The sequence below is a fragment of the Eucalyptus grandis genome, chromosome 7, assembly GCF_016545825.1.
Source record: "Eucalyptus grandis isolate ANBG69807.140 chromosome 7, ASM1654582v1, whole genome shotgun sequence".
NCBI lineage: Eukaryota > Viridiplantae > Streptophyta > Magnoliopsida > Myrtales > Myrtaceae > Eucalyptus > Eucalyptus grandis.
In genome coordinates, this window is record NC_052618.1 from 30,782,839 (window position 1) to 30,854,927 (window position 72,089).

At 41.1% G+C, this 72,089-nt stretch overlaps 3 protein-coding genes and 1 long non-coding RNA gene across 6 annotated transcripts; 2 read left to right on the forward strand and 2 right to left on the reverse strand.

Moving 5' to 3' along the window:
- Nucleotides 1-10,766: 10,766 nt before the first annotated feature.
- On the reverse strand, nt 10,767-18,916 carry LOC104454830. 3 transcript variants are annotated; one of them, XM_039316414.1, is made up of 6 exons: nt 18,850-18,916; nt 18,280-18,683; nt 18,108-18,156; nt 16,912-17,008; nt 12,718-12,948; nt 10,767-12,138 (listed from the first exon to the last, which is right to left on the reverse strand). In XM_039316414.1, the coding sequence occupies exons 2-6, from the start codon at nt 18,666-18,668 to the stop codon at nt 11,774-11,776; spliced, it is 1,131 nt and encodes a 376-aa protein (XP_039172348.1). In that variant the 5' UTR covers nt 18,669-18,683; nt 18,850-18,916; the 3' UTR covers nt 10,767-11,773. The 3 variants fall into 3 exon arrangements, with proteins under 3 accessions (XP_039172348.1, XP_039172346.1, XP_039172347.1); XM_039316412.1 differs by lacking the exons at nt 16,912-17,008; nt 18,108-18,156; nt 18,280-18,683; nt 18,850-18,916 and adding exons at nt 13,527-13,787; nt 14,371-14,631; nt 15,212-15,472; nt 16,055-16,259; XM_039316413.1 differs by lacking the exons at nt 16,912-17,008; nt 18,108-18,156; nt 18,280-18,683; nt 18,850-18,916 and adding exons at nt 13,527-13,787; nt 14,371-14,631; nt 16,055-16,260.
- A 1,100-nt stretch (nt 18,917-20,016) lies between these two features.
- On the reverse strand, nt 20,017-21,632 carry LOC120295307. The gene is made up of 4 exons (XR_005552658.1): nt 21,495-21,632; nt 21,209-21,377; nt 20,627-20,744; nt 20,017-20,341 (listed from the first exon to the last, which is right to left on the reverse strand). It is a non-coding gene; the product is annotated as an uncharacterized LOC120295307 (long non-coding RNA).
- Nucleotides 21,633-35,480: 13,848 nt separating this feature from the next.
- LOC104452523 (L-type lectin-domain containing receptor kinase IV.1) lies at nt 35,481-38,375 on the forward strand. The gene is given in 2 exon segments (XM_010066978.3): nt 35,481-36,558; nt 36,561-38,375. Coding segments are annotated over 2 exon segments (1,989 nt in total). The 5' UTR covers nt 35,481-36,242; the 3' UTR covers nt 38,234-38,375.
- An 18,317-nt stretch (nt 38,376-56,692) lies between these two features.
- LOC104452525 (L-type lectin-domain containing receptor kinase IV.1) lies at nt 56,693-61,790 on the forward strand. Its single transcript, XM_039316616.1, has 2 exons — nt 56,693-58,427; nt 59,431-61,790. The coding sequence occupies exon 2, from the start codon at nt 59,590-59,592 to the stop codon at nt 61,579-61,581; it is 1,992 nt and encodes a 663-aa protein (XP_039172550.1). The 5' UTR covers nt 56,693-58,427; nt 59,431-59,589; the 3' UTR covers nt 61,582-61,790.
- Nucleotides 61,791-72,089: the final 10,299 nt, after the last annotated feature.

Consider the following 72,089-nt stretch of genomic DNA (forward strand, 5'->3'; position numbering starts at 1 on the left):
AGCAGACCAGATCCTGCTTAAACGATATTGTTCCAGTTGCTTTATGTTGTCTTCCCATTCTCGACGCAATTTTAATGAAACAAGAAAAGAAAAGAAAAAATCAAACTAAAACTGTACATTACGAGTATGACAAGTGCACGTCAAACGAGCACAGAGAGTACAGAGATAAAAAAGACATTCAACAAAACGACATTACTAGTGAAGCGTGACCCTATGGTCCCCCTGATTATCGACTTTCACAAAACGAGGTCACCTTTGTGAACCCTGATTATTACCTTCTTAGTTTGTGCATCGACATGGTGAATGATTTGATTTCTTTTGTTTTCTTTACCACATTGCCTGAGTGTAGATTCATCTGAGCTGCGTGCTCGAATTGTTTAGCACTTCAAGGTTTTTTCCTGAATTTATTCAAGATAATCCGAGTCAATTGGAAAAAAGTGATATTCTTGTACGTATTTAGCAATGGATTGGGTGGTGGTCTTCCATCTTGAGGACCATCCCCAGTCTCAGAGGCTCTTGAACCGCTACTCCTCCTAATCATTGAAGTCATTAGCTTCAAAACTGTAAGCCCAGACACGCTTCTGGGAGTTCAGTGAGTCATCGTATTCTTCCACTGTGGTCGCCAAAAGACGTGTAAGTTGTGATCGTCAGAAAATGGTTCTGATGATTAAAGTCTACTATAACTTGAATTCTGTAGATTCAAATTACTAAAGTGAAACGCGTGGACAAATAATTGAAAACAGATAAGGAAATTGCAACTTACTTTTATTGAATTAGGTAGATATGGCTTAAATTCTTGGATGCATGCTTGTTCGACAATTATATTTGAACAATAAATTTCTCAGTGGAAATTGTCACACCCCGAACCTCGAGCGCGCCAACATCCCACCATGGTCATGCAAATGCGACATTCCCAAGTAGTGTCACTGACCCCATTCATTTATTATTACGCAAGCGGAACGTATTATAAAACCATTGACAATGAAATACGGGATAGAAAAGCATGAAGCAAAACCACAACATAACACTTTCATAATTCAACAGAATTACAAACAGAGGCCTACGGCCAAAAGTCTACAAAAGACCGGCTCTTAAAAATGAACTGTCCCACGACCTACAAATCGGACACGTTCTCCAATCCTTATGACTTCACATTTGCAACTCCTCAAGGCCAACCAAAGTTTTATGGCCACTCCGTCCACCAGGAACCTAAAATTTTAATCCCACAACCGGGATGAGACATTGTCTCAGCAAGTTCAACCCCCTAAACCCTATTAGAAAGAAAATACGCCCTAGATGGCCTAGCCACATCACACATAAGACTTACCTCACATTAGTCTTCATCTGGAGGTTAGCACATTTTATATAATTCAACCACGTGCAATTATGATAACCAAACAACTATGACGCAATCACATTATCAGAACAATTCAACCACTTGGATCGTCTCAGCGATCAATCGACTCGGCCAATTACATGTCATTCTAGCAAATCAATCACTGCTTCCAATCATGACCCTATAGGAAGGTTTAACAACCAGTGGCAATCATGGCCCCACTCGGCACGACCTTTAATTAGGTGGTAGATCTCGGCCCGATGGGCACGACCTCTAATAGGTGGTCGATCACGGCCCTATTAGGCACAACCTCTAATAGGTGGTCAATCACGGCTCCACTGGGCACAACCTTTAATAGGTGGTCAATTACAGCCCCACTGGGCACAACCTTTAATAGATGGTCAATCACAGCCCCACTAGGCACAACCTTTAATAGGTGGCTAATCACGGCTCCACGGGCACAACCTTTAATAGGTGGCCAATCACGGCCCCACCGGCACAACCTTTAATAGGTGGTCAATCACGGTCGTTCTTCCATCAAATTTTGACACTTAGGATTTTATAAAAATAATCCCTATTTATTGCAATCACACTCCATTTGCCACATCCATTTATCAAATTCAAATTCTAAATGCACAATAAAGGATCACCACGAAATTCTAAGAAAATAAGGTCCCAAAATAATTTTCGAAATTTATTAAATAATTAAATTTATTCCGAAAATTAATTAAATAGTAATATCCATATTTTTCACGATCCACACTCAATTTATAATATCCAACCATCAATTTTGAAATCTGACTACACAGCAGTGACCGGCACGAAATTATGAGAATTTAGGGTCCTGACAAAATTTTCGGAATTTAATAAATAATTAAATTTATTCAGAAAATAATTATATAATATTTTAATAATTTCGAATAATAATATATTATTAAATTATTTAATAATTTCGAGATATTTAAATAAATCAAAAGTAAATTCATTTATGTCAAATTAAGGCTTATTTTAAATAAACCTACTTACCCTTAATTAAGCACACTTTAAATTAAAACGCCACCTTAATCTAATCTACTCTTAAATAACCTAAACTAACAACCTAATAATACTTAACATAAACTAAACCTCCCTAAGCATAATTAACCCTCTAAGTGAGGTTTAGTGAGCTAAACTCACCTGACAATGAGTCGAGCGAACCAAAATGACGGGGACGCCGAGGGGATCGACTTTCCTCAAGGCAAAGCTAAGCATCCGGCTCAGAAGACGGCCAAAACGAGCCAAACCTTCGCTGCAATACCCACTTGGCGAGCGCTGGTTGAGGCCAAGAAGGGGCTGATCCGGTGTTGGTTCGGGCGGAGGAACGACGAAGGAGGATCGGCGGGCGGTAGCAACGGCTTGCACGAGCTCCCGACGAGCGGGACAAGGCTCACGGCCGCAGCTCGGCCAAGAGCAAGTGACGGGATGAACGACGAGGGCTGCAGTTGGCGCGCATGCATGCGAGCGAAGGGGGAGCGGAGTTGGTTGGTTGTGCGGGCGAGCGAGTGCAGACGAATGGCGCTGGTGACGGCGACAGGTGGCGATGTTGAGCGACCGAGTGAGCGGTGAAGGGGTGTGCGGCCTACTGGTTCCATTCAGCTTTCCTCTCCTCTTTCTATCTCTTCCCAAGCTTGAAAATGATGTTGATAGGTGCCCTTTTGAGATTAAATCTCCACCCTCCACTTGTCAAGCTCTCATCACTTGGCTCCAACCACCATGACATAAGGTGACGCCATCTTCCACTAACTCCAATCTCTCATAACCTTAGTCCAATAGGTTCAATTTCATTTTTCCTGGGCATAAAATCTTGTACAACAACTTCTTCAATTCCACTCGATTCTCTTCCAATTGAGTCCAATTAAAGTCCATAAATTAATTCAATGTTCCTAATAAGATTTGTGACACACCATGATTTCCAATTTCAGAATTCGATCTCAATTTCATGGTTAATTTCACTTTGGCATGATACTAGCGTGTCTTAATCTACTGGGTAGCTTTTAGAAATTTTCATGCATTTGACATGTGGTTGATCAATTCAAGCCACAATGTACATCTTTGACACATCGGCGACTTTCGATTGTCGGGGTAATCTCAAGGTTTCAAATACGAACACAGTGGTACCCAAATGACAGTAAAAGTCGGTCCAAGGCCAATCGACAAAAATTGTGCGATCTGGGTAGAATCACCCACACTCGATCACATGCCTCTCGCCGAGTCGACCTATCTCTGGTCTCTAATCGATTTTTAACTATGCCGTAATGACCCTTGCAGATTAACTCGGTCGAAATGTTGTTTCCTAATCAAATTCTCGAGTTCAATGCATCAGAATTTCTTAACGGCTTTACCTGATAGACTAGTTATCACACGAGTGATCGCCTGTGTGGAAAAGAACTATGTGTGCCAATGAAATGCCCATCTCAATTTATTGAAAATAGAATTGGAAAATTGAGATGTCACAGAAATCTATGAAGCTTATAGAGAAAGTAAAAGGTTTATAAGATTTGATTGGAAAGCTTGCATAATTAAAAACAAATATCGAACATAGAAAACTAATCTACTTTGAATTTGAAATTCAAAATTGAAGAAAAATATTATATGAATAATCTTCTTCCAAAATCTAGTGGGACCTTGATGCTGTATGATTCTTGTTTGAAGTATATTTTCTGTGTTGAATATCTTGTCATGAGTCATTTCCTCCTCAAGAATCTCTAAAGTTTGAAGTCTATTTTCTGTGGGGTTCTAATCTACAATTGATCGTCGATGTGTGTTATGAACCCTAATTAAACTTTGTCCATTGGAAACTCACCACCAATGAGCTTTCTAAGCATTCCATCGATAGGTCTCATGGGTCAATTATGTTGTCACGGCCTTTATGAGTGACGGGCTTGCTTAGACATTCTATCAAGTGGGCCCGATGGATGAACTATATTGTTATGGCATGACTTGGGCATTTGGCTTCTTTATACTTAGGCCTAGAATAGGGCATTGTGTCAATGCACTAATAAGTTGCTAGCTGGCTCTCCAAATTAATGTGTTTTAATAGCTTAAGACCATTGATCTATAAATATAATGAAATCAACATACAGTTGAAGATTTCTATCTAATGACCTATCGTAGGCTGTCGCCGTTTCGGCTTTTTTTATAATGAATTTTGCAGATAACATAGAACTGGCCACCGGGCAAAGCTAGGCACAGGCTTTTTGGGTGGTGGGTCGGGCCTCATTGTGTGTATAGGCTGGGTCAGGCTGATGGGTCTTAATGGGCGGGCCCAGGCTCCACAAATTATTCATTATTATGGGTTCAATCTTGGAAGTCGAATCCATTGTTTGGGGCCAATGTGACCTTATTCTCGATTCTGGGTCACCGTCCGGCCAACGCCAACCACACATATTAGGAGAAAATTATCCCAAAAATCGTAAACATATTACATTTTTATTAATTAAGCTTTAAATATTTTTACATTTTGTCAATTGAGTTCATTCAACCAATTTTGCTAGAATTTGATGACATGTATGCTAGTTGTCCTATGTGATATGGGTAGTGCTAACGTGGACAACCTTTTAATAATATTTTAATATGATAGTGTTAACATGGACAACTTCTAATAATATTTTAATATTTTAATAATTTTCGAGTTTTTTTTTTCTATTTTTTTCCTTTATTCCTCCTTTTGTCGCTGGGTCGGCCACCGGCTATGTGTTAGATGGGTTGGCTTGTGGCCCAATTGGTTAGGGGTGAGCTCGACAAGGGGAGTCCTTGCCTGTGCAAGGCTTGACGAGGGTCGGCCTCTTTGGGCGTCGACTCTGTAGAGCCACACTCGCCATGGTAGGCAAGGCCAACCAACACCGGTAAAAGGAAGGAGAACGACAAAAAGAATAATAAAGTCATAAAATTTTAAAGTATTATCGAAAATTATCCAAGTTAGTACTAATTGTCCTATAGAGCACCGTTGACTATCCTACACGGTACATTCGGCATCCATGTCGTAGTTTCAAGTCAAAATTGGCCGGATAAACTTAATTAGGAAAAAGTGAAAAATGTTTAGGACTTAATTAGCAAAATTGAAAGGTTTAAGACTGAATTGATAAAAATACAATATGTTTAGAACTTTGTGGACAATTATGTCAGCATATAAGAGGTGGTTGGGTCATTTCATTAGTAAATTATTATGGCCAACAAGAAAAATTTGGAACTCTATAAATTGGGCCGCTTCCTCTCACGTTTTTGTACAATTTCCCTGCTTCCGAATGCTCTAGCTTTCTAAAATCATTTCTGTATTCGCTGTGCAATACGTGGCACTTGTTCATTGAGTTCCATGACAACAACATAATAAGCCGGCTTTGTCCCCATAACAAGTCAAATTCAAGGATGACGAGACACAATGACCCGACAATTGGGATAAATTGCAAAGGCAAATGCCGGAAGCTAGTCCTTGCCAGGAGGCTTCCCCATACAATACCTATACCCCCAGGAAAACCCCTAAGTAACTACGGCACCGGTTTCGCGGAGAAGAATGTTCGGTGTTTGGAAGATATTCTGGCTCGAGATTGATGCAATGATGTCAAGAAAGCCATTTGCATGACATGCGGTGGCATATTAAAAGGTGAATCGTCAAGTGGGATGGGTTATTTGAGGACGCACCGGCACCAATATGAGGAAGAGATTTCCAAAGTTGGAGGGTGCTCTTTAAGTACAGCGCTGTATATGGGACTTCCATTATTATAACGAGGAGGAAATTGCAGAGAGCTTACATATTATTGTCTTGCTGCGGAGTAACCCTTTAGTTTCGATGAAGATCCCTTACTTTGTGCAATATGTGTAGACAACTCTACAACCTCAATTCAGACGAGTTCCGAGGACAACAAATGCCAAAAACTACGAGTCACTATACAAAGAGAAAATGGTGGTCTTAGTACATCTAATGTCGATGGCTAACTTTCCAATGTCTTCAACTTTTGATTCATGTACTAAGCCTTATGAATTATGCGTATTCTGTTGTCATCAGTCATTGGGTCAATGATGAATGGAATTTTGTCACCGGACTCTTACATTAAGAAGTAAATGTTCTCGCATGATTCCCGAAATGTAACTACTGAAATAATGAAAGCTGTCAATGATTATGCCATCTCCAATAAAATTATCAGCATTATGCTAGATAATATTGACGTGAACACCTCCTTAATTTGGAGTCTCATCCAACTAGCTAAATATGATATAATTTGAAGTACTAAAAGTTGAAGAAGACAGGTGAGGGGATGGGTGTGCTGACGTTCTACTCCATCGCTCATGGCGGAAGTGCTCATGGCGGAAGTGCTATCTCCTGCCGTTGACACAACAAATGAGAGGCTTGTTGAAAGTTTTGCTCTTTTGTATTATTTTAGTATTTTGAAAAATAAGGACGCGTTTGGTAACGATTCTGTTCCTGAGCCGATTCCGATCGTAACCGATTCTTTTTTATTCTCGTTCTCTGAACCGATTCTAAGCATTTTAAGCCGTTTGGTAACTATTCAAAATTTCTAATTCGGAATAGAATTGCGTTTTGGTACCGTGTTCATTAATTCTGTTCCAAATCAATTTCTTTTAAATTTTAAATAATTTTTTTACTTTGTTTTCTTTTCTTTTTTTAATTTTTTAATTTTTTTCTTTTCATTTTTCTTTTCTTTTTCTTTTTCTTCCTTTTTCTTTTCTTTTTCTCATCTTCTTCTTCTTCTTCTGGCCGGCGACCTCACCGGAGCGTCGCCGGCCTCGGCGAGGCCGCCCCTCGTCGGCCGAGCTCACGGCAGCCCGGGCGAGGCTCGCCAGCCCCGCCGGTGGCCAGGCCGACTCGTCGGGGGTCGGGCGAGGCTCGCCGGAGCCACCGGCGGGCCGGGCGAGCTCGCCGTGGCCTGCGAGCCTCGCCCGGCCACCGGTGGGCCGGGCGTCGCGAGGCTCGCCCAACCCCGCCTAGTCCCGGCCGAGGCTCGACCTCGCCGGATCTCGCCGATGGGCGAGGCCGAGCCTTGCCGTGGCCGTGGGCCTCGCCCGCCCCGCGAGGCCCGCCCAGCCCGGCGAGGCCCGCTGGCCACCGGCGAGGCTCGGCCTCGCGGATCCGGGAGGCCGAGCCTCGCCGGTGGCCGGGCTTGCCTCCGGCGAGCTCGCGGACCTCGCCCGGTCCCGGGCGAGCCTCCGGCGAGCTCGCTGGACCGGCGGCCGGCGGCGGCGACGGGCGGCGGCGGAGGCGACGGCGGCCGGCGGCGGCCGGCGGTGGCGGGCGATGGCAGACGGCGGTCGCGAGATGGCCGAAGGAAGAAGAAAATTTGTTGATTTTGATTCTCAAATTGTTCCCGGAACAAGAATCAACTTTTTTATTCTTGATTCTATTCCCAATCTGTTCCCGGGAACAAAAATTTTACCAAACGCGATTCTAGGCCGAAACCGATTCCGGAAACAAAGAATCGTAATTTAGAAGACTGTTGGGATGGTTACCAAACAGAGCCTAAACGTCCAACTTTATTGAATGGCATGGCGGAAGTGCTCATGCCCGCCATGCCATTCAATGCACGGCCCGGTACAATAATGTGCCGGCCCAAGTGTGGAGCGGTGACCACTATTATAGATCACATACCGAAATTGCTAATAGTTTCAAAGTTATTTTTCTATGAAAACGTACTATATCCATGGATAGATATGAGAGGTAGTTGATGCACTTAAATTTATTGTTCTAATATAAAAATATTCCAGTCATAACGAAAGAGCATTTATCTTCGTTGCTTGATATACTAATGATTACTTATCCATATGAGAATCATCCACTTACACAGATAAATTAAGTAATTATGGCTCGAGAGATGCTAATGATTGACTACATGGGGAAATAACCAGTTACTTGTCCATCGATACTTATGTTTTTCATATAAAAGAGGTACTAGTTGCTTTTTTTCTTACAAAAAGTTACTAATCACATGTTTTATAGCTGATAAGGTAATGGATTGCCAATGGAAAAGATTCTTCTGTGGCTGTTGCTTATTTAGCAGCGTGGCGAGCTTCCCTGACTAAGAGACTCAACTCACTGTTCTAATGACAGTAAGTGAGGGACAATACCTAGTAAATGGGAAGCTAGCTTCTAATCAAATCTGCTGGGAAAGCAGAATTAAAAGTTCCTTCGTGTCTGTGCCGGCATTCTAATATCCATGTCGATTGCTTTTAGCAAAATCAAACCCACGGGAACGAAATTCTTCAAGTGCAGATCTTCTATTCCACTATTTATCATTACTTCAACCGACTTGATGATGGCCATTCAAGCCCTGCCCAGTCATCCTTTATCTCACGGTCTTCTCTTTGAACGGCAGAAAAGGAACAGGGGCAAGAAGAAACTTATAGACCACAGAAAAGCCGGCAAGTAAAGCCTGCCATTAGGGAGGCAGGAGTTGTAAAAGTTTAATTAGCGATATTTTCCATACAATAGTCGTCAAATAACTGAAGTTCCCACTGACTTGTCAGGCAATTCCAACAATAGGAATCGCACCCGCACACGCACGAGTTAAGGGATGTCACATGTGTCAATTGGGACGAAAATACTGTCCAAGTGATCTGGCTTATGGCCGTGCCATTTCAAGTCCTCCCACCAACTCCTCTCCCCCTGATTTTCTTCAAATGCTCACTGGAAACTTCATGGTCGAAAGAGACTTGAGACTCGGGCAGTCATAAAAACTCAATCTTTCTAGCCTCGGTGCAATCCGTAGCCCACAGGATACATTGGAAAGTTTAGGTACGTAATGGAGAGACAACTTCTTCAAAATAGGAGGAAATACAACGTCTCACAAACTTTGCCAGTAGAAGTTTGGCAGGTAATTAGGCTTTTGATGGCTGGGCAGTCCTCAACTGTGACCTCTTCCAAGTTGTTGAGATTATCAAGCATCTCGCTTGAGAAAATAACTATCAACTCGGGGCAATTACACAATGTCAACAGCTTGAGAGAAGATAAACATCCCTTCTGCATTGAGCCTTTCCAAATGTTTCTCAAGTTTCTCATGTAATACACATACGTAAACTCTAGCGATTCAAGACAAATGCTTTTGCAAAGTGAGATTCATTAAAGCCTCTTGATGAAGGGTATCGATGCATCCACGAGCACCTCAAGCTCATTACACTCCCCAGAACACACCACTTGAGTTGGTCCATGCTATCTATCCCTAGTTCAGACAGCTTCTTAAGATTAGCATGCCTTTCTAAGAAAAAAAGCATCTCGATTGTTGCAGGATGTCCTTAATATCCGTGAAGACACCATCACCATTTGTGTACCTCAAGAATCGTTGCACTGTTCCAGCTCGAATTCAATATCTGAAGGTAGCCGATTCATGATGCGGCTAGCATGATTACCAACACGAAGTCTGAATTGAGCTAAAGATGGATGCTCCATTGATTTCCTTAGCTGATTAAACTGCCTCAAAAGTTCCAATGTAGGAAAGGAGAATTTGAAAGTGCTTAACCTTTTCAAGTTGCAAACTTCAGATAAAACACCTTCAGCACATGTATCCCACCATTCGGCATTGGCATCCACATCTAGATTCAGTTCTTCCAAGTGCAATAGAGAAGATATTACCCCATGAGGAATCACTGTTTCGAGTCACTAAAAGGTTCGGTTCCAGAAATTGAGATTCCCAAACAAGTCAAATTAATTAAACATTCAATTTCCCGAGAAGATTCTTAATCTTCGTCCCCTCAAGATCAAATACCTCCAGCCGCTTGAGCCCTGCAATTGCTGGCGATATCGATCTCAATAGGACACAATCATTCAAGAAGAGTCTTTTGAGGCCGACAAGTTGAGATATGGACTCCGGCAAGCACCGAATGCGGGTTCTAAACAGATTCAATACTTCTAGAGCAGGCATCTGATTGAAAATGAAGAAGAAAGCTTTCTTAGCTTGTAATTTCTTTGCAGATATAACGACGAAAGTGAAGGGCACCTTGGTTCCTTCGGTAGCTCAGAAATTGCGGTATGCATCAAACAAATCTCTTTTGCACTCTCCCATTCCTCAACCTCTGGTGGCTCTATCAAATCCAAGCCACCTCGCATCGAAACACACGATTTTCCTCGAGCTGAAATATTAAGTTCACTAATATATCCTGATCCTGGTCTTGAAATTTCACAAATTGCCGATTCTCATCAACTTGGAGCAGGCTAGCATTGACAAGATCTTTTAGGACTTTTGGCCTTCATCATGGGCGTCTACGATACCATCTCTCGACCCATAGGCCTATGGCAGACTCAGATGCAATCTCATGGTAATTGTTACAAAGAGCAAGATTTTTCAAGCATCTTCTAGTTTTATCATCTTCTAGTTGGTCAATGCAGAATCTTAATACATTAACCATAAGAGTTTCTATACCTACTTCATGACTCGTAGGTCGAACATTCAGTCTTTCAAGCACATGTTTCCAGATTAAAATGTCATCAACATTTTGCAGTGCCCTTGCCACTAGAATAACAGCATGTGAATATGGCCTGCACATCCTAACTATTTCTCTAGCTATGGCTTTTTTAGAATAATAAACAACTTCACCCACATTCTGACGAAATAATTCGTACAGCAACAGATCATCCAAGCATATTTTCTTATCCACTTCGATTTCATCGCACAATTGTCCTGATCTAGTCACAAAGACTATCTTGCTACCAACTGGTGGTGTTGCTTCAGGAATCCTCAATGTCTCTAGCTTCATGTGTTGGTTAACGCCAACAAGAATGAGCAAAAACTTGAGGCCTTCCAATGGATTCACCACCGAATGTGGCATATCAACTGCATTGGCTTCAGTTAAATCACAAGATATTTGTCCAGCAATCTCCTTTTGTACCTTTTCCATGTCGCAGTTCAGAGGAACAGTAACACAGATGACTCTATCAAATAAATTTCTCAAAATTGCTGATTCCTTCAAAGCTTCAATGACAATAGCTTTTGCAACCTCATTTCTGCCATATATTCCAATTTTTTCAATGTTAGATTTTTTTATGGACTTAATGAGATGGTCGACTATAGAGTCATATTTAACTCCACCCCATCCTTCTGATGATCTCCCTTCTTGTTTTCCACCGCTGCCTAACATATCAATTAAGGCATCGGCATCATCCAAAGTAGCATGTGAAGAACTTTCCTTTTTCATCTTTGGTATGTGTATAATATCGTTATATTCTAGACTAGCTTCTATCCTCGCCTTTTATCCCCAACTTCATATTCGGACCTGAGCAATATGAATCAACTTCATATTCTTGTTCTGAGGAATATGAATGAACTTCGTCAGAAGCAGTGTCTTCATTTACTTCCACGGAAAAGGGTTCAACCTCTGGCTCTGCAGTGTTCCGCATTTGCAAAACTGCACTTTCCGATGTTTCTCTCCTATGATATTCTCGACTTGCTTGAATCTTCATCTTCTCATCAGTGTCTTCAGATTCTGATTCTGAGCAATGTGAACCAACTTCCAATTCTGAGTAATGTGAACCAACTTCCCACTCTGAGTGTGATGAATAAGAATGAACTTTTCCCAAAGTAGCATGAGGATCAGCGCCCTTTTCATTATCCAGGGAAACAGTTCAGTCTCTGTATCTTGAGTGCTTTGCATTGGCACAAAATCACTTTCTGCTCTTTGCTTTTGCATGGCTACTAGTTTTTCCGCTTCACTTGACACGGTCGCATTTTCTTCTTCTTTCAGATCACTCAGCAGAGATCTATCGTTCGTGACATAGCCTGCCTTTGTGTGAAGCAAATCAATCCCAAACAACGGCTTGAGTTCTGTATAGAAACAAATCCATGAGAAAAGGCACAATCATTATCATAATCTACCCCGCGATATATAAACGTTTCTTTCCACAATTTGTCAAACACATTCCATGATAATGCAGCTACACTGATCTAAGTGGACAAGTTGAAAACAGAAAGACAAAATCAGTGCCTTTCTTTACTATAAACAAAATCACTTGGTCTCCCTATTTATTGACTTTGGATCAGTTCAGAGAGAAAGAGGCCGTTTTAGCCCAAAATAAATCCCAATACACAAGAAGTGCTCCTTTGGAAACAGCAGCACTTCTAGACTTTATGCTATCTATAATAGTTATTTGATGCATATATAATTGCAATATTATTGATAGAAGCATCGAGATGGCAATCTCACAAGCACAGAAAAGCTCTCGTCTCTTTACTGCTCTTTAGCTTAGCAATATGCTATTGTCTAAACAAAAAGTACTGAAAACTCATCTTTTAGGACAAAGCAAGGTTGAAATTGAATGGGCTTAAGGTTATATTAGTGCCATGTTGCAAATCTTCTCCCCAAATTATTTAAAATGTAACAAATCTTTAAAGAATAAATGCTACCTTGCTGATTTTCAGCAGCATGAGAACAGGGAAATAGTTCAGTCTCTGTATCTCGAGTGCTTTGCGTTGGCTCAAAATCACTTTCTGCTCTTTGCTTCTGCATGGCTACTAGTTTTTCTGCTTCACTTGACACTGTTGCATTTTCTTCTTCTTTCAGAAGACTCAGCAATGATCCTTTGCTTGTGACATATCCTGGCTCTGTGTGAAGCCGTTCGTAGAACGGCTTGAGTTCTGTATAGAAAAAAAATTCATGAGGCAAAAGCACAATCATTATTCATAATCTGCCCCAGGATATAAAAAACTTTTTTTTCCGCAATTTGTCGAACACATTTCATGATAATACAGCTACACTTATCTAAGTGGACAACTTGAAAACAGAAAGCCAAAGTCAGTTCCTTTCTTCACCAAAAACGAAATCACTTGATCAACCCATTCATTAACTATGGATCAGTTCAGAGAGAGAGCCCATTTTAGCCCAAAGTAAATCCCAATACACAAGAAGTGCTTCTTTGGAAGTAGCAGCACTTCTAGACTTTATGCTATCTACAATAGTAATTTGATGCATACATGAATGCAATTTTATTGACAGAAGCATCAGGATAGCGATCTCACAAGCACAGAAAACTCTCATTCCTTTAGTCACCTTTGGCTAAGCAATATGCTATTCTAAACAAAGAGTACTAGAAAACTCATCTTTTAGGACAAACCAAGATTGAAATTGAATGGGCCAAGGTTATATCAGTGTCATGTTGCAAATCTCCTCCCCAAATCATTTAAAATGTAATGAATCTTTGAAGAATAAAAGCTACCTTTCTGATCTTCATAAAAGCTGCCTTTCTGATCTTCAGCAGCATGTGAAGAGGTAAACAGTTCAGTCTTTGCATCTCGAGTGCTTTGCATTGGCACAAAATCACTTTCTGCTCTATGCTTTTGCATGGCTACTAGTTTTTCTTTTTCACTTGACATTGTCGCATTTTCTTCTTTTTTTGGAATTCTCTGCAGTGATCCTTTGGTCGTGACATAGCCTGCCTTAGTGTGAAGCCAATCCATCCCAAAGAACGGCTTGTGCTCTGTATAGAAAAATATTCATGAGGCAAAGGCACAATCAATATTCATAATCTGCCCCAGGATATAAAAAAACTTTTCTTTCTGCAATTTGTCAAACACATTTCATGATAATACAGCTACACTTATCTGAGTGGACAACTTGAAAACAGAAAGCCAAAGTCACTTCCTTTCTTCACCCTGAACGAAATCACTTGATCACCCCATTTATTGACTTTGGATCAGTTCAGAGACAAAGAGCCCATTTTAGCCCAAAATAAATCCCGATACACAAGAAATGCTTCTTTGGAAATAGCAGCATTTCTAGACTTTTTGCTATCTATGATAGTAATTTGATGCATATATAAATGCAATTTTATTGACAGAAGCATTGAGATGGCAATCTCGCAAGCACAGAAAAACTCTCATTCCTTTAGTCACCTTCGGCTAAGCAATATGCTATTGTCTAAACAAAGAGTACTAGAAAACTCATCTTTTAGGACAAACCAAGATTGAAATTGAATGGGCCAAGGTTATATCAGTGTCATGTTGCAAATCTTCTCCCCAAATCATTTAAAATGTAATGAATCTCTGAAGAATAAAAGTTACCTTTCTGATCTTCATAAAAGCTGCCTTTCTGATCTTCAGCAGCATGTGAAGAGGTAAACGGTTCAGTCTTTGCATCTCGAGTGCTTTGCATTGGCACAAAATCACTTTCTGCTCTATGCTTTTGCATGGCTACTAGTTTTTCCTCTTCACTTGACATTGTCGCATTTTCTTCTTTTTTTGGAATTCTCTGCAGTGATCCTTTGGTCGTGACATAGCCTGCCTTAGTGTGAAGCCAATCCATCCCAAAGAACGGCTTGTGCTCTGTATAGAAAAATATTCATGAGGCAAAGGCACAATCATTATTCATAATCTGCCCCGGGATATAAAAAACTTTTCTTTCTGCAATTTGTCGAACAAATTTCATGATAATACATCTACACTTATCTGAGTGGACAACTTGAAAACAGAAAGCCGAAGTCAGTTCCTTCCTTCACCAAAAACGAAATCACTTGATCACCCCCATTTATCAACTTTGGATCAGTTCAGAGACAAAGAGCCCATTTTAGCCCAAAATAAATCCCGATACACAGGGGCTTCTTTGGAAATAGCAGCACTTCTAGACTTTTTGCTATCTACAATAGTACTTTGATGCATATGTGAATGCAATTTTATTGACAGAAGCATCACGATAGCGATCTCGCAAGCACAGAAAAGCTCTCATTCCTTTAGTCACCTTTGGCTAAGCAATATGCTATTGTCTAAACAAAGAGTACTAGAAAACTCATCTTTTAGGACAAACCAAGATTGAAATTGAATGGGCCAAGGTTATATCAGTGTCATGTTGCAAATCTCCTCCCCAAATCATTTAAAATGTAATGAATCTTTGAAGAATAAAAGCTACCTTTCTTATCTTCATAAAAGCTGCCTTTCTGATCTTCAGCAGCATGTGAAGAGGTAAATGGTTCATTCTTTGCATCTCGAGTGCTTTGCATTGGCACAAAATCACTTTCTGCTCTATGCTTTAGCATGGCTACTAGTTTTTCCTCTTCACTTGACATCGTCGCATTTTCTTCTTTTTTCGGAATTCTCTGCAGTGATCCTTTGGTCGTGACATAGCCTGCCTTAGTGTGAAGCCAATCCATCCTAAAGAACGGCTTGTGCTCTGTATAGAAAAATATTCATGAGGCAAAGGCACAATCATTATTCATAATCTGCCCCGGGATATAAAAAACTTTTCTTTCTGCAATTTGTCGAACACATTTCATGATAATACAGCTACACTTATCTGAGTGGACAACTTGAAAACAGAAAGCCAAAGTCAGTTCCTTTCTTCACCGTGAACGAAATCACTTGATCACCCCATTTATCGACTTTGGATCAGTTCAGAGACAAAGAGCCCATTTTAGCCCAAAATAAATCCCGATACACAAGAAATGCTTCTTTGGAAATAGCAGCACTTCTAGACTTTTTGCTATCTACAATAGTAATTTGATGCATATATAAATGCAATTTTATTGACAGAAGCATTGAGATGGCAATCTCGCAAGCACAGAAAAACTCTCATTCCTTTAGTCACCTTCCGCTAAGCAATATGCTATTGTCTAAACAAAGAATACTAGAAAACTCATCTTTTAGGACAAACCAAGATTGAAATTGAATGGGCCAAGGTTATATCAGTGTCATGTTGCAAATCTTCACCCCAAATCATTTAACATGTAATGATTATTTGAAGAATAAAAGCCACCTTTCTGGTCTTCAGCAGCATAAGAAGAGGAAGATAGTTCAGTCTTTGTATCTCGAGTGCTTTGCATCGGCACAAAATCACTTTCAGCAATTTGAGAGAAGGTAAATAGTTCAGTCTTTGTATCTCGAGTGCTTTGCATTGGCACAAAATCACTTTCTGCTCTTTGCTTCTGCTTGGCTACTAGTTTTTCGCTTCACTTGACACAGTCGCATTTTCTTGTTCTGTCAGATCACTCGGCAGAGATCCTTCATTCATGACATTGCCTGTCTTTGTGTGAAGCAAATCAATTCCAAATAACTGCTTGAGTTCTGTACAGAAACAAATTCATGAGGCAAAGGCACAATCATTATCATAATCTACCCTGAGATATATAAACTTCTCTTTCTGCAATTTTGTCATGATAATGCAGCTACACTGATCTAAGGGGACAACTTGAAAACAGCAAGCCAAAGTCAGTTGCTTTCTTGACTATAAACAAAATCACTTGGTCACCCCATTTATCAAGAATGAGCCCGTTTAAGCCCAAAATAAATCCCGATGCACAAGAAGTGCTTCCTTGGAAATAGCAGCACTTATAGACTTAATGCCATCTACAATAGTAATATGATGCATATATAAATGCAATATTATCGACAGAAGCATCGAGATAGCGATCTCGGAAGCACAGAAAACTCTCATCTCTTTAGTCACCTCCAGCTTAGCAATATGCTATTGTCTAAACAAAGATTACTAGAAAACTCATCTTTTAGGACAGACCAAGGTTGAATTTCAATGGATAAGGTTATATCGGTGTCATATTGCAAATCTTCTCCCCAAATCATTTAACATGTAACTATTCTTTGAGGAATGAAAGCTACCTTTCTGATCTTCAGTAGCATGAGAACAGGGGCCCAAACCCAAACTAAGGGATGTATCAACTGAACTAGCGACAGGCTGATCAGAGATTGATTTATCCTGAAGCAGTAGGCAATTACAACAATGTTAGTACATTCAACATGTAAATGATATTGATAGTGTTGAAATAATATCTCAAGTCCATGCAGACCGTGCTCAACATCAGATTGATCTGCCTGGAGGTCTTGCCCGTCATTCACCCAGCCAGAAGGTGGACTTGTTGCCCATAGCCCACCTGGCCAGGCAATTGGGACATGCTCAGTGATTTTTATTTTTATTTTTTTGGGGGCATAGCCCAGCAGGATTTATTCCCTAAATTTCCTATGTTTTTGAGTTGTATTTTCATCTGATGAGAAGATTAAGCCGCCAGAAACATCTCAATAAAATTTCCTGTTATTTCTCTATGTTACTCAAAATGAATAGATAAGTCTTAAGTGCTAGTTTGTGAGTTTAAGTGTGCAAAAACAGGGGTTAGCAAACACTTGAGAGGTGGAGTGATTGTAATCTCCATTGTATCGCTTGATTATTGTTAAATTTTTCTGTCACTCTCCACATAGATTATTGATCGGTCAAACTAACAATGTAATCTCTTGTTTGGTTTATTTTCATTGTTTATCTCATATCTATTTGCATATTTTTCAGCAAATAAATATCATAGAGCCAGAGTTCCAAATTGGATAAAATAGTTTTAAAAGATATGCAGATTTCTAGTGACTTGAGATTTGATTTGGCAGTGGCCGAGGATGAGTCACCTGCAACTTTGAGAGAGAAGAAATTTTTTCAAAAAAATAAATAAATAAATAAATAAGGCCATAGCATCTGATTGTTGAATTTAGCAAATAAGATGTTGATTGAGGTGGTAGAAAAGATCCGCGCAACAGCTTTATGATAAAGCTGGAGACAAAAAGTAATGAGTTTTAGCAAGTGCTCCATGACAATCTTTAACACCTATTTAAAAATAAATAGTACAAAAGTAGGATAGAATGAAGTTTTGTGATTGAACCACCTCGTCACAAAGCTTCATAATTATATTTATTTAAGTATGCATGTCCAAATAACTATAACTTGTACCCTATTAGAGGAAAACATGGGCCAGAAAGCAATAATGACGTGTGCCTCATAATTATTTTCGACTACACGAATTTACTGGTTCTCTTACCGTTCTGCTCCCAGGAGCTAAAATCCCTCCATTCTCACCCTCTTGCTTCCTGACAATTAAGGAATGAAATGAATCAGGGACCATGGAGCAGATCAAAACCATCCAATTGTAATATAAACAAACTTCAATTTTGCACACAAGCAAACAGAACTCCATCCAGCTAGCAACTTACCATCTCTTGGGATCTGGTTCGTTGCCGATGACCGAAGGGGAAGAGTTTTCTGGGGTTGCAGAGTCTACTTGCGAGGAGCCATGCGCAGAAAAAGCAGGGTCATTGATTTTGGGGGCGGCGGGATTGTAGACCGGGACTGCAAGAGATGGCACGGAGGAGGCGGAGGACGCCAAGGATCTCCGGATGGCCAGAGGCTTAGCGTGGTTATGGGTTCCCTTGTAGACAATCTCGGTAATCTGGCCATCCAGAGATCTCTCAACCTTCTTCTTGGTAGGGCATTCAGGATGAGTGCACTTGTAATAGCTCCAGGGGTTTTCGCTCCCCTTCACCTGCCTCTGGCCGTATTTCCTCCAGTTGTAGCCATCGTCAGATTTCCTCTGCTCTCGCATGGACTGAGCCTGAGACTGAAAATTATCGTAATCGGATCGGTTATTGGCGTTGGTCTGGAATGGATTGAGTTCGGATTTCACAGCGCTCTCGTCAGAAGGACGGGAATCATCTCGTTTGATGAAGCGATAATCGTGAGGCAAAGGGAAGAGAGATGAGCATATAAAGAAAGTGTAGACATACCTGCTGCTTGGCGTTGGTCTGCAAAGTGAAGGTAGAGCCATTTGCGTCTTCCCTTTAGGGATCTGCTGGTAACTGTCGGAGGACTTGCTGCGGGGGAGAGAGAGAGAGGAGGAGATACCTTGGAGTCCAAGAAATCGGCAGGGCTGAGACCAGGCGGCATGGTGGGGATAGCAGAGGGGCTCAAGGGGAGGGCGCTAAGCGGCAGGGAGGGCGGGGCGATGGACTTGAACTTGGGAACGCCGGACCCACGGCGAGGGTCGTCCTCCAGTGCGGAGGCGAGGAGGATGACAAGGAGCTCGCTCGAGGGTCCAAGCTCCCCGTGCTGGCCGATGGTGAGGCCATCGCTTCCGCAGAAAGAAGAAAACAGGAGGGAAAACGAAAGTGGTGAGGGAGGGGAGGGGAGAGCAAAGGCCTCCTCGGATGGCTCCGGTTATGTTCTGATCTCCAACACAGAGAGAGAGAGGGAGGTGGTGAGGGAGGGGAGGGGAGAGCAAAGGGTAGGGAGGAAGAAGAGGCAATGGTCGCGTGTCGCGCAAGGCTCTTTTCTTATGCTCTTGGCATCCCACTGGCCGTGTACGCGGAGGCATCTTCTTCGAAGCTTGGCTGGTCAAAACTGTGGCTACGTTTGGTCGTCCGAATTTCTAATCGGGATAGGACTGGATAGGATATGATATAAAATCCTGAGATTTTTTTATATTCTGTCCATTGTTTGGTGAATCATAATATTAAAATCGGATATGTTTTAATCATATCATGTACATTTTATATATATATATATATATATATATATATAAACTGTATATCATTATAAATGAACTTAAATGTTCATAAACGGAGATGGTGAAAATCTCTCGTAACACTATTCCTTAATTTATTTTTATTTTATTTTTCCTCTTTTTATTTTTTCTCCTTTCATCATTATTTAATAAAATTTTATCAAATAGTAAACTGTACTAACATACCTAAAATACAAAAATACCTAAAATATATAATAAATATAAATATTTTATAGATTGAATGTTTATTATAAGATAGAATTAAAATTGAATATATAAATTAAAATAGGATTAATTAAAAATGATTTTTTTATTTTTAATTTCTTAAATTATAATTCAAATATTATTTATATTGAAATATATTTCAATTTTATTAATTTAATAAGTTTGTTATTCGAGAGAAATAACTTTCCTAGTATGGACATTAGAAATCCTATCCACTTTTATCCCACCTCCCCCATGGGATAATTTTATCCTGTCTATATCCCCTTTATATCCGACTTTATCCTGTCCTGAGCGAGCACCAAACATAGGATAAGATAAATCATATCCTATCCTAAATTTTATCCTAACTACCAAACGCAGCCTGTGGGTTTTGACTGAATGGCGGCTGAACCTGTGGGCTCTCTCTCTCTCTCTCTAGTTTATATTGCAAAATTCTGATTACCATATGATGCGGTGGCGCCCTTCGATATCCCTGTGCTCCCTCTTCCAATCTGCTAGATCGAGAAAAGAATCATCAAGACTTGATTTCTCTCCAAGCAAAAGCACACACAACCACCATGTAAATCGGCAGGAAAATGATGGAGAATGCATATCAAGGATGTGCGCTTCCCCTTTTTGAAAAGGCATAGCAATTAGAGGTGAGTGTTCCAGGTTCCATTACTCAATTTGTATCTTCATTGCTCAAGGCATGACATTGAGTTGTGTTATATCCATAGATTTATCGAAATAACAGACATTTCTAAGAAGTATTATTGATCCTAGTATTCCCTGATTACCTTTGTATCTACTCATCGCATCGTCAACTCCACGAATTTACGGGAGTCGTCATCGGATCTTTGCACGCGCTTTCTAGCCAAGCAACCTTGGACATTTCAATGAGTGCGCCTATAGTTCCTGAATATGAAGAGTGGGAAATATATTAATGACAGCTAGATATAAAGGACAAAGAAACATAATGAAACTTGTGTGCACTCATAGCCGAGGTAATCCCAAAGTGCTCAATTATATGTCAAACTTTAGTAGGCTAAGGAAGAGAAAAGTGATAGCAACGTAAGAAGCTGCCAAACTAAACTAACTGTTAATAATTGAGGAAAAATGGAAGAGATCTATCTGTTCCAATCACATAACCGGGGACAAGGGGACAAGTATCGAGTTTTTTCCTTTTAACGTTTTCAAGGATGTGGCTCATCTCAAGTCCACCAATGCAACATGCTGAGGATGAATTTGGACTAGGAGTGAGAAAGGCAAGAACATTGAACGGGGTTTACTTTGAACAAAGGAATAATGTTCTAGTGAATCTTTGGGATGATGGAGCTTCAAGACTTGAGAATTAGAGAACTGATCGTCTCTAAACTCACCTTGGATACTTGGCTCCAAGAATTTCCTTCTGATCTACTTCCTCCAACTGAACCCATCATCAGGTGGCAATTGGAATTTCGGGGCTGGGATGACTCAGACCTTATATAATAGTTGTTCATCCGACTTTCTATAGTAAAAAGGTTCCTGCAGTAGTAATCTACGAAATTCCTGGAGCAAAGAACATCATCTAACTTGTTAACCCCAAAACAATTGCTGTCAGCCGAAAAAGAAAAGAAAAAGCAAAGAAATTTTTTTTCCAGACTTATTGCTTAATCACATACGTACCTTCCGGAAATACTTTAACTCAAGTGGTGGTGGCTGAAGAATTTCGACCACAGAGGAGGATAAGATATATCACCGGAACAAAAGAGAAATTGGTCCAGCCTAAGGACCTTAAACAAAGGCCGTGGTTATCGGAGCCCCGTTCCTCATGAATAAAACGGAAGGGTTAACCGGGGGAATTTGTAACCAAATTTGGAAACACCCCGGCCTGATCCTAGCTCTGCTGCATTGGCCTCTCGATGATTGCCAGCCCAGTATCTTAGAAATGAAGGCAGCTGGTTACAAAAGAGAAATCAAGTTACTTACCATGGATTAAGGGAGTAGAATGTGAATGGTTTCTTGAGAGCGAGACGATTATGCAAGAGTAATAAATACGTAGATGGTATAATAAATTTCTCTTCGATCATATCTTTTATCGGTAGAGTTTTTTTTTTTTTTTTTTGTCACTTTTTAATTTGTGGGTTACGGGGTGTGAATATCACTGACTGTTAATGTCTGTTACCACCAATAAGAGGCATGATTGAAGGACATTTTCTCTGAGAGATGGAAAAACACAAGGTCCTATTTCTTCCAATCTGATTATGAGGTGAAAAACTAAAGTCTTTTCTAACTAAAAATCCAACTGAAGGACCTTGTGATGAACTAGGGATAAAGGCCCAACATTCAATTGGAGGACTTAAATCTTGCTGACTACCATATGGGTTAACTACCTTCATGCTACCGACCAAAAAAAAAAAAAAAACTACCTTCATGCTTTATAGAACATAATATAATGATTTGAATTCTTATTTTTGATAGACTAGTGGTAGCATTAGCAGATCTAATTGAGTCATACTTTTGTCCATTCCTAATTGGAGCTAGATTTTGAATTGATGGATTACAGACGTGGACATCCCCATACTCAGGTGATAACCATATTTGTTATTCACCAATTAAAGATCCAACTAGAGGAATTTTTTTCGACATGGTCCTAATTAATTAATTAATTTTAAAAATTCAAGGGCATGAACACAAAGGCTTAGCTACTCGGATGCCCATATAATATCATGTAAGCCTCATGACAGACTAACTTTAGGCCTTTGGCCTATGTAGGTGGTCCTGCCAAAAATTATTCACACGTAGTTAGTGATATTTCAATAAGTGACCTTCAATTTCTGAGTTGAAAATCCCCCAGTGCCCAAACCCAACTTTGTCTATCCTCAGTCAATTCATTTTGTTGAAATTATTCTATTTAAATTTTGGTGATTTTGTAAAAGGTCATTGACACTAGTAAAAGTCACGGTGCGTAGTTGTGTGATAAATTGATAGTTCATCAATGAAGCGACAAGACAAATGGCATGATGCAGGGTTTGGTGGTGTTGGGTAGGTCCAAGAGATTTTCTTTGGCTGCACAATTTAAAATAAAAATACAAATAAAAGAAATTGTAAGATTTTGTGTTTATCTTTTCAAATTATTGCCCATCTATATAAGTTAATTCTTCAGTCAATTATTGAAACATTTCCGATAATCCAATTGCACGCACGTCTTTAAACCAGCATAAATTTCAAGAAAATAGTGTGAGAACGATCAAGCTTTGAGGAATTATGAATTCTTATGTAATAAACATATCAACAGATTAGTAAGACGAAGATGAGAATAAACTTTTTTACCTGTCTTGGTAATTTCAAGTGATTTGGAAAGAAAGTAATCTGCGAGAATCCAGCTCCACAAGGGCTGCCTTTATTTTCATTGCCATAGCCGAGACCTTTTCGCTTTCTCCTCCTCCTCCGGCCGAATGGATCCCAGTGAATTCATCGACAATTTCCAGAAAGTCGCCACTACCGCCGTCGATGGTTGTCGTCCGAGCTCGAGCAGATTTCTTGAATTTGGCGCTCTGGTCTGATTTCGATAACCCCAACCTTCGTTCCTTGAGCGTTCTCTGGCTGGTGTTGATGGTCTTATCAAGATTGGTCTTGTCTTGTTCTGGCAATTCCAGCCTCCGTTCTGTGCGGGGCCCGCTCGTTGCTCAATTTCCCTCGATCAACGCGTCGATTTGCCTCTCTTTTTCTACGTATTTGTGTGTGTTGATTCCCCAAAACATGTTGAGAAGATGAGCCTCAGAGAGCATATACCTCACAGGAATGGTAGATGAGGCTGATAGCTCTTGAACCAGACAAGGATGGTTGACTTCGGTCCCTAACGCGTTAAATGAATAATCAAATATGATCAACCTCCTATTATTCAATAATAATGAAAAGTACAACAAACACGAATATATAGACACGACTTCCAAAAAGTTCCCTCACTTTATGTCGAAATAACATTAGTTTGCAAATAATATCTTTAAATACAAATAACACTTGAAAATTCAGAATTGTAATAAATACGGCCTTGCAGTGCAACTACTTCCGCTAAGGTATGAGTCGGCTGAGTCGGTCCTTACACGACATAGACGTGGATGTAACGGCTTCCGGCTTATTGTGGGGACCGATACCATTAAATGTACCAATAACTTTTGCCTCACTCGGTCTTGTTGCGTGAACAGGATGAGCTCGAGTGATGTAATTCATCCTCAAGCTTATTATTGGCCTTTTTTAATGGTCAAACGGCCGATATGCTCACATGGTTAGATCTGCTCACTAGCATGGTAATTACATCCAAATACTATGACTAAATTGCTCATAATTCATAATCTGCATCGGTAGGGCTTATAACCAGTCTTCATAACTCATAATCTTCATTCTGATGGGAGATCTGGCTTTCCTGTGAAAATTGGCATAGAGATGCTATGGAAGTAAACAAATGAATATGATTTTAAAAAACCCATAGATTATAATTAGGTGAAGCAATGCATGGCTCATTCTTCTCTCTTCTCCGTTTCAACATAATAGCAACTCTTTTCCTTGTCCAAAAATCATGCATGTGTGAAAAATCCAAGGGAATCAAGGAACTGCAAGAGATGTTGGAATTGAATGCTTAAACAGAGGAACTAGAGACAGAAGCAGAATTATATGATGGAAAGCTTGCTCTCGTCCTAATTCCATGATTGCTCCTCCGCTCCATCGACTCTGGTTTGCTTCTGATGTTCCCCATGATCATAACCCAAAGAAGGAAGAAGCAAACAACGCATGCACTAACTACGAATCACCAGACGCCATAATAAGTTGGCAAAGAACAAGTTTTTGTAAAAGAGAGAGAGTAGTGACCACCATTTCTCACCAAAATAGATCAGTTTTGTTAGAGATAGAAGGGTGTTGGAAAAGAGTAGGTATTGCCTGCATTCAGTAGATGTGAGCCCAACTCACATGCACCCTTTGATTGAGACCCACCTCATCCGACAGAACCTTTGAATTGGCCATACATACATTGGGCTTATCTAAGAATTTTTCATTAGAAGAGAAGATATTGCCCGACACATCGAGGCATAGTCCTAAAACTCACCAATTTACATTCACATGCTAAGGTGCATGAGGGAATCTATGTAATTGTAGAGGTGCCATTTGGTCTTACAAGTCAACGTCAATGGATCGCCCACTGATCGCTCGAGTAGCATCAAACATGTGCCATGTTTCTCATTGAAAATGTTAGCACTAACACCTAGAAATGGGTGAATAGGTGTTTAAAAACAAACATTGACAAGTAAATGTGATATAAATTAAGTTGCAAACAAAGTCTGAAAAGGATCGAGTCGATTAAACGAGCTATCGACTTCGGTGCAGAATTCAAAATTAGATAAGAGATGGACTAGATTTTTGTGAAACTTAAAATGTTGCAACAAATAAAGTTGAAAAGAGTTAAGGGAAAAGAGAATTGCACACAAGATTTATAGTGATTTAGCTTAGATCAAGCTTACGTCCACTTTCCCACACTGTCAGTCTTTTGGCTGAAATTCACTAAGGTATTAATAAATAAGTACAATATTTCAAATGCAAACACTTAGTGGAAGATTTCTTTTCCCACACAAAGTTACTATTCTTGTGATTTTCTCTCTTGAATACAATTTGTAAGAGCTGTCATTGAAGAACAAGTGGTTGGAAATGCTTCAAACTTTGGAATTTCAATTTTCACGCACACTATCAAATAGACTAAATGAGCTCCTTAAATACTCCTCTATGCCTTACTAGATGTTGGCATTCTTTAGAGGAAGTTCTTTCAATCAATCCGTTAGACAGAATCAATTAAGGAAATCTTATAGCTGTTTGAAGATTGAGATGAAAATCCGTTGATTCTAGTTGCCCATACAATAAGAATCTAAATTTCCATAAGTAGATGCTTTCCAAAAAAGAACTTTTCTTCAAGATTGATTTTATCAATTCATGATTGATTCCATCAATATATTTATAAAAGGTAAGTGAGATTTTTCGCCATAAAGCCAGATATTAAAGAATAAATCTCTATAACATTCATACTGAATCCTTGTCGTAAGATCAATAATTCTGAATATGATTATGTTTTTGTTCTGGACTTGGTTTCAACCTGGATTGTGTCAGAGTGAGAAGACTTTTGGAATGAATAGATTTTGACAAGAGTCTACAATATGACTTTAGAAGTCTACTATTCTTCAAAATAAGAACAAGAACAAGAAAATTTTGTCAACTTCAAAACTTGGTAGAAGTTTTCTCAACACTTACATGTGATTCTCATATTGCCAATTTCAATCTCAGCGGATTCAAGTACACAAGATGTTCCTTCACTCTACGAATCTTATATATGTTGCCTATCGGACTGTATTTTTATCTTTTATTTCCTTTCTGTTGCCTCAGCCTGTTCTTGAAAAGATCCAATCTCTATTGCCAAATTGTTCCTCTGCTCTGTGATTAAACGGTGGTGTGATGACAAAAGATGCAACTTTTGTAGCTTGAGTAGCTGCCATCTTTTGCCATCTTAAAATTTTTAATGGTCTAAATAAGTCTTCTTCTGAATACGTTGTTATTATTTTGACTTGCCTTATGTTTTTATTATAGTAACATAATAATCATGTTGTAGTTCTGGTACTGAGCTTTCAAAAAAAAAAAAAAAAAAAAAAAAAAAAAAACATAGGTTGAAACATTTGGATTGGATTCACTTAGACTGTAATTGATCCAAATGCAAAAGTTTTAAGGTTTTTTTGTTGTTGAGACATTTCTGTTGATGTCTTTACATCATTGCAAAATTAATGTCCTTCTCTTGTTTCAGTGCATTCACTTGGCAAATAAAAAGTTAAGCCTTTTATTTTTCCCATTTTTCTGAGTAAGTATCATTACTATCTTCTTATGACTAACTCAATTTCGTACTCACAGGCAATATATATTTCCTTCTCTCGTTGTTTGGATGCCTTTTCAAATTAATTTTGTTCTGGTGATAGTCATGGTTGAAGCAGCGACAAGTAGCTTCTACAATAGTAGTTGAAGCATACAAGGATAGGCGTAGCATTTTTTGCCATAAAAAATTGACTATGCTGACAATTTTAAGTTCAATTTGGAGAAATAGAACAAAAAAGCAAAAAAAAAAAAAACTTTATGCAAGAAGGGATGATGAAGAGGTGGAAATAAACAAAAATAAGATGAGGAGCGCAACTAAAGAATATGAAGGTTGGACTTGCAAGGTTAAGGTGATTGAAAAGCAAGCACAATAAGAGATCAGGCATGCTTGGAGATTCTCTTAGTTTTGGTCATGTGCAAATTTCGACAAGCATGTGGTCAAGAAGCGTGAAGAATTACAAGCCCTGCTATAAGAGGCAAATATTGATAACGGAGTGGCCTGTGGGAGTCATAGATGCCTTCTAAGAGTGAGGAATGGTGGTTCTGGAGAGAAAGAAATCTCAAAAGAATTGAAGTATAGGGAATGGTGGGAATTGGAAAAACTATAGTCTTGCATAAGTTGAATAGAAATAAAAAGGTTGTGAAAATGTTTGATATTTTAATTTGGATATGGTTATTGAACGCCTAGAACGTTGAGAAAGTGCAACATGCAATTACGTAGCGTCTGAAGCTAAAAGTGGAGGGTGGAGTCAACGCGGTTGAGACTACTCAATCTTGTATCGAGCAAAGTGAGAGGCATGTGATACTTGCTTCTCCTTGATAATTTTGGGATTCCTATGATCTATAGGAGATAGATATTTCTAACAATACAAGAACAAAAGGTGGTATCTACTAGTAGATTTTGTGATTTGTGCTATGAGTCGACGACAATGAGCTTGTAAATATGAAGCATTTTCCCCATATGGATGCATATATAAAATGTTTGAAAAAGTTGGTCTAAGTATGAAAAATCCAAATATTTATACCTATAGCACAACCTATGGTTAGAGAGTGTGTTACTTTGCATGATCAATAAATTGGTGAGAACTTTTAGGAAGAATGACATTATTCACCCTCAGGGAGATCAATTGAAGAGGTTGTGGAGATGACCCAGTATCAACATCCAAGGTATTGATGAAGTGCCTGAGTTTTTGAACTATGATGATTTAGATAGGGAGGATAAAAAGGTTTGCTTTCTGTAAGGAGCATTGTTTATCGAAGAGTGTGACATCTTTGTTGATTATTTAGTGGAATGTTGGAAAGTATAAGGATTTCTCCACAGTTTGATGAGTTTTGTGATGTAGACGACAAAGAACACAACATATTGCATGATCTAACCACGTGCCTCTGGTAGAGAAAAGAGAAATGAAGAAACATGTTTGAATGAACAATGTACTTTGTAATAGGGCCAATAAAATTTCATCATAAGATACCATAAGTTTTTGGCAAGAGATTGCAAGGGGCCAATGAAGACCGAAAGGAAAAAGTATGGGCATTTGCAAGTCGAATTTCTTTTATGGATAATGACTTTTCCAATCTACTGATAAGTCAAATTGCATAAACTTTTCAATTTTACTCCTACAAAGAAATTGTGTTTAGATTGCGACCCTTCATAGCTTCTTCTTGTCTATGCAAAGACTCCGAGTCTTAAACTTACATGGTATCACAAATGCATCCCTTTCACCTTATTTTTCTTGCTTGATTGGACTTAGGGCATTCTACTTGAATTCTTGCACGCGTTTAATAGAACTCCCTTTAAGCTTGGAGGCAATGGTGCATCTAGAGGTGCTAGACATCTGACGATCCAAAATCATCTATATATCTATTCAAATTGGATGTTATTAATGCAACTGAAATGTTTATGCATGTCATTGTCAAATTTTGACGCTGGAAACCCAATCTCCAAGGTGATTTCAAGCATTTCTTTATTAAAGAACTCTAGATTGAAACACTCAGTGGTCTAATTAGGTCACGAGGCCCATCATGAAGGAGGTTTCTATCTTGAAAATGTTGAGTTCGCTGATATTTTCCTTTCCTAAGATGGAGTATCTTGAAATCTTAGTTAGACAAGCCATATGTGGAAGGAACAATTGACATTCAAAATAAATAAAGAATATGTTCTTTAAGCGAATTGCAAATACTAACTGAAAATTGGAATGTGAAGCACTGGTCCTTCCGTAGACACCTATATCTAACAAAGATTTCAAGGCACTCTACCTTAGAATAGGAAAATGTTCCTTTGCAACGGTCCTTGCAACGTGATTAGATCACCAAGTGTTTAGGTCTACATTAATGATGAATTCTTCCAATAATAAGTGGCTTGAAATCATTGACTTTCAATGCCAATTCAATTTAATTAAAAAAGCCACGTATTACTTTTTGTCGGAATTTCTTGTTGTTGGCAGTTAAGTGATTATTATTTTTTTCGAATTGGCATTTAAGTAATCTAGCGAAAATTTTTGATATTAAAGTGAGTGTCATATATAACTTTTAGCACTCTTGGTGTGTCCTTCTGCCCAAGAAGTTGCGTGGCACTATTCTATAGGTGACTTTGCAGTAAATGCATTACTTGGGTTGGCTAATTTTAGATGAGATAAAGTTGACGTTAGGTTCCAAAACCTCAATGTCGCAACCTCTTTTTCTGGCGCCCGCGATCGGGTACGAGCGCCTAAATGAGGCTAATGGCTCGGCTGAATTTATTAAGCCCGGACTCTCCCAAGTCCACCAATTCACGACTTAATGGTTCAAGTTTTTAACCTGTAAATCAATTTTTAAATTGGAGTCGCCACTAATCGATTTGGGGTGGGTTGATTAGAAACACAAGTGAAGTATCGGGAGAAATACTCACTCTGCGCAAACCAGAGAAATTAGGATCGGGGACTTGATTACACTAGTTAATCACTAATGCCCTTTTGGTACCTAATCTTGTTTAAATCCTAAGGCTTTTTGGATGTTCGGGGATTTTCCATGCATTTTTTGGAGGAAAAGCATTTTTTTGAGTCTTTTTCTAATTTTTGGACATAAAAGGGACTTTTTGATTTTTTTTTTATTTTTGGAAAATAAAATATTTTTTAATATTTTTCAGAATATTTTTGGAAAATAAATTATTTTTGATTTTTCTCGATTTTTTTGGAAATTAAAACATTTTTCAACATTTTTAAATATTTTTCGATTTTCTGGAAATTAAAACATTTTTTAATATTTTTTAGAAAATAAAACACTTTTTGATTTTTTTGAGAATAAAATATTTATTTTTTTATTTATTAGAATATTATTTTATATTGAAATAACAAAATAAAACCAACCCGGGTCGGATCCGCGGGTTGGGTCCGACCCGGGCCGGCGACCCAAACGCGGACGGGCCCGCGTTGCGGGCCCGACTCGGATTTTTCGCCTTTTCCTTTTTTTTTTTTAATATTAAAACGACGCCGTGGCCGGGCGTTTGGGGACGCCCGGCCCGACAACCCGCTCCCTTTGGCGAAACCCTACCCAACCCGGCTCCGACTCGCGACCCGATTTCCGCCACCCCGTAATCTACGGGATCCCTACCCGGTTCCTGATCCGGGTCTGACCCGTCTACCCGGGGTCGCGACCCGGAAAATCGGGAACCCTAGGGTTTCCCAAATGCGGCGACGGTGACGACGGTGACGGCAACGGCGACGGCGACGGTGACGGAAGGGGGCTATAATGAATGGCAGGGACGACAGCTACGAGCTCTTTACCCTTTCTTGAACGGGGGCTACGACGGCGACGGCAGGGGGGGCGATTTGCGACGGTGGAGGCCGCGAGCAACAACGGTGACAGCGAGGCCTAGGTTTGGTCAGATCTGGTTGGGGCTCTCTCTCTCTCCCTCGGGTTCGCTCGTCAAGCTCCCCGAAGTCTCTCGGGGACCCCTCTGAGCTCACCACACCACGGCCGGCCTGCACTCGAGCTCCCTGAAGTCTCTCAGGGGACCCCGAGCTCCGGTGGCCTCTCTCTCTCTCTCTCTCTCTCTCTCTCTCTCTCTCTCTCTCCCTCCGTCTCCCCTGGCGTAACTTCTCCCTCTCCGACCGCGAGCCTTCGGATCTGGGCTTGCTCGACCTCGGCTCCCCTTCTGAAGTCTCTCAACAGGAAGCTCGAAGCTTTGCAGACTTTGATCGTTCTCAGCGTGCCCCTCGACGATGGAGACGGAGGCCTATTTATAGGCGAGGGGGCAGCCGGTTGACGGAGCTTCAACCGCCAGTCCCCGTGCGCCAAGCGGCCTCTGCCGGCCGAACCGGCGTCCCATCCGACGCCAGCTGCCCCTCCCACGTGGGTCGCCGTTCGCCTGCCTCTCCGGCGTTGCGTCCTCTACGCGTGTGCTGCAGAGGCGCGAGGAAGGAGACGACTAGTGGGGCCGGGCTGAAAGGGGAAATGGGCCGTAAGGGCCCATTCGGCGGCTTCTCTTTTTGTTTTTCTTCCACTTATTTTGTTTTTTTTTCCGTTTTTTCTCCGCTTTTCTAAAAAGATAAAATAAAAAGAAAACCTAATTAAAAACAAATAATTTTTAGGCGTCAACACTCAAGCACTGTTGATATTCTTTGTTCATTTAGAATTTGTTTGGTAACATGGGTGATGATCTTCTCGAACAAGTACCAAAAACTAAGATGTGTTCACCACAAATTTCAAAAAACAAGCCACAGAATCCGATGGAACTCATGAAAGAACTTAAGATGCATTCGTTTTGCAAAAAAAAAGAATGATTCAAAAGTTATTTTTCCCAAAATGATTATTTGTATCGCTTTAAAAAAAAAAAACGAACAAAATTTTCATCGTTCACAAAAAGATCTATTTATAAATTATTATTGGAAAATATTTTTTATTAGCTTTTTATTCTTAACAATGCAAACAATCACTTTTAGGAAAATCTTTTTTAAATCATTCTTTTTTCACAAAATTAACAAAGTCTAAATGTAAATTTTATAACATACACATACCTCAATTACATCAATGGAGGAAGCTAAAGAAAAAGAGATCACACTACTAATCCCCGTACTTTTTCAATTTGTTTAATCTCCGTAATAGAAATTTTTCTTTTGGTATTTGGCAATTTTAGTCTCTAAATTAAATGTTGTTTGTTCAAATTGAAGATTCTATAAAAAAAATAATAAAAAAAGAAGAAGAAGAGTAAATGCAAACACTAATGTAGTAATTTAGTCACCATTAAATAGTGATATCGTGTAGACGTGGCATCCTACGTGACTTCTAAATTTTATCTAAGAAATATAACATAGAACATATGTCTCTAGATGAAAGACGTTTGTACTTAAAAAAAAAAAAGAAAAGGAAAAAGAGGCATCCTAAACTCAACAAGCACCGGGACCACTTGTGAGGCTAGCTACCATAGTCTAGAGGAAATTGACACTAAAAGTGCCAAAACTTGCCTACGGCACTCACATTAGTGCCAAGAGTTTTTCCCAGCTCACTTAAATGCCAAATTAGAGAAAAAAAACGATTACTTTAATTGTTTCCGACAAAAAATTCCAACCAAATTGATTACGTAACATTTATAATTAAAATTTTAATATGATTTGACGCATTTTTCTTAAAAAAATCCAGTCTACATCGACGTCCAAAACAACGTCGCACGATAATAACTTTTTAATTGAAATTTGCACTAAAATGACCATTTTTTAACAACAACTAGTACTGAAGTGATCATTTTTCAATAACGATTAGTACTTAAGTAATCATTTTTAACAATAATTGGCACTCAAACGATCCATATGTACAATTTTTGACACACAAATAATGACTCATAACTTGTCTGCATGATGTTATTTAGAGGTTATATGCTGATTAAGTACGTCAAAGAGCCACGTAGGATTGAGAAATTAATAAAATATGGCCACATCAACCCAAATCGGAGTTGTCACTTAAATGATCGTTTTTAAAAAAAATTGTAGTTAAGTGATCTAAAAAAAACAAAACTTTTGGTACTAAAATGAACGCTATACACAACTTTTGACACTTTTGGTGTCCATCTCCCTAACTTCCTATTCTAATTCTTGAAAACTGAGATATGCTTCCATCTCTAAGAATGATTTAGGACTAGTCTAACATATTTGTATCTATATCTATCTAGGATTACTAGTAATTGCAGAATCGATGTAAATTTTTTTCTACACATTATGTATCCATTACTATTACTAAATCAAAGGTGATTGATGTATGATGTGTAAAATAAAGAGTTACACGTGCCGTATATGTAGGAGAGAGTTCTAGTCTCCTCTTACAATCTTCAAAATACCCTTAAAAATTTTGTCATACTTTTCTCTCACGCCATTGATTTGAATAAGATTGTAAATTATGGGACATAGAAATTGTCAATTTATTGTTATCAATAAAGTAATTCTTTAATGTAAAAATTCAAAACGGGGATTATTGATCTTCATGATTTTCACAATAAGAGGGATGAAAACATACATTTATCCATAGCAATACCTTTGAAAATATTTGTTGCGGAAAACCAAATAGATCTGATTTCTCTCCCTTAATCCATACTTTTCCTTAACATATCTTATCTTATGGAGGGTAAAATATAACGTCCGTCCTCTTGCTGAAGAGAAAATCATATCCTATTTATACATGCTATTAATAGGCATTTTCCATCAAAACACCTTTTAACTTCATAAGAGTCGCACTTCTTTGGAAGAACGATAACTTCTCAATAGAATTGTACCTTTCATCTTTTTTATAAGATTTGCAACATTTCATAGCCAATACATTTTAGCTCTTAAATATTTGTTAAACCATTAAATAAATATCATGTGGGTCACAATAATTCTTACATTAATAATTTAGCGCTGAAACTGTTGTATCTTTGAAATACGACGTGCAGCATGTGGATCTACATTAAAACCATGCTTGTTCGAAGAGATTGGGAGGGTAGATAAAAGGTTCTAAAAACATAATTGTGTTTGGATGAAAGAGAGGGAAGGAAATGATTAGGAGGGATCAAGGGAGATGATGAGGGATTGATCAGGTTAATTCATGTGCATTCTAAAATCATATGAAGGGATTCGTAGGTATTTGAACAGATTTGTGCGCCACTCAATAAATTTATTCTTCTTCCTCACTTGTAAGACTATTCTATATCTATTTATGAATACACAAAAGGCTATTCGCATCACAATCGTTTTTTTTCCTTTTTCCTCCCTTGCATCTTGACAACAATTTAGCTCAATCCCTTAAAATCCTTTCTTTCTTCTCTCTCTTACAATTATCTAAATCCCAGTTTTTCTTTCGAATCACCTCATCCAAATTAATGTAAATCTAAAATATAAATAGAACTTCTCTCGTACCATAAGATGTGCCCAGTCTAGAATGGCGGCCGAAACTGTGGACTTTCGTTGTCTTTCATTTTTCCACCATGCGTTTGTCCTACCTCACGTGGAGAAATTTGCACCATTCTTTAGACGTTGTTAGATAACGATGCTTCTGATTTTTATAGCCCTTGTAATTAATTGTATATGCAAATGTGTGGAGTTGGACTCGGTCAAAGTCTAGGGAAAAAAATATATTGACTAATTAACAAAGAAAGAAGAAAAGTGGGCTCTGTTGTTGTAATGGGAAGAGGGCAAGCTTGAAAGAGAGAAATAAAAGAAAAGCAAGAAAGAAAGGGAAAAGAAGAAGAAAGGGAAGAAGGTTTTGCGCTACATGCTATGGGGGTCTTGCAAAGCGGAGTTTACTTCTATTCGCAATTCTCGGTAAGGATTCAAGCCTTTCATTTTCGGAATAGTTTTTGGAATTATGGTACAAATTCAAAATTATGTCAAATTGGAACAGCAAAGTCCGATTTAGAAGTTGTTAAGTTGAAAATTTATGGGGTATTGATAGTCTAGGATGTTATGGAGCTATGTGATTTTACATAACTTAATTCGAGCTTACGGTGTGCACGAAACAAACTTTTGAAATTGGGTGCACATGCTGAACAGTAACTCAACCAGCAGCTTTCGGTGCTGAATCTCACCAGTTGCCATCTACAGTTTGGCTGGCCAAACTGAAGATCTTTAAATACTTTAAAAGGGCTTTCTTTTGACAATATGCGCACTTGAATTGGAGTTCAGTAAAGAGATATGGTGTGAAAAGTTTGTCACGCGAGTGATTATTCTTCACACTAGTGGTTTTTTTTGCCATAATTGGTCATTCTTGAGGTCTCTCAGCGACCCATAGTGAGCATTTTGACTCTGAATCAAGTATGGTTAAAGAAGTGTTTCACATGGTTTTGACTCCAATTCTTGTTTAATTAATAAAATTACGAGATTTTCGGCTCATATAGCTAATTATTTGGTTTTGGGTATTTCTAAGTAAGTGATACCATCTCTTCTTTAAATTTCTAAATTTTGAAAATGAAAAGAATTAGACATATTGTGTGCAAAATATTAAAAAAAAAATTGTCTAAAAGGCAAAAGTGATGTTTATAGCATATTCAATGTATAAAATCTTGATTGGGCATTTACTACCATTTTTATTATTTGAAATTGTATTGAAAGCAGTTTTGGAAACGATTTATGAGATGATTATTGTGAAATTGTTTGAGAAATGCTTTAGAAATGGATTGCAAAAAAGGTTATATGTATTGATTTGTTAATCTGATTTATGAAAGGTATTATGTTATAAAAGGGTATATGTTTGGTATTGTGAAAATGATTTATGATACCAATTCTAGATTGTTTCGAAAAGAATTGATTTGTAGAGAGATAAATGTTTTGATTTGTAAAATTGTATTATGATTATGTGATTGATTCTAAATTGGATTTCTAGTATTGAAAAATGATGGTTTGGTACACACTATCACAGTGAAGGGTTTTTGGTTATGCATATTAGTTTTTAGGATATCCTTATGGCTTAGCCACCGATTGATAATGAATGGAGAACTTGTCAAGGAGGAAACTCAGTCGCCTTGTTACTAAGCATTGTATTATGACTATTGTTCGATATAGTGCAATAGATTGAATATTGGAACAGATCATTGACATGTGACTGGATGAGATGAATTGATGGAATAGACTACTGATGTTTGATTTGAGATTGATTAATAGAATAGACTATTAATACGTGAATTGATGAGATTAATCAATAGACTGAACCATTGATATTTGCTTTGAAATTACTGACGAAGTATTTCTAATACGTATAAAGTTTTGTTGAAAAGATAAAACTTGTATTTGATCTCATGCATATGCTATACTATGAATTTGAATTCGATGAGTTTTGATATGGTTTTGCAAATATGTATAGCAGGTGCTTGTTTTGCTTAGAAGAGATATTGCTCACCCATTTCATTTTTATCTTTTCAAGTTCTTTAGCTAATGACAAAAAAGACAAGAGTGCTATCGGCAAAAAAGAGGAGAGTGCTATCGGCTGTGAGTTTTTGGTAATTGCATTTTGGATAAATTGAGTTGAGATATTTAGATATATATTTCCAGGTGTGACGTATCCTTCGAAATCAATTGCAGCAGACTTTGAGCTATGTTCTTCAAGATTCTTGTTCTGGTTTCTCTGCTAGCCGTTTCGGCTTACGCTCAAGTGACCAGTTTCGTGTACAACGGTTTCCAATTGGGAAAGCTGAGCCTCGATGGGATGGCCTGGGTCACCCCCGATGGCCTCCTGAATATGGGCTACGACGTCAGACAGAATATGGGCCACGCCTTCCATCCCGAGCCAGTACAGTTCAAGAACTCGCCAAACGGCTCCGTCTTCTCCTTCTCCACCACGTTCGTCTTTGCGATCCGACCTCGGTATAAGACTCTGGGCGGCCACGGGATCGTCTTCATGGTCACGCCCCAGAGAGGCTTCCCGGGTCCCTGTCTAGCGAATACCTTGGCATTTTCAACCAAACTGACCACGGCAACGCCACCAATCATGTGTTCGGGGTGGAATTTGACACGTTCCAGAGCAGCGAGTTTAATGACGTCAACGACAATCATGTCGGAATCGACTTGAACGGGTTGATATCAGCAAATTCAACTCCGGCAGGGTATTATGCATATGGTGGCGAGTTCAAGAACTTGACTCTAATCAGTGGTGAAGAAATGCAAGTTTGGGTGGACTATAATGGAACTGAAAAGCGGGTCGATGTCACATTGGCTCCGATCAAAGTGCAAAAGCCAAACACTCCCCTTCTGTCTCTTACATGGGATCTCGCGTCAGTTATCAACGAGAACATGTATGTTGGCTTCTCGTCATCGACCGGTTCAACCCAAACTTCTTACTATGTTCTGGGTTGGAGCTTCGGGGTAAATGCAAAGGCTCAGGAACTTGCCCTGTCCCAACTTCCTAAGCTTCCTCAGGTCGGTAAAAAGGATACGTCGAAGGTACTGACTATTGGGCTACCATGGGTGGTTCTTTTCCTCATATCAATCCTGATCTCGAGCGTGGTTTACGTGATGAGAAGGAAACGGAAATTTGCCGAGGTGCTCGAAGATTGGGAGAGGGACTACGGCCCGCACCAGTTGAAGTACAAAGACCTTTATATTGCGACAAAAGGATTTCGGGAGAAAGAGCTATTAGGGGCTGGTGGGTTCGGTCGGGTCTATAGAGGAATCTTACCCACATCAAACATAGAGATCGCAGTGAAGAGGGTCTCACATGAATCGAGACAGGGTATGAGAGAATTCATAGCGGAGATCATCAGCATTGGTCGGCTACGTCACCGCAACATAGTGTCGCTCCTTGGTTACTGCCGTCGGAAAGGGGAGTTGCTCTTGGTTTACGAATACATGCCCAATGGGAGCCTCGACAGGTACCTCTATAACCAACCAACGGTCACCCTAAATTGGGGGCAAAGATTTAGGGTGATCAAAGGAGTGGCATCTGGACTGCTTTATCTGCAGGAAGGCTGGGAGCAAGTAGTGATCCACAGGGATATAAAGGCGAGTAACGTCTTGCTAGATGCTGACCTAAATGGAAGACTTGGAGATTTTGGGCTTGCGAGACTATATGACCACGGAGCCGACCCTCAAACGACTCACGTCGCAGGAACGCTTGGTTATCTCGCCCCCGAACACACGCGAACCGGCAAAGCCACTAGGAGCACAGACGTGTTTGCATTCGGAGTGTTTTTGCTTGAGGTCGCCTGCGGGAGAAAGCCGATCCAGAATGGAGATGCGGAGGACACGATATTGGTGGACTGGGTATTTTCTTGCTGGGACAGGGGTGCCATTCTCGAGGCCAGAGATCCGAAGTTGGGGGCGAAGTTTGTGGAAGAAGAAATGGAGTTGGTTCTGAAACTCGGGTTGATGTGTTCCCACCCCGAGCCGCTGATGAGGCCTAGCATCCGTCAAATTTTGCATTACTTGGAGGGCGATATTCCAACGCCGGAGTTGTCGTCCATCGGCGGCAGGTTAACAGTCGGTCATCACGGAGGTTGTGATGATTTGGCTAGGTCTCCGTCCTCCATGGAAAATGCATTTCAGCAATCATATTCTGTCGTAGAATCGCTTCTCTCAGGTGGGCGATGAGCCTCATATTTTTGGTTTCTGATCTTATTCCATGCTCTTTATTTGGGGAAGATCAATATGTCCTATGCTTTAAGAGTCACTCTGTTACTAGTCGGTGAAAGGATCACTAAAATACACGCTCTTAGTTCTGTTCTGGCTCAAATCGGCTGCCGCTACTGTCCCGGGCGTCGTTCACCGAATGGTGCACTTTATTATTGTCCTGTAGGGCTAATCACATCACATCATTCCCCAAATCACCAAAAAAAAAAATCATTTTTCTCTCCCCTCCTCTGTTTTTCCCTTACTCCCTCTCAGTTTTATTCATTTTTTTCTTTCGGCTGCACCGCAACTATTTACGAAGTCGAGTCCCATCACAGTCCTCCTCCTCCTCGTCTCTCAAAGCCGCGGCGGTCGCTGCTGTCACCAGGCGCCATGATGGCAAACTGTCTTTCTCTTCCACGGCGAAATCATAGCCAAAGCAAGAGAAAGAGGAAGTATCTGGAAATGGTCGCGACGGGGTTATGGTGGTCACGGACGTGGCCATGGCGGTTGACAGTGCTGGTGCTGACCGTGCTTCCCCTCGGCGCCGCCCCGCGGGTGATAAAACAAGAAGCGATCGACGGGTAATAAAACCATCCTTGAGATTACTACAAATCTTAGCCAAATGCGGTGACGGTTGAGATGCTTCCCAAATACCTCTATAAGCTGTAACACCCCTTTTCACGGCTAAAATTGTGGACGAAAAATTAAACTGAATAACCATTGAGTTTTGTTTTTATTCATTGTGTGGGATTAGGTGAGTCATTGAGTTAAGTTTATGGGTGAGCGTGGATCTTTTAGTAATTTGAGTTTAAAGTAATTTGGCAAAATATCAATCACTGATTTAGAGCTTGTTTTGCACAAGAGTCGATCTAGTTAGTTTAGCTTTAAGTAAAATCTTGGGTTTGGGAATTGAATTGGACTTGATCTATTTTCACATTTCAAATCATTGAATCTACTCGATGTTCTTAGGATTGAGTTTTGATTAGACCAGAGGTTGTTACATGTCAATTGTTAACAAAGACTGTTGCTCACATCTGCTTTTGGATAATATCATAATTAACTATTATGTTTGAAAATGAATTGTTTATTGCACTTTTTGAAAGTGCTAGTATAAACACTAGGAGTGAATAGGTATGAAAATAGATTTTGCGAAATGCAATTTACTTTTAAACTGAGTCTGGGTCAAATGGGCTGATATGCTCACATGGTTAGATATATGCTCATTGGCATGATAATTACATACAATTATTATGACTAAATTTCAAATTAACATGAAGATTTCATCGACCTAGTCCTTGTAACTGGTTTTCATAATTCACAATCTTCATTCTAATAGGCCATGATAGGAGATTTGACTTTCTTGTAAAAATTGGCATAGAGATGCTGTTGCGACCTCTCTTTTTTTGGGACACCTATTTACGCACAGGTGCCTACCGAGGTTAATGGCTTGCTAAGTTTATTAGGACTTAGCTCGGACTTTCCCAAACCCACCAATTCACGTCTTTTGATATGAGTTTTTATTTCAAATATGAGTCGTTACTAATCGATTTTGGAACTAATATATTCAAATCTCTGATCTTAATTTCTCTCAATATAAAATATTGAGAAAAATTAGGATCAGGGATTTGATTACACTAGTTAATCACTAATGTCATTCCGGTGCCTTAGATTTTTTTTTTTTTATCTATTTATGGAGAAACAACATATTTTTGGTCTTTCTTTACCAAAAAAAACAACATATTTTTGGTCTTTTTATATTTTTGAACATAAAAAGTATTTTCGGATTTTTTTATCTTTTGAAAATATAAATCATTTTCGACTTTTTATGATTTTGGGAAAATGTAAGAACTTCTTTTTTGTTTTTCTATTTTTTTATTATTAAAACATTTTTATATTGTAATAATATAAAATAAATGATCTAGGTCGGATTTCCGGGTTGGGTCCTGCCCAGATCGTCAACCCCCAGCCCGGCTAAGTTTGAAACATGGGCCCCGCCTGGGTTGGCCAGACCCGCACTCTGACCCGTTTTGCCTCCCCCTCACTACGGCCACGGCGGAGACGGTAGAGGGCGCGCCCTGACGGCGCCCTAGCTGCCACGAGTCGAAGGCACCGGGCCTCGCCTGGCCGGCCGGCGTCGTGGGCCGAAGTTTGGCTCGGCCACGACCACAGTGGCTGAGGTGAGCAGTGCAGCACGTCCCAACCCGGCGGAGCGCACGTCACGGCATTGCCTCGAACACCCAAGCAGACAGCTCGACCTTCGCCCGGCCCTCCACCATCCACTGCTGGCTATTGCGGCTCCTGTCGTGGCCACCGAATGCTCGAACCCGAGGAAACAAAAGCAGATCTGGTTCGGGCGTTCTATCGAACAGGTGGAGTGCGTGACTGGAACACAGGACTCTCGTCTCGAACGGATCGGAACCAAAGCCGAGGCTTTCGCTGAACTAACATAAGCACAACAACGGCCAAAGGAGGGAGAAACGTGGCCCGAGGTGCCCAAAAAGCTCACTGAGAAAGGAGGCGCGGCGGAGGGTTGCAGGTCGCGATGCGGGCACGGCAGTCGGCGGCGACTCGCCCCCTTTACCCACAACCCCTAGATCTGGTTTTTTCCATTCCCCTCGCTCACGATCTCTCTCAACTCAGATTTCGCTCGTTCTCGACTTGGATTTTGCTCGCTCTCGGGGTCTCCCCTGATGTCTCTCGGGGGAAATCCTTTAAGCTCGTTGCCTTTGTCCTCCGCCCTCAAATCTCACTCGCTCGCAGATCTCTCTCACTCACCCCCTCTCCAGATCTCTCTCTCTCTCTCTCTCTCTCTCTCTCTCTCTCTGTGTATTTCAGATTTCGCTTGCTCTCAGGCCTCCCTTGAAGTCTCTCAAGGGAAGTCTTTGAGCTCGCCGCTTCTTTCCTCGTGTGTGTTCTTGGCTTGGCCTCCCTCGGAAGCCCTTTTTATAGGCCAAGAGGGGCCGGTCGATGGAGGTTTCGGCCGCTGGCCTTGGCACGCCGATCGGCCTTGGTGCGGCCGAACCGGCGTCTCCTCAGCCGCCTACCTACGTGCTCTGCTTTGCATTGAAGGCGTGTCCCCATCCGTTGCCGGCCTATTCTTCTCTCTCTACCGTAGGTCCTCCTCTGCGCGTGTCGTCGGTCTCTGCGCGTGAGGCACAGAGGTGACGGGGAGGAGGAGGAAGGAAGAAGAAGGAAGAAGAAGAAAGAAGGAGGGGGCTGGGCTGGGTCGCAAAGGTGAGGGGGCTAGATGGGTCCCGGCCCACGCGGAAGACAAAGAAGAAGGAGGGCTGGGCAGGAAGGCCCAGCCCGCGTGACATTCTCTCTCTCTCTCTCTTAATAAATTATATGAAAAAGTAAAAATAAAGGAAATAAAATATGAAATAAAGCTTAATGAATACAGGATGTGTTTTTCGTCAGCATTTTGATCGAGCAATTGTTGTGCTTGTGGGGAACAATAGATTGATTCTCATGGTGTATATGGGTTGTGTTACGGCACTGTTGTTTTTGAGCGACTATTGTATCTATCGTTTGACAATGTATTTCGTTCTAGAATGGCCTAGGTAGTGTCCGACGTGCTGTCCTTTTCGCTTGTCTATCTATGTTATATATTTGATTTGGTATTTCTTGGCTATTGAAAAATACACAACCATTCGATATTGAGATCCTAGTGCACAAGAGAAGTGGCGAGTGTCTGAAAACTTTTGTCACTAGCAACTCATTCTTGAAGATCGTCTGTTGACACCTAAAATTTTGATTAGGTTATTAATTTGGTCTTAGTTTCTTTATTTATGTATTTTTTTTTTTTTTTTTTCGGATAATAAACAAAACAAATAACAAAAACACCAAAAAAAAGAAGAAGTAAAAAAACAAAAGAAAACAAAAAATGGCAGCTAGGCCCAGCCCCCTCCTTTTTTCTCTCCCTTTCGCGGGCCCAAGCCCAGCCTCCTTCTCCTCCAAGCCCGGCCCCCTTCTCCTCTTCTTCTTCCTTCTTCTCCCTTCTTCTTCCTACGCCTCTGCAACTCACGCGCTCGAGGGCAACCTACGACCGAGGAAGATAGGCCGACGTCGGCCGGAGATGATAGATCTCAGGCGCCATTAATGGCCGCCTTCAATGCCGAGCACGCTTTGTTGGAGGAACGAGGATGAGACACCGGTTCGGCCGCGGGCGTCCGTTCGGCGTGCGAAGACCGGCGGTCGAAGCCCCGTCGACCGGCCGCCCCCTCGCCTATAAATAGCGAGGCACCACCTCCGTCGAAGGGCACGGCGAACTCGGAGATCTTCCCTTGAGAGACTTCAGGGGAGGATTAAAGAGCGAGCACGCGAGAGATCGGGTCGCGAAGCTTGAACGACCTCCCTCCGAGAGACTTCGGGAGGCCGGCAGCAAGCGAGCCCGAGGGGGAAAGATAAAGGGGGCAGATTCGAGCGTGAGGGGTTGAAAGAGGTCGGCCGGAGGAGGAGCGCCAAATCTGGGAAGCCGGAAGCTCTCGGCCACTCGCGACCGCCGCTTCTCGTTCGCTTGTTCCCCGCCCCGATGCCGTGCCGTGACCGACCCGCCAACGCCGCACCGGATCCGAGAGCGAGGGACTGTTGTCGTCGCCCGTCGGCGTCACCATCACCTCGTTCGCCACCACAGGTATCCGCCGCCACCACCGGTCGCGTCGTCACCGCCGCGTCTCCCCCTTTTCGAACCGTGCCGCCACCGAAACCCCATCACAGACCCATTGTCGGTCGTCCTCGCTGAGCGGACCGTCGTCTCCACCGTCGTCGCCGTCGTCCCCACCGTCGTCGCCGTCGCCGCCCTCATCGCCGTCTATTCCGTCGTCGCCGCCGTCGTTGCCGTCGCCGGTGACGCCTCGGTCCCTCCCACCGGCGCCGCGAGCAAACGAAGGAGAGAGGAGGCCGGGAACCGGGTCGGTTCGCGGGTCCGTTCGACCCGGTTCCTCCGTTTCCGGGTAGGGTTTCCCGGGTCGGACTGCGCTCGTCGGGCCGGTTTCGAACTCGGGCCGGGCATCCTTTCTATTTAATCAAAGGCCCAATTCCGTGTGTGTGTGGGCTGAGTTTTTAAAAAAAAAAAAACATCCGAGTCGGGCCCGCGTTGCGGGCCCGTGCGGGTTTTGGGTCGTCGAACCGGGTCGGACCCAACCCGCGGATCCGACCCGGTTCGTTTTTTTAAATATTATTATAATATAAAATAATATTTTTTAAAAAATAATTAAAAAATAAAAAATAATTTTATTTTCTAAAAAAAAAAAAAAAAAAAAATGTCCATATTTTCCCAAAAAAGCCAAAAAAAAAAGTCAAAAAAAAGCCAAAAAATGATTTATATTTTCAGAAAAAGATCCAAAAATCCAAAAAAAATGCTTTTTATGTCCAAAAAATTAGAAAAAAAGACTAAAAAAATGTTTTCCTCCAAAAATGCATGGAAAATCCCTCAAAAATCCAAAAAGCCTCAAGGTTTAAACAAGATTAGGTACCGAAAGGGCATTAGTGATTAACTAGTGTAATCAAGTCCCCGATCCTAATTTCTCTGGTTACGTAGGAGCGAGTATTTCTCCCGATATTTCGCTTGGGTTTCTAATCAACCTACCCCAAATTGATTAGTGGCGACTCCGTTTTAAAATTGACTTACAGGTTAAAAACTTGGACTATTAAGTCGTGAATTGGTGGACTTGGGAGAGTCCAGGCTTAATTAAATTCAGCCGAGCCATTAGCCTCATTTAGGCGCTCGCCCCCGATTGCGGGCGCCGAAAAAAAAAAGAGGTCGCGACAGCTTGGCGACTCCGCTGGGGATTTTGAGGACTTAGGCCATTTTATCTTTGTTTAAATGCTTTGTTGACTTGGATTTTTTTTTTTTCTTTTGTGCAGGGTAATAGCTTAAAGTTTTTTTTATTATGTGAAAATAAACTGTTTTGTGATTATAAATTGTTGTGCATCTTTAAATGTTTTAGCACTACACATGGCACACACAACCCGGCCGCCGGACCTGGGCCGCCATAGGATTTCTAGGATGGTGTTAAGAAAGATACGGCCGGATGCGAGACTGCGTCATGAGGTTGCCTTTCTTTTCCCGAATTTCTTTAGCCGAGGTTAGAGGGTATGCTGCTAACGCGAGACTGCGACGGGCGGATACCTTTTTAATTTCAACAAGCCTTCTCAGTTAGAAATCGAGCCGCATGTCCCATGCGCATGTCTTTGTGCTTGCCATTTTTCTTTAAAAGCAAAGTGATTTCTTTACTTTTACTCAGTCTTTTTATTTGGCCCATGGCAATTTAGGATAAGCTTTTCAAGTCCCAGTTTATATGCGATGGGGAAAGATGATATCCAGTTCATTCCTGCTCCTAAGGCGGAACTCTTCAGATGGTGGGGTCAATTGGATCAGCTTGCCCAAGAGCGCGTGAAAGCCAAAATCGATCATCTCCTATCATTGATTCAAATCACCGTTCGTCCCGAAGTCATACAAGCCATGGCACATTTCTCGGTGCTTGAAAACGACTACTTTTATGTTTGGTGGGTTTGAGCTAACCCCAACTCTAGAAGAATACATCATCACTTTGGAATGCCTCTCGAGAAAAAGCTTGTTAAGCCATCGACAGGCTTCCTCCCGTGGCAGGGGTTAGCGCGACTTTTAGGAACTGAAATCCATGTCATGAGACAAATTCTTGAAGGCAACAACAATACCTGCCCACTAGAATTCATGAATGCCTGTTTTCAAAATCAGCCTATGACCCAAAAAAGCGAGATTTTCCTCTGGGCTTTTTGGGTTCATCATTTTCCCCATCAAAGAAATGTCATAAGTCCTAAGATGGCATGGATAGTTGATCAAATCTTGAGAGGGCAAAATTATGTCAATATGATTTTAACTGAAACATTCTTGTCCTTTAATCGTTTTAAAGACAACACGGAGAAAATCATGCGAGCCTCTCCTGAAATTTTACAAGTCTGGTTCTTTTCTCACCTAAGCGAATTCCAAGGCTTCATGCGATCATCTGGAATAAATGACTTCGAAAATCCATTACAAAAATTTATGGTTTTAGGACCATACATTCCCAATCAAAGCTGTTTAAATTGGATAAATTTCCTAAGAGACCCGGCTCTGAGGCATTCCAATGGTGTGCTGGTTGGTTCTATGAAAAGAGAGCTCGCTTTGCTTTCAAGCGCCGCCATCCAATTCCATTTGCTCGGCCTCACCGGTGCTTTTTCCTATTTCCCACAACGGGTGGCACGACAGTATGGAGCCCTTCAGGAGATCCCGCCATCTTTCAAGAAGAGGACCCCTCCACTTCTCTTCACTCATCAAAATTTTGAATACATGGTTGACATTTATGAAGAAGCATGGAACAAGTGCCATCGTAAAAGGATCGTGGTACCTGAAGGGCTTGAGGGAGAAGAAAAAGCCCACCACGCCTCCATGTCCTACATCCACAACCATTGTATCCCGACAAGATGGAAGCCATCAATCCCTCACTCAATCAGCGAGAGCAGCCAGCACGAGCAAGTAGAGCTCATGGAGAGGGATTTGGGAATGGACTGGATGCACACCTCAGAGCCAGTTCAAGGAAGCAGGCGTTCTCGCAAGAACAAGGCTCCCCGTCGCATATAAATTGGCAATCATGTGCCCCTTAGTGTAAATAGTGTGAAAGTTTTGTCCCATTGTTTAGGGACTCTTGTTTAATATCTAGTATTTCATCCTGTCTTTTCAATTTCAAGTTCTAGATGTTAGGAGTATGCGGTCTATAAAATCCTCTTTTGATAAAAAAAAAAAAAAGGTAGTTAGACCATTGCCATGGGTCAATCTTTATTTACTTTTGTGCTCATTCATTGTTTTCGCAACAAGCAAGTAATTATGAATCGCCGGCCACCAATAGCTCGCGAATGGCCTCATGCACTAGGACCCGATCAGAATGATGTACAAAATCGCCTTATTAACATTGAAGACGGCATGGGACAGATGTACATTGTCCTTCAACAACTCTCGAGACAAATGAAATCCACTCAAGCTGAACCCAACTCTATAGTTGCCTCAAACACCGTCATGACGCCCGCAAATTTGCCAGAAAATAGCCAGTACCATAGACAGTTTGAAAAGATCATGAAAAAGTTAAGCCAGCTGCAGGAGCGGAATCCCATGGACCTTTCCAATTATGCCAGCATTGAGATCCCTGAAGAGCTCAAAGCACTTGAATGCGAAAGGTATGCTGATACCTCTCGCCCAGAGACCTACTTACAAGCCTACCTGGTCCGAAGGATGATTCAATCGTACCAATCGAGCTTGATTGGCCCGCCTTGCGATGGTACATTGTCGGGAAGATTAGTCCCCTTAAAACGGGAGGGAACTAATTCATGTTTTTCACCAAGAGTATAATATTGACATCATAACATCCCTTGCCCTACGAAGAGCCGATGATCGCGGAGCACGAGGAACCATTTGTATTTGAGATAGGAGAAGAGCATGTCAATGAAGCCTTGCATGATAAATGGGCAGCTGAACAACACCATGTTCTTGGAAAATTTCCCACTAGGAAAGGCAAGGAGCCTTTGTACAAGATCAAAGACACGAGCTTGTTCAAGACCGGGGCACGACGGACAACTCCCCAAGCTTACTCCAAGAGCTAGGGTCCAAAGAATACCAACCCCTATCAACCTGGAAAGTGAATCGGACGGTGAAACTCTAATGTCTCTCACTTCCCTTGAGAATCGAGTTGGCAAAACGAAGGGCCTTACTCAAAAGTCCGGACCAAAAGCCAAGAAAAGAAAGCCTAAGCGGATCAATGCAAAGCATCTCGCCGACGAGCCACCGCACCAAAGCTTCGAGCATTCCCAAGAATACAGCTTTGAAGGCTACCATCCCCTAGAGTACAATCCCTGAAGGACTTCCCGGCCCTAGAATACAATCCCAAGAACTTCCAGCATTATTTCGACAATGGCGACGATTCATCGTATAACTTGTTTCCTACTCTCATCCGGGGATGAAGGCCCGTCGAAAGGAAGCATACGTCTTTATCCGCTACGATCCTAACGAAGTACTAAGCTTGTCCTCGACCATGAGGATAGTTTCAATACTTCATCCTCATTCGGAAATTTTAACCAAGAAGAAAGTAATGGGATAATTTCGGTAGAATCCAACTTCCCGAAAAAAAAAATTCACCACTACAACGAATATGCGGTGGGAAAACCAATGGCCTAATCAAGATACCAAGCTTGTCTTGCGCTTGTAGGATCATGACCCCCATAGAAATGTGGATACCCAATTTCCGCAAGTATAACGGCACGACTTGCCCCGTGGCCCACTTGCAGTACATCCATGCTGAAATGAGTCGGTATTATAGCCCGATGTCATTCACAACTCAAGCCTTCCAAGAAAGTCTTACAGGGTCTGCATTGCAATGGTTCGTCACAGTAGATATCTACCTCATGAGAGATTGGAATGAGCTGTCTTCCACATTCCTGCATCAATACCAGCACCAGATTGGAACTGAACTGTCTTGTGAGAACTTGGTTCACTTTAGAAGAAGACCAATGGAGGATTTTCGAGCATATGCAAGGAGGTGGGAAGCTTTTATGATGCAAACCTACCCTCATTGGCGAAGAAGAAATGATAAAGCTATTCATAGGGCTTTACCCGCAAGCATTGTTGTTGGTTGCATGGGTTGCATTTCCATGGCTTCAATGAAGTGGTCCTCTCATGCGAATACTTCGAGTCACTGGAGGCGAGGAACTCAAAGGCGCTTGATTTCAAAACCAGCACTATCAAAGTGCTCCTTTTCATAGGAGTTTTCATGGGTGTTGCTTGTTTTTATAATTTCATGTTTCTTATCTGTCTAGTGTGCTCTTTGTTGTATTTTCCATTCCAAGTACTCTATTGTATAGTTCTAATATTTTGTTTTGAGAGCATGAGGCGGTACTCCAAACCTGCCCGGTGATGCTATCCAACCATGAAAAAATTATCATCCAAGAAGAATACTGAGGGCTGGGCTTCCTCATGCTTTCTTCCCCCCAAAGATATATACTTTTGAAAACAAAAAATGTTTTCATTGCCAAAAGCTTTTCAAAAAAAGATGATAAATTTAAATCATGTTTGTCTTTCGACTCACTCACTTCATGTCTAGAATATCATCCCATCCCCTTTGACTTAGTGTGACAAGGGGCATTTGAAGTTGGCGCATCATGTGAACTCGCCAAATTCAAAGACCTATTCCAAGATGGCAGTGGGGCAAACAAAAAAGATCATCCCACTTCAAAGAAGGTAAGTTTTATTCTCTGAATATAATTTTGGAAATGATGTCCTCTCTCTTCTATTTACAGGAAACGAAAGATAGGACGTAATAGGTACAGGCATACGGTTGAAATCAAGCCGTTCCCAAGAGCTCTGTACACTCCACCTTACGCCCGCCCAACTCCTTCACAAGCCGAAGCAATATCTTTCCCCACAATGTGCCCAAGCAACCAGATGCTGTGGTTTCATCAACGGGACTTCCAGCTTCGACAAGCCCAAAAGCACAATGAAGGGATCTTTTCTCTTTCTTTGAATTGGCTACTGTCAACAGAGAAGAAATCCAGATAGATGAAGCAGTCTCTATCCCCTATTCAAAATGAGGACCGGAAACCCGACTTCCTATTCAAACGCATGCTTCGCAAGAAGTAATTGCCATCGAGAGAATTGGAGGTTTTGATTGTCCATCTAGATTCCATAGAAGCTTGAAGTACATGACTTTGCTCAATGTTGTTAATGGTCATATATCAAAGACATAAGAAAATTCCACGAAGGAAGGCGTTGAAGATAAATCGACAACCATCAATCATGCATACATGGCCACAAGTGAGGAAGGCCAATCGAAAGAAATGTCAAACTATGCCAAGATAAAAGGCCATCATCGACATTCAAATATCTTTAGGAGCTAGCAAATACAAACTCTGGGGAAGAGTAATTTGGTATCGTTTCCAATACTCCCAGTATCTGAACTCACTTTTGACATATTTTCTCCTATTGACAGGAAGCATAGGATTCAAGAAACAAGCTTAATGGTTAATTTGGGCAAATCAAGTGACCCATATCAATTTACCTAACTTGGTATAAAAGGACGTGTCGTCCGGAGCCGGTTCGGTTAAATAAAAAAGCAGCGCCCTACGGACACCGTCGGCACCTTTAGCCGAGTGGTATTTGGGAAGAAGCAAAAAGGTCCGAAGTCGGGGGTTCGAATCCCCGACGCGGCAGTTAGCGGCTTGGTAAAAAAATAATAATTTTTTTTTTTTTTTGCTTCCCTTGCACTTGCAAATTACGAGAGAACAGGTGACCTAACAAAGCAAAAGACATAGGACTTCATGTCCCACTTGCACTTCAAGTCCATCCAATCATTTGCAAACCGGTGAAGGGTAATGTTGTATCGCTTCCATTATTCCACTCTTGAAAGAGTTTTGACTAACATTTCCCTATTTGAAACATTGGGAATCAAAAGCAAACTTGATGGATCAGGTTCGTGGAAATGACCTGCATCAAAAGCAAGGAGCCAACGAATCAATGAGAAGCATGTCTTGTTTGTTGCAAACCAAAGTGAAGGGTAAAGTTGTATCGCTTCCAATTATTCGACTCTTAAAAGAGTTCATGACTAACACATTCCCTCTTTTTTATTGCAGGGTCACCTGACTGTCAAAACACAGATAACAAATCAATGAGAAGCACGACAAACTCTCCCAAGCAAAATGGCGTCTCAAGTATCACCAAAGCAAATGACAAAGAGCCTTCAGGCCTCAATTCACCTTTAATGTTGGCCTTGTTGATTGATCTATTTTCATCTTCTCTTTTGCAGGGGCAAAAACAGAGATGCCCGATTAGATCCCCAACCCCGGCCGATCCTTCATGTGTCATATCCCTAATCAATAGGGGCAACCATCGACACCCATTTGCGAATAACCCTTTTGATGTTCAAAATTTAACATATTTGGAAACACCATTATGTTAACTCCTAAAGTTGTCAATAGGGTCTTTTTTGAGTCAAAACCATTAATTTGTTCTTAGAGTACAAACTCCATCACATTTAAAATGTTGCATGTCATTTCCAGATGAATTCTGCATGATGATTTTGTCTGTCTAAGTCACGGATTCCACTGAGGATTATTAGAATATACAGCTAAGTGAAGAATACAAGATTGATTGAGCATGCTGGATGAGGCGCGTCAGAATGATGAAAGGCAAGCCATATCCTACACACAGTCCCCCATCTATACACTTGTGAGATGAGTGCAGAAGATTCCATGACTACAGGGTAAAGAATTCTCTCACGAATGGTACGATACCCAAATTGTGAGAGACATTCCATTGCTCACCCCATTGAGCCCTATACACTGATGAAATTTATGTCCTACCCCCGTCAAGAACCACCCCCACACTGGGGCAGATTGGAGGTGAAGCAGCATCACAAGGTGAGAAGAGAGATAGAAATTTTCTTGCTCGCACTTGCATCAATCTTCGGGTGTTCTTATTGCATATGAACACTCATGTTAATTTAAGTGCCCTAGAGTCATGAAGAGCAATTCTTTCTTTATGCACTTGTATTCATTGTACAACCCAATTGAGTCGTAAATTCACCCTCACATGGAGGCAAAGCGAAGCTACCGCCATTTGAGCAGCATAAGTGGAGCAAAAAATGAAGACTCAATAGTCTAACAAAGGCGTTTGCTTGAACTTGTCAAGATCAACTCTCAAGCAACAAGAATGAAAAAACATGGGCATAAAAAAAAAAGTGTACCTAGTAAAAGCAAGGTCAATGCCCATAAATGAAAACTGGAATAAAAATAGGGGCATGAAAAAAACAGGTGTGCCGGTAAAAGCAAGGCCAATGTCCCCAGTCAAAAATGCAACCAAGAAAATGTTGTTGTTGTGGTCCATAGAACCTCCATTTGACGGTGAGAAGAAAGACCGGTGACAAATGCCAAGACAATCACCAACTCTCACCTTTTACACATGAATCAAGTCTACATTGCATCCCATTGTAAAAGTCTCTTCGGACTATGGACACTTCAATTAACGTAGGATTTCATATGTGCATAAGCATCGCTCGAAGAAGTACGAGCAAGATTACTCTATCTCTTTTCGCAGGATTCTTGACTTGCAAACCCGGAGATGATCGTGCGGCACTTCGTTCATGAGCCTTGACCTCGATGGTCCCATTTGATGAGCCATTGACTAAGTCTTCATCACAATTTCAACAAAGACCTCTCACATTGGTAAAGTCGTACCACTTGCGAGAATACTCAGACCCCTGTTGACATGATGACAGTGAGATAGTGTGGTCCTTATAAATCCTGCATCAATGGTCAGGATAGCCTTTTCCATGAGAGTGAGTGGAAAGTCCTTTCAGACTAAAAGTCCCTCATCTGGCATGCTCAAGACATCTACATTTGGAATGGAGGTTGTCTTTCAAAATCTTCCCCAGTGGAAATCAGATGATGCAAAACTAACAAAATTATCATGCATTAATCCCATTTGAACGCATGAATTTTCAGCATGTACAATCATGTGTGCATATTGTACAAATAGCAGATATACTCTTAGAGATCAGAGATATTGCCAGGTAAGCATATCCCTGTCCCCATTTGTCTTAAAGTACCTATCACTGTCCAGGTACTTTCTTCTTGACACTCGACCTATTCGAATCGTCCCTTGAGTTTGGGTGCTTGCAATTGTCTCAGTATCCCATTGTCTTTGAGTACTCACCACTTGCCGAGTACTCCCTCTTAACGACACTCGACCTGTCCGAGTTGTCCTCAGAGTATTGATACTTGCGACTGACCAAGTATCCCTTTATCATTGAATACCTACCACTGTCTAGGTACCCTTTTCCTGACACTCGACCTGTTCGAGTTGTCTCCAGAGTATTGATACTTGCGACTGACCAAGTATCTCTTGGAATACCTACTGCTGTCTAGGTATCCCCATATCGTCAAGTACCCACTGTTGTCCAGGTACTTCCTTTTCATGACACTCAACCTGCCCGAGTTGTCCCTAAATAATATAGCAGCTGTTCAAACATTCCACTGCTTTATGTGCCTGCGCCCACCCAGGTATGCTTTCTTACACTTGGACCTGCTGAGTGGTCCCAGATCATGTCATTAAATACTTGTGTTCATCCAAGTATTCCAGTACTTTGTACACTTGTGGCTACCCAGGTGTTCTAGCCCTTTTGAGTGCCTGCGGCCATCCAGGTAAGCCTCGTGCTACATTCAAGTTTATGATACCAGGAGGTGAGAGACCTTCACGAATATCTCAGGTACGCCATCGATATTCCCAATTACTAGGAGGTGAGAGACCTTCACGAATATGCGGGGCACGCCCTCGATATTCCCTTTACCAGGAGGTGGGAGACCTTCATGAATATCTCAGGAGGTGAGAAACCTTCACGAATATCTCAGGTACCCCTTCGATATTTGTGATCATCCATGTATCCCCCAAGAGTTTGTACCTGTGATCGTCCAGGTACCCTTTCGATGCTTGTGATCATCCAAGTATCCCCAAGAGTTTGTACCTGTGATCGTCCAGGTACCCTTTCGATGCTTGTGATCATCCAAGTATCTCCAAAGAGTTTGTACTCGTGATCGTACCCATTCGGTACCCCTTCGATGCTTGTGATCATCCAAGTATCCCCAAGAGTTTGTACCTGTGATCGTCCAGGTACCCTTTCGATGCTTGTGATCATCCAAGTATCTCCAAAGAGTTTGTGCCTGTGATCGTCCAGGTACCCCTTCGATGCTTGTGATCATCCAAGTATCCCCAAGAGTTTGTACCTGTGATCGTCCAGGTACCCCTTCGATGCTTGTGATCATCCAAGTATCTCTAAAGAGTTTGTACCTGTGATCGTCCAGGTACCCCTTCGATGCTTGTGATCATCCAGGTATCCCCAAAGAGTTTATACCTGTGATCGTCCAGGTACCCCTTCGATACTTGTGATCATCCAAGTATCCCCCAAAGAGTTTGTGCCTGTGATCGTCCAGGTACCCCTTCGATGCTTGTGATCATCCAAGTATCCCCAAGAGTTTGTGCCTGTGATCGTCCAGGTACCCCTTCGATGCTTGTGATCATCCAAGTATCTCCAAGAGTTTGTACTTGTGATCATCCAAGTATTATCTCCCAACAAACAGATGCCCTGAGAAAGGTCTGCGCATCTCCCGTCAGGCGACCGAAGAAAGGTTCGGGTCCTAGACAAAACATCTTATTGCTCTAACAGGCGACCAAAGAAAGGTTCGGGTCCCTGAAAAGGCGACCAAAGAAAGGTTCGGGTCCTAGACAAACCAACTTATTGCTCTAACAAAGGCGACCGAAGAAAGGTTCGGGTCCTGGAAAAGCAATTCCCGTCAAGGCGACCGAAGAAAGGTTTGGGTCCTAGACAAACCAACTTATTGCTCTAACAGGCGACCGAAGAAAGGTTCGGGTCTGGAAAAGCAATTCCCGTCAAGGCGATCCGAAGAAAGGTTCGGGTCCTAGACAAACAACTTATTGCTCTAACAGGCGATCGAAGAAAGGTTCGGGTCCTGGAAAAGCAATTCCCCGTCAAGGCGACCGAAGAAAGGTTCGGGTCCTAGACAAACCACTTATTGCTCCAATAGGCGACCGAAGAATGGTTCGGGTCCTAGAAAAGCAATCTCCTCATGCAACAGTAAGATGACGCCTTGATACTTGCCAAAACTCGGGGTTCACACCCTATCTCACTCACTCCCGGTAAGTAACTACAGGTATCTTCTTATTTGTCTTAGTATGTGTAATGTTATATTGCTCATTTTCTGCATAGGACACTAGGTCCTAAATATGATACAATCTATTGCATATGTATAGACAAAATTTAGGTATCAGGTTTGTCTTTGAATGCAACCTCTGCGAACTCACCTTCAAAGAGGGGCAGCTGTTGACACCTAAAATTTTGATTAGGTTATTAATTTGGTCTTAGTTTCTTTATTTATTATTTTTCCTTTTTTTTAGATAATAAAAAAACAAATAACAAAAAACAAAAAAAAAATCAATAAAAACAAAAGAAAACAAAAAATGGCAGCTAGGCCCAGCCCCCTCCTTTTTCTCTCCCTTTCGCGGGCCCAAGCCCGGCCCTCCTTCTCCTCCAAGCCCGGCCCCCTTCTCCTCTTCTTCTTCCTTCTTCTCCCTTCTTCTTCCTACGCCTCGCAACTCACGCGCTCGAGGGCAACCTACGACCGAGGAAGATAGGCCGACGTCGGCCGGAGATGACAGATCTCAGGCGCCATTAATGGCCGCCTTCAATGCCGAGCATGCTTTGTCGGAGGAACGAGGATGAGACACCGGTTCGGCCGTGGGCGTTCGTTCGGCGTGCGAAGACCGGCGGTCGAAGCCCCGTCGACCGGCCGCCCCCTCGCCTATAAATAGCGAGGCACCACCTCCGTCGAAGGGCACGGCGAACTCGGAGATCTTCCCTTGAGAGACTTCAGGGGAGGATTAAAGAGCGAGCACGCGAGAGATCGGGTCGCGAAGCTTGAACGACCTCCCTCCGAGAGACTTCGGGGGAGGCCGGCAAAGAAGCGAGCCCGAGGGGGAAAGATCCGAGCGTGAGGGGGTTGAAAGAGGTAAAGCCGGAGGAGCGGAGCGGAGTTGAAGAGAGTCGGGAAGCCGGAGGAGCTCTTGGCCACCTCGCGACCGCTACTGCCGCCTTCTTGTTCCCGCCCCGATGCCGTGCCGTGACTAACCCGCCAACGCCACACCGGATCGAGAGCGGGGAGCCGTCGCTGCCCGTCGGCGTCACCATCACCGTTCGCCACCACCAGGTATCCGCCGCCTCCGGTCGCGTCGTCACCGCCGCGTCTCCCCCTTTTCGAACCGTGCCGCCACCGAAACCCCCATCACAGACCCATTGTCGGTCGTCCTCGCTGAGCGGACTGTCGTCTCCACCGTCGTCGCCGTCGTCCCTACCGTCGTCGCCGTCGCCGCCCTCATCGCCGTCTATTCCGTCGTCGCCGCCGTCGTTGCCGTCGCCGGTGACGCCTCGGTCCCTCCCACCGGCGCCGCGAGCAAACGAAGGAGAGGAGGCCGGGGGCCGGGTCGGTTCGCGGGTCCTTTCGACCCGATTCCTCCGTTTCCGGGTAGGGTTTCCCGGGTCGGACTGCGCTCGTCGGGCCGGTTTCGAACTCGGGCCGGGCATCCTTTCTTAATAGGCCCAATTCCGTGTGTGTGTGGGTTGAGTTTTTAAAAAAAAAAGCAAAACATCCGAGTCGGGCGCAACGCGGGCCCGTGCGCGTTTTGGGTGTCGAACCGGGTCGGACCCAACCCGCGGATCCGACCCGGTTTTTTTTTTTTTTAATATTATTATAATATAAAATAATATTTTTTTTAAAAAATAATAAAAAATAATAAAAAAAAAATTATTTTCCAAAAAATAAAAAAATAATAAAAAATGTCCATATTTTCCCAAAAAAGCCAAAAAAGTCAGAAAAAGCCAAAAATGATTTATATTTTCAGAAAAAGATCCAAAAATCCAAAAAAATGCTTTTTATGTCCAAAAAATTAGAAAAAGACTAAAAGAATGTTTTTCCTCTAAAAAATGCATGGAAAATCCCTAAAAAATCCAAAAGCCTTAGGGTTTAAACAAGATTAGGTACCGAAAGGGCATTAGTGATTAACTAGTGTAATCAAGTCCCCGATCCTAATTTCTCTGGTTACGCAGGAGCGAGTATTTCTCCCGATATTTCGCTTGGGTTTCTAATCAACCCACCCCAAACTGATTAGTGGCGACTCCGTTTTAAAATTGACTTACAGGTTAAAAACTTGGACTATTAAGTCGTGAATTGGTGGACTTGGGAGAGTCCGGGCTTAATAAATTCAGCCGAGCCATTAGCCTCCTTAGGCGCTCGTACCCGAATGCGGGCGCCGGAAAAAAGAGAGGTCGCGACATCGTCTACTTTACCTTCGATTTGTGTTTATCATAAATCTACCAAAGGGGCCACCACACATATGATCAAGTTAATTTTTCATTCGCGTTGTGTATTTATATATATTTTCATTATATATTAAGTAAAAAAATCATTAAAAAAAAAAAAATCAATGTAGGCCAATGGGCTGCTAGGCTTGAAATGAAATTTATTTTTTTCTCAATTTTTTGCTCTCCTCTTCAAATTTTTTTATTAGATTTCTTAGATTAACTCAGACAGTCATATATTTTTAGGATAATACAGCGTTTTGCTTTTTCAATAAATATCAACTTTCACATTTTCCATTTGTGCTTTTGATTAATTAGTTCTCTCGAGATTATTTTCGCCAATTCAGGATAGTCTTTAACTAATCAATTTTTGCATTAAATGCCACGTTCAATGAGAGCCAAAGCCCACATGCACTCTGGGCTTGGAACACCCCTAACATCGTCTCTGGACGTGGATGGCAGCAAGGTCTTAAATCCCAATGGAGTTCAAGGATGGAGAGTCGCTGAAGGATGAGCTCGCCTTCATAACCCAACACGCTTCCGAAAGGTCTCAGCGATTCGCATTGAAGAATGTTAGTTCAGCGCGACAAAAGGCCATCTAGTATCATGATCACACATTTATCTGTCCCCTCTTTTGCTCTCTCTGAAACAGCTGAGCTGCAGCAATTATTTTCTTTCAGCTACGTTCTTTTTCTTCTCTCTCAGCCGAGACACCCATTTCTCCTCTCCTCTGTTCTTGCTTCGTTCCGCCAAAAATCCGACCCGATCTCTGCCCTTCTCAGCCCCGTGCCTCCGTCCAGCAGCGATATCGTCACTGCCCTGCTCCGTTCGGAGCTACCGCCGCACGCCGCGAAGCCCCTAGCTCGCCTGACGCCTCCTCCCTCTTCCGCCCGTGAAAAATCTAGGCAAGTGGGGCTGTTATTAGTGTCCTCGGTTCCTGATTTGGCTGCGCCTAGCTGTGCATGTGAAGATTGGGGCAGATTTCGGGGTTGGGTGCGAAAAAAATTGGGAACCAAAGCTCGGTTTGGAGCTGAAATGTGAGCTAGTCGAAGTTCTATTCCTCTGCACTAGACTAAGGAAATCCTTTGGTTGCTAGGTGAGGTGCTGTCGCACGTTATCTAGTGGATCTTCCTCTCCTTTGCTTCTGTTTTGGTTCGGCTTCACTGATGGTGTGCCTTTTGTGAGTTGCATGGTGGATTGATGGCCAGCATAGGTGTAGAAGCTTAGCAAGGAAGCTGCGATATGTTGTTTTGCTTGGTAGAAGGCCATGCATATTATGAACATAGACTTACATGTGAGTTATGTACATAGTAGGTACTGAGTTTGCAAGTATGTAATGGTTACTCGTCATTTTTCCCAACACCAAGTTTTACCGAGTCCTCTGGTTTTCCGATTTCGTGGCGTTTGATCTTCTGATAAATAGGCAATATTTTCCTCATGAAAGTTACTCCAAAGACCTTGAAATACAACATATATTTAATTGAGATTTTTCTGAGCTAAATTGATTCATACGGAAGCTTAATTTTCATACCGCTTGTGAACTGTCCAGAACCGTGAAATCACGACCTCAGTGTGCTTTTGAATTTTTATAAAATTATTGAGTTAGAATATGGACTTGCTTCCTTCTTAAGAGTAGTAGAAGACATGTAGGTTTAGAACATGTAAAAATTTCAAACCATTTTACTGAGTTTGGACTTCGAAATGGATTAAACCTCACGGTTGCTGGTTCTGCTCAGCGGAAGGAATTTTGAGCTGCATGGACCACATTGTTGCTCTCTTTACAGAAGGAACCAGACTTGGTTTCCTTCATGAAAAGTGTTCATTTAGGGTCTTTCTATCACATATTAAAATTTGAGAATTTTCTGTGATGATTTACTATGGTTTTGGCTCTAAATACTGAGATTACTCGATTTTGCTTTGTTTTGTCCATGTTGGCAGAGTTTGAGTTTTCAGCAGAAAATGTTGGGCTCTTACTTTGTCACCTCTAACGAGGGTTCCTATATACCTTGAAACATCTAGTATTGTATGATAGACTATGGTATGATTGTTAATATACTGGAATTATTGGTGCTGCAACAAGGCGGAACTACAAATGTACACAGTTGGCTAAGAAGCCAATGTGAGATCTTAGGTGTCGGAATGCTTGGAGAGGGTGACAAGGAGTAATGGTATTCTCTCCAAAGGACTGAGAAGGGTTGAATAACTTCTCAGGGACCTCGTGATGCCAAGTTGGGTGCAAAAGTTACAAGGTAGAGTGTCATCTTCCCCTGGGTGATTGTGAACCTCGTGACGCCAAGTTGAGTGCGAGGATACATTGTGGAGTATCGCCTTCCCCTGGGTGATTGTTGCAGCTAGACTTCCATAGATTCTGTAAATTAATAATTTGTTTACCTATTTGTCTTGCTATCGGCCAACTCTAAGTTAGGACTAACCGCCCACGTGCTGAGTTTTTATTTTAAAAACTCACACTTGCTTATTGTGTCTTTTCTTTAGATTAGAAGGTGACCGAGGAGCACTCGATGTGTGGGAGAGTTTTATTTTTTGTTGTTTTGACAATATTTATATACTCGACAAGAGATGAGATATTTAGTATTTGTGGCTCCTAGTGTTTTTTTTTGTAGAAACCCCCTCCTTAGCCTCATCTCCCGATGTGTACGGATATAGAGTTTTTGGTAAATATAGTTGAGTGCAGCTCAATTTTTTATGACTCAACTTAGAATGAAATATATTTTATGATCTGAAATTAATATCTCCCCTAAATTATAAAGCAAGTCATGTAATTGGGTTTGAGATCCAGGGTGCCACACTATCGGTTCATAATGGATGGAGAACTTGTCAAGGAGGAAGCTCAGTCGCCTTGTTACTAAGCATTGTATTATGACTATTGTTTAACATAGTGCAATAGATTAAATATTGGAACGGACCATTGACATGTGATTGGATGAGATAAATTGATGGAATAGACTACTAATGTTTGGTTTGAGATTGATTAATAGAATATACCATTAATACGTGAATTGATGAGATTAATGAATAGATTGAACCATTGATATTTGCTTTGAAATTACCGACGAAGTATTTCTAATATGCATGAAGCTTTGTTGAAAAGATAAAACTTGTATTTGATCTCATGCATATGCTATACTATGAATTTGAATTCGATGAGTTTCAATGGTTTTGCAAATATGTATAGTAGGTGCTTGTTCTATTTAGAAGAGATATTGCTCATCCATTTCATTCTAATCTTTTCAGGTCCTTTAGCTAGCGACAAAGAAGATGAGAGTGCTATTGGCAAGGAGCTTTTGGTAGTTGCATTTTGGATAAATTGAGTTGAGACATTTGGATATATATATATTTCCAGGTGTGATGTATCCTTCGTAAGTCGATTGCAGCAGACTTTGCGTTTGAGCTATGTTCTTCAAGATTCTTGTTCTGGTTTCTCTGCTAGCCGTTTCGGCTTATGCTCAAGTGACCAGTTTCGTGTACAACGGTTTCACAATGGGAGAACTGAGCCTCTATGGGATGGCCTGGGTCACCCCCGATGGCCTCCTGACTATGGGCTACGACCTATTACGGAAAGTGGGCCACGCCTTCCATCCCGAGCCAGTCCAGTTCAAGAACTCGCCAAACGGCTCCGTCTTCTCCTTCTCCACCACGTTCATCTTTGCGATCCGACCTCAGTATAAGCGTCTGGGCGGCCACGGGATCGTCTTCATGGTCACGCCCCAGAGAGGCTTCCCCGGTTTCCTGCCTAGCCAATACCTTGGCATGTTCGACTCAATTAACAATGGCAACGCCACCAATCATGTGCTCGGGGTGGAATTTGACACGGTACAGGACTACGAATTTGCTGACATCAACGATAATCACGTTGGGATCGACTTGAACGGGTTGGTATCAGTGAAGTCAACTCCAGCGGGGTATTATGCAGATGGGGGGAAGTTCAATGACTTGAATCTAAAAAGCGGTAAACCAATGCAAGTTTGGGTGGACTACGATGGCATGGAAAAGCTGATCAGTGTCACATTGGCTCCGATCAAAATGCAAAAGCCAAATACTCCTCTTCTGTCTCTTACATATGATCTCGCATCGATTTTCAACGAGAACATGTATGTTGGCTTCTCATCATCGACCGGTTTGCTCACTAATACTCACTATGTTCTGGGTTGGAGCCTCGGGGTAAATGCAAAGGCTCAGGAACTTGCCCTGTCCCAACTTCCTAAGCTTCCTCAGGTCGGTAAAAAGGATACGTCGAAGGTACTGACTATTGGGCTACCATGGGTGGTTCTTTTCCTCATATCAATCCTGATCTCGAGCGTGATTTACGTGATGAGAAGGAAACAGAAATTTGCTGAGGTGCTCGAAGATTGGGAGAGGGAATACGGCCCACACCGGTTCAAGTACAAAGACCTTTATATTGCGACAAAAGGATTTCGGGAGCAAGAGCTATTAGGGACTGGTGGGTTCGGTCGGGTCTATAGAGGAATCTTACCCACATCAAACATAGAGATCGCAGTGAAGAGGGTCTCACATGAATCGAGACAGGGTATGAGAGAATTCGTAGCGGAGATCATCAGCATCGGTCGGCTACGTCACCGCAACATAGTGTCGCTCCTTGGTTACTGCCGTCGGAAAGGGGAGTTGCTCTTGGTTTACGACTACATGCCCAATGGGAGCCTCGACAGGTACCTCTATAACCAACCAACGGTCACCCTAAATTGGAGGCAAAGATTTAGGGTGATCAAAGGAGTGGCATCTGGACTGCTTTATCTGCACGAAGGCTGGGAGCAAGTAGTGATCCACAGGGATATAAAGGCAAGTAACGTCTTGCTAGATGCTGACCTAAATGGAAGACTTGGAGATTTTGGGCTTGCGAGACTATACGACCACGGAGCCGACCCTCAAACGACTCACGTCGCAGGAACGCTTGGTTATCTCGCCCCCGAACACACGCGAACCGGCAAAGCCACTAGGAGCACAGACGTGTTTGCATTCGGAGTGTTTTTGCTTGAGGTCACCTGCGGGAGAAGGCCAATCCAGAATCGAGATGCGGAGGACACGATATTGGTGGACTGGGTATTTTCTTGCTGGGACAGAGGTGCCATTCTCGAGGCCAGAGATCCGAAGTTGGGGGCGGAGTTTGTGGAAGAAGAAATGGAGTTGGTTCTGAAACTCGGGTTGATGTGTTCCCACCCCGAGCCGCTGATGAGGCCTAGCATCCGTCAAATTTTGCATTACTTGGAGGGTGATATTCCAACGCCGGAGTTGTCGTCCATCGGCGGCAGGTTAACAGTCGGTCATCACGGAGGTTGTGATGATTTGGCTAGGTCTCCGTCCTCCATGGAAAATGCATTTCAGCAATCATATTCTGTCGTAGAATCGCTTCTCTCAGGTGGGCGATGAGCCTCATATTTTTGGTTTCTGATCTTATTCCATGCTCTTTATTTGGGGAAGATCAATATGTCCTATGCTCTTAAGAGTCACTCTATTACTAGTCGGTGAAAGGATCGCTAAAATACGCGCTCTTAGTTCTGTTGTGGTTCAAATCGGCTGCCGCCACTGGCCTGGGCGTCGTTCACTGAATGGTGCACTACTTGCAAATCCAACCTTCATTACTCAGCATCCCTCTTCATCTTGTTGTCGTTTGTTTATGCCTCTATATTATCCCTCTTGCATAATCTCTCATTATTGAACTTGAAAGAAGAGTAATTTGTTGTACTCATCTGGCCAAAAATGCTAAGTCCATCTTTGTATGCTTCAACTGTAATTGCAGAAGTTGATGCGGTAGTTGCTTCAACTATGATTGTCACGAGAACAAAACCGACTTGAAAAGGCAAAAGTGAGAAGAAAACGCAGATTACTTGCAAGTACAAAATAGAGCAAGATATCCAGTAAAGTTATGACATGTCGCCTGAGTGTACACCAAAACATCAGTAAATATAGAGAAAGGAGATCAACTTTTGCATTGATTTAGAAAATTCCACGAAGATGTCTCGACAAAGAGGAAGGAGACTGACTTTATGCTTCCATAAACAACTCCGTAATAGAAGGGCCAAACATGAGCCACCTGTCCATCGTTCCCATCAAATACAAACAGTCCAAATCAATCGAACTGGAGATTGATTTCTTTCGGTTTTGGTCCCTTCTCCTTTTCCTTCGTCGCGACCCTCCCAATTTTCACGACACAATTTAAAGGTAATGACCAAAAGCGGGCCAACAGTCCTCAATTAGGCCTGACTTCTCCTAAGCTCTTACCTCGTGCAATGTTGGCTTCATTTTAAATTTGAATTTAATCATAAAGGATTATATATGAGATAGAAGTCGTTATTAGCCACAAGAGTTTGTTTTGCTTCATGCACAACTAGAGAGTAACAAGGCTCATGAACATGATTACGCTAATAAAAAGTTTATTCTTTTTTATCGATAGTAGGGTTTACTTTGATCTTGCTTATGCCTTCCATTTGATAGAGTTCTTTTAAATAATTAGCACCATTTTGATACCTCTAACTCGGATGTCATATTCATCCAAATGCTCAAATAGTTTTAATTATCAATTATAAACCCTAAAGGTCATTTGTTGTTGCTAATTGCTCATGCAATGGTTTTCAAAAGTTTATTATGATCCTAAGGTTTTCCCTAATCACATTAAAAGGAAAAGAGCAATCAATGTATTGAAAGTACATGAAGTAAATACCCAAGTTTTGAAAAAGCCTAGATTAAGGTACGAGAAATAAAACCCGATACTTGACGAGTAAATAACACAAATGACTTTGTTTTAAGCCCAGGATTGCAACTCCAAATCTAACAAAATAATGACTAGCCCATAAAACTTAACTTAAGCCCATTCTATTTCCTCCACATTTTTGTCTTCTTTTCGTATTAATTTTTCTCTTAGCTTCTTCTCTTCTTTTTTTTGGTAAAAGGTAATAAATTGATTGAGGGGAAGCCAGATGTACACAAGATCATGACACCAAAACTTGCACTCAAAATGAACAATCATAACGAGTGAAAGGATGTCGTGATGTAAAAGGAAGACAGTGCCTTAAAAGACACACAAACAACTAGAAAGGCTAGAAAGGCACGGCATGAGCAACCGGCAAGATACAAACCCTCAGCGAAGGAGGAAAGATGTCGGCTCCACAGCAACTCCGTTCCTTGAAGCGACGGTCAAATCCAAGGTCAATCACGGGTCACTCGAGAAGATAATGGGATTGATGCCCCAACTCCTTTGCAATCTTCTGTTCCTGAAGTTGTCCTCAATATTTTTTGAAAATGTTAGCCCTATCCCTAACCACTTTAATAAGGTGATTCTTCATAGCTGGGACAGTAAGGGGTTCTCTTAGCTTCTTCTTTACTTGCCATCTTTTACGCTAACTTCCCATTCCCAGGACTTTTTCCTCATCGCCCGTTCAACGCTCTGCATATTTATTCCGCAACACCAAAGCTTCAACAAAGATAGATCCACATCCCATAAAACATGATCTCCCATTAACCCACCACCTATCACTGATTTGCCAGTCTACTTGGGACCGGCTATCAATCGCCACCTCCATCACCAACCTTTAAATGCTTATACCTACGTGGCATGACTAGCACAAGCAGATAAAAAGTCGTGATAAGCAAACCTATGGAGATGTATGTAATGGTTAACATTTGGGCCATGGATTTTGCGCCACCACCTTGTCAACGACTGCTGCCGAATGTAACCGGAGGACATGCTCACATAAAAATAAAAGTGAACAAAAGGAAAATGGTCAAATATAGTCTCGGTGGAAAGGAAATCATACTGAAATCGACCGAAATCAGAGCTTCAAGTGGAACTCTAAGTGAAGTCGTTTTCTTCAAGTTCCTCAGCCTCGAAACAGGGGCGAGCAGTGCTCCCTGTGGCTACCGGACCGACGATGAAGAGAGATGATACAGCCACTATTGGCACCTTGGTTCCTCCGGTCATTCAACTATGCATTAAGAATGTCTTTTTAGCACCCTCCCATTCCTCAACTTTGGTGGATCCATCAAGTCAAAACAACCTCTGGTCAGAAGCAAGCGACTTTCCTCTCGTTGAATTAGTAAGTTTGCCAATGCATGCTGATCCAGAGTTTGAAACTTGACAAATCTTCCATTCTCATTATTGTTTAGCAAGTTAGCATTGACTAAATTTTTGGAATTTCTGGCGGTCATTTTGGGTGTCTACTCTACCATCCCTTATCCATCTGCCTATCAGGCACTGTTTCTATCTCTGGGTATTTGCTATGGAGTAAGAGATCCTTCGAAACATTATTTACTTCTAGACCTTCAGTGCTGAACCTCATCACGGAAATCATTAGGGCTTCAATATCTTCTCCATTAATTGCAAGTTGCAGGGTCACTGTTTCAGGGGTATGTTTCCATATGGAAGCATCATGGACAGCCTGGATTCATGAGTGTTTTCTAGCTTTTTCTCTGGTTATAGCTTGAATTTCTGAAGAGTGAACTATTCCACATGCACAGTGGCAACTGGCAAAATAGCTCCCAAGAAAAATGATCATCCCAACTTAGCATTCTGTCCACTGCCATTTTGCTGCAAACTTGTTCTGATTTAGTCACCAAGATTGTGTTGCTACCTTTCTGTGGCATTGGATCAGGAATCCCCATTGATTCCAGATTTAGGAGTTGAGGAATGTCATCGAGAACAAGTAAGAATTTATCGCGCTTCGGCACTCTACTCACCAAGTCTGAGATGTCAGCATTCGAAGGCTTTAACTAAAAATCAGATGATATTTGCTCCACAATCTTTTCAGGCACCTCTTTCATATTGTGTTCTCAGGAAGAGTAATCCAAGTCGTCAAAATTGTACAATGGTTCGACTGGTGATCACACTGGGCTTCTCTATCCCTGTCTTTTCCATGAATTCCAACATTTTCAAAATCTGAACATCTAATGTGCTCCAAAACAAGAATTATGTCATGGTATCATGAACGTCGTGGTCCTATCATGGTCTCTCATATTGTCTGTCGGCACCAAAAAAACTTGTCTTGATTGACATCGCGTCTCATGTGAATCAGTGCATGAGTCACTCGTGCCCTTTTGGGATTAGATAAGATCTTTGCCACTATTACCATCTCAGTTTGCAAGTCCTACTGGTCTGTAGGTTCTCCTAATTATCCCCTTATTTTTTCTCAATCCATATGACATTCGTGGGATCCCGATCTGTTTCCAACTTGCTTTCGATACCCTTTTGCTAAGAACTAGCTTTTCATATGAAAAATCAGTGAAAGAGCCATTCGCTTGTATAATCATTTCATTCGCTTGTATAATCATAGGAAAGGGTAAACAGAAGATTGAGATAGAAAAGGATCCTCTAGATGCCGAGCTCAATTGGGGCTCATAATCAGGTGAGACATGCAGATGATTGAATGTTGTGATGGACCAAGAGCCCGACCATCGCGGTTAGATTAGTAAACTGTTCTTTATCCTGATTACTCTAGCAACATCAACGTGAAGTACAGGTTTTTCATCCTCCCCCTCCCAGAATATACATGTAACAATATGCAGCAGACCAAATCCTGCGTAAAAGATATTGTTCCAATTGCTTTATGTTGTTTTCCCATTCTCGTTGCCATTTTGATGAAACAAGAAAAGAAGAAAAAATCAAACTAAAACCACACATTACGAGTATGACAAGCGCATGTCAGGCGAGCACAAAGATTACAAAGATAAAAAGACATTTGAAAAAACGACATTACTATTGAAGCGTGACCCCATGGTCTATGGGTGTTCACAAAAATGAGGTCACCTTTGTAAATCCTGATTATTACCTTCTAAGTTTGTGCATCGACATGGTGAATGATTTGATTTCTTTTGCTTTCTTTACCACATTGCCTGATTGTAGATTCATCCTAGCTGCATTCTCAAATTGTTTATCACTTTAAGGTTTTCTCATGAATTTTTTGAAGATAATCCCAGTCAATTGAAAAAAGTGATCTTCTTGTACATATTCAGCAATAGATTGGGTAGTGGTCTTCCATCCAGGACCATCCCTAGCCTCAGGGTCTCTTGAACCACTACTCAACTCCTAATTATTGAAGTCATTAGCTTCAGAATCCATAAGCCCAGACACGATCCTAGTAGTTTAGTGGGTCTTCGTATTCTTCCACTGTGGTCGCCAAAACACATGTTGGATTCATTTTTGTCGAGCTGTGATCGTCATAAACTCAATGGTTATAATGGTTGAAGTCTAATATAACTCGAACACTCTAGATTCAAATTACTAAAGAGAAATGTGTGGACAAATCATTGAAAACAAATGAGGAAATTGCAACTTACTTTTATTGAATTAGGCACATATGGATTAAATTTTTGGATGCATACTTGTTTGATAATTATATTTAAACAATAAATTTCTCAATGGAAATCAATGATGCTCATATAGAAAGTAAAAGGCTTGCAAGACTCGATTGGAAAGCTTGTATAATTAAAGACAGATACTGAAGATAGAAAATCTAACATACTTCAAATTTGAAATTCAAAACTTTATCTGAATAATCTTCTTCCAAAATCTGATGGGCTCCTTGATGCTGCTGTATAATTCTTGTTCGAAGTATATTCTCTTTGTTGAATGTCTTGTCATGAGTCATTCCATTAAAAATCATGATCTTCCCCCACAAGAATCTCTATCTACCTTTTGCGCACGCTACTTCACGGTGAATTTGTAACTGCTCCCGGTTCTTTAGATTCAAGTTGTGACCCCCAACTTAAACTCCGTCCATTGGAAACTCACAATCAAAGAGCTTTTTAAACATTATATCGATGGGTCTCATGGGTCAATTGTGTTTTTACAACCTTTATGATCAACAGGCTTGTTTAGACATTCCATCAAGTAGCCAAAATGGGTTAACTATATTGTTATGGCCTGACTTGGGCATTTAGACTCTTTATACTTAGGCCTAGAGTTGGGCATTGTGCCAATGCATTAATAAGTTGCCGGCCAGCTCTTATTTGTTTTGACGGCTTATGACCATTGATCTATGGTATAATGAAAACGAGATACAGTTGAAGATTTCTCGCTAATGACCTGTCTTGCAAATTGTAGGCCGTAGCCGTTTCGGCTTTTTAATAAGGAATATTGCAGATAACATGGAACTGGCCACCGGGCCATGCTAGGCACAGGCTTTTTGGGTGGTGGTTTTGGGCCTCATTTTGTGTATGGGCTGATCAATGATTGTTGTCCAACAAGAAAAAAATTGGAACTCTATAAAGTGGGCTTTTTCGTCTCACGTTTCAGTACAATTCCCCAACTTCCAAATGCTCGAGCTTTCTAAAATCATTTGTCAATTCCATATATTCCTTTTCTCCTTACGATTTAATCGCGTTTTAAATATCGCACTGTGTGAACAAAGTGTCCAATCATTCCAACTCAATTCGATGACAATTAAGGGGAAACTTGTTCATTAAGTTCCACAACAACAACATAAACAAGAACGTTTGGTGTTCGGAAGACATTCTGACTTGAGATCAATGCAATTATGTCAAGAAGGCCATTTCCACGATATGTGGTGACATATTAAAGGGTGAATTGTCGAGTAGGATGGGCCACTTGAGGATGCACTAACACTGATATGAGGAAGAGATGTCCAAGGTTGGGGGAGCTATTTAAGTACGGTGCTGCATACAAGATACCCATTATATGAAAAGGTGGGGAACTGGCGGGAGCTTACATATTATTATCTTGCTGTCGAGCAACCCTCTAGCTTTGTCGAAGATCACTTATTTTGTGCACTACGTGCACACAACTCTACAACCTCAATTCAGATCCGTTCTGCTGACAACAAATGCTAGAAACTCTAAGTCACTATACAAAGAGAAGATGGTGGTGTTAATGCATCTGCTATCAACAGCTAGCTTTCAAATCTCCTTAACTTTAGATTTATGTACCAACCTTAAGAATTATGCATATTGTGTCATCATCAGCCACTGGGTTAATGATGAATGGGATTATGTCACCAAACTCTTACATTTAAAAAGTAAATATTCTAGCATAATTCCTTAAATGTGACTGCTGAAATAATGAAAGCTGTCAATGAGTATGCCATCTCCAATAAAATCTTTAGCATCGTGCTACATAATGCCAACATGAACACCTCCCTAATCCGGAGTCTCGTCCAACTAGCTAAATTCGATTTGCTATGGATTTTCATGCACATGCAGTGTAGGGGTGAGTATGGTCTAGTTGGGCCAGTCTACCACCTAACCTTAGGATCAAACTACACAATGTTGATATTCAATTTTTTATAACAAAAACCGATCCTATTGAGCTTAGGACTGAGGACCGAATTGACTTGATGCGTTTTGTTCAGTTTTAGAGTCAACTCGGGACTAATTAGTAATTTTTATGTTTCATTTTTTGTACTATCCAAAAAGGCAAACTTGTCATTTCAAATTTATATATCCATCGACAATACGACGTTGTGCAACTAAACTATAAATATCAATACATACTTAACAAATTTAAGATAAGAAAACAATAGAAATTTGACACATGCTAAGAGCAAAAAATCATAAAAATGATTATGATCGCTCATAAAGATATGTGACAAGATGGACATTTTTTGTAATCATCTATTAGTAATACTCGTAACATCATATGCAAAAAAATTATAAATAATATATTAGATATATAATATTTATAAATATATATAATATATATTATACATATTATGTATAGTCAAGGTTAGTTTGAATTGCACCGATCCTGAACTTCCAGGACCAAAGATTAACTTGCAAGATCCAGGAATTTCAAGATTAAGGATTAACCTAATCTCCCTAGGAATTAAACTATGATCGACAGAGTTGGGTCGGTCTTAAGTCAATTCAAGGTTGATCCTAAATTGATGCTCACTCTTAATGTCGTGTATATGTTATTGCATTAACATGTGCATGCAAGACGGTCTCCACCAATTTTACATATTTGAGGCCAATGTATAGATACTTTAGATCCACTTAACTCAGGCATCAAGACTTGGAGGTCCTATATAGGCCTTATGGAAGGAAAGCTGAAAAACTCCCTTTAGACCTAAGAACGAGGTGTACTTTAAAGTACCAAATGTTGAGGAAGACGTGTGAGGGGATGGGTGTGCTGAGGTTCTATCCCATCAGTCATGGTGGAAGTGCGATTTCGCTGTTGACACAACAATGAGAGATCTGTTGAAAGTTTTGCTCAATTACTATTTTCTTTTATCATTTTAGTATTTTGAAAAAAAAAATAGTCTAACTTTTACTAAAGTTTTCATCAAAAACTTTAAATTAATTTATTAAAAAAAATGGACTTGTGCTGGGCAAGCCCAGCACAATAATATGCTGGCCCAAGCACGGCCCGATGACCACTCCCAGAGATCGAGATACCAAAATTGCTAATAGTTTCAAAGTCATTTTCTATGAAGACGTACCACATCCATGAGAAGATATGAGTGGTAGTTGATACCCTGAAACTTACTGTTCTAATATAAAAATATTTTTTTTTTCTTTTGGTCAGAAATATAAAAAGATTTCAGTCACAATGAAAGAGCACTTATTGTCGTACTTGATATACCAATTATTACTCAACCATATGAAAATAATGTAGTTGTAAAAATAAATTAAGTAATTCCGTCTCGTGGGATGCTAATGATTGATCACATATAAAAATAACCTGTTACCTGTCCCTTGATACTTAGTTTTTCGTATAAAAGAGGTACTAGTTGCTTTTTTCCCCCTTACCGGAAGTAACTAATCACATGTCTAATAGCCGATAAGGTTATGGGTTGCCGATGGAAAAGATTCTTTTGTGGCCGTTGCTTCTCTGACTAAGAGACTCAACTCATTATTCTAATAACAGCAAGTGAAGACTATACTTACTGAATGGGAAGCTAGCTTCTAATGTCCATTTTGATTGCTTTTGGCAAAATCAAACACACAAGGACAAAATTCTTCAAGTGCAGATCTTCTATTCCACTATTTATCATTACTTCAACCGACCTTATAATGGCCATTCAAGCCCTGCCTAGTCATTCGTTATCTCACGGTCCTCTCTTTGAAGGGCAAAAATGGAACAAGGGCAAGAAGAAACTTATAGACCACCGAAAAGCCGACTAGTAAAGCCTGCCATTAGGTAGGCAGGAGTTATCAAATTTTAACTAGCAATATTGATTCGGTACAATAGTCATTAAATAACTAAAGTTCCCACTGACTTGTCAGACAGTTCCAACAGTCGGAATCACACCCACGCGCACGCTTGTGAACAGAGTTAAGGGATGTCGCATTTGTTAATTGGAATGAAAATACCATCCAAGTGATCTGGCTTATGGCCGCACCATTCCAAGTCCTTCCACCAAGTCCTTTCACCCCTTATTTTCTTCAAATTCTCATTGGAAACTTCATCAGTCAACAGAGACTTCAGACTTGGACAGTCATAAAAACTCAACCTTTCTAACCTCGGTGTGATTCGCAGCCCATAGGATATACTGGAAAGTGTAGGTAGGTAATGGAGAGACAACTTTTTCAAAATAGGGAGGAAATAAGACTTCTCTCAGACTTTGTTAGTAGAAGTTTGGCAACTAATTAGACTTGTGATGGCTGGGCAGTCCTCAATTGTGACCTCTTCCAAATTGTTGAGATTATCAAGCATTTCATGTGAGAAAATACCTATCAACTCGGGGCATTTACCTAATGTCAACAACTTGAGAGAAGATAAACATCCCTTTGGCACTGCGCCCTTCCAAATGTTTCTCAAGTTTCTCATGTAATACACAAACAAAAACTCTAGTGATTCAAGACAGATGCTTTTGTAGTGAGATCCAGTCAAAGCCTCTTGATGAAGGGTATCAGATCCATCCACGAGCACTTCAAGCTCATTACACTCCCCCATAATGCACCATTTGAGTTGACCCATGTTATCTATCCCTAGTTTAGACAACTTCTTGAGATTAGCAAGTCTTTCTAAGAAAAAAACATCTGATTGTCGCAGGACGTCCTTAATATCCGTGAAGACACCGTCACCATTTGTGTAACTCAATAATCGGTTGCACCGTTCTAGCTCGAAGTCAATATCTGATGGTAGATGATTCATGATGCGGTTAGCATGATTACCAACACAAAGTCTGAATTGAGCTAAAGATGGATGCTCCATCGATTTCCTAAGCTGATTAAACTGTCTCAAAAGTTCTAATGTAGGAAAGGAGAACTTGAAAGTGCTCAACCTTTTCAAGTTGCAAACTTCAGATACAACACCTTCAGCGCATGTATCCCACCATTCAACATCGGCATCCACATCGAGATTCAATTCTTCCAAGTGTAATAGAGAAGAAATCACCCCATGGGGAATCACTGTTTTAGAGTCATTTGAAGGTTCAGTTCCAGAAATTGAGATCCCCAAACAAGTCATATTGATTAAACATTCAATTTCACATATACAATTAATCAATCAAGGAAATAACAAATCCATATATGATTGTAAAACACCGATCAATAAATACAGCGAAATTAAAGCGTACATGTTTGAGCCATTGCTTCACTTGCAGAAAAGTAGATCACTCTGATAATCAGGGATCTATTGGAATGCTAGATCTTCCTCTCTATGACTTATTTCGATATAGCAGCTTTCAATGGGATTAAAGCAACTGATAGGTATAACCTATCTTTTTATAGGCTAGAGAGGGGACCTAGCAAATCCTAATCAACAGCGTGTCAACTGGAACCTTCCCATTACGGGCTTCGGTTAAACACAATTGCCTACACTTTCTTTGCTCAACCAGGCCCGTTATCAATAGATGCCAATACCCAATTCAATCAGATCACCATAGGGTTCAACAAATATTGGAATATCCATTACCCGATTATTTAAAATAGAAAATCAATTAATTAATATAAGCCCATATTATAGAAAATTTCCAACATTTGGG

Bases quoted from the DNA above. Each gene is read 5' to 3' on its own strand.
- LOC104454830 (XM_039316412.1), bottom strand. From the start codon at position 16,193: ATGCAAAGCACTCGAGATACAAAGACTGAACTATTTACCTTCTCTCAA. The intron at 14,632-15,211 runs GTAGCTTTTATT...TTTTCTATACAG, and splicing joins CTTTTATGAAGATAAGAAAG to AGCACAAGCCGTTCTTTGGG. The intron at 12,949-13,526 runs GTAGCTTTTATT...TTTTCTATACAG, and splicing joins CTTTTATGAAGATCAGAAAG to AACTCAAGCCGTTCTACGAA.
- LOC104452525 (XM_039316616.1), top strand. From the start codon at position 59,590: ATGTTCTTCAAGATTCTTGTTCTGGTTTCTCTGCTAGCCGTTTCGGCT.